Below are 71,384 nucleotides of genomic sequence, written 5' to 3'. Positions count from 1 at the left end.
TTAGAAAAGATTACATAGAATGTTTTAAGTTTAAACATTAATGTCATATAAATTCTGCAGACTGGACACACACTAATGAATAGACTGGGCAGATATTAGGCTCCCAATGTGTCCATCCTGATCTCATTTCCCTCCTATCCCCGTGTGACCACTATCAAAAATTTTACAGTTGTTCTTTCTGTCGTTACCATCTATCATGTATCATTAAGAAGTGTTGTGTTTAACTTTGCCTCTTTTATTTTTTTATTTATTTATTTATTTTTTTTTAAAGATGACCGGTAAGGGGATCTTTACCCTTGACTTGGTGTTGTCAGCACCACGCTCAGCCAGTGAGCGAACCGGCCATCCGTATATGGGATCCGAACCCGGGGCCTTGGTGTTCTCAGCACCGCACTCTCCCGAGTGAGCCACGGGCCAGCCCCAACTTTGCCTCTTTTAACCTTTCCATGAAAGGATATTAATAGAATTACCCTGAGCGTGGGCATCATTGGTTTCTCTGCCTCAGTCTATTTCTCACATGCTGGTGTTTGAGACCCCGTAGGTCATCCAACTTACCCATTTATTCCAATGCTTATAACATTTGGGCTGTTTCAAGTTTATTTTTTGTGCTTGTGAAATTGCTGCTCCTATAATTCATATTTGTTTCCAAATACCCACATATAACAAATTCTCAACCTGTTGGAGAGAAATTACTGGGTTGTAGATTATCTGTAATTTCAAACTTAGAGTAAATGCCAATGAGTGTGTGAACAGACCCACCATCTCTGCACGTGGTAATTTATTCCACAAGACTGACAGCATTGGAATTGCCTCATTAATTTTTATCTATCAGTGTACATGCAGTAGGATTTCTTTATGATTTTTATATTGCTTTTCATTAATTACCATTGTAGTTAGGTGGGTGCTGGGCCCTCGGTTGCAGATGGTGGGGGGTGGGGGCCATGGGTACAGTGGGTGGGGGCTGGGCCCGTGGGTACAGTTGGGTGGGGCCAGGTCTGGATGTGGGTACACTTTGGTGGGAGCTGGGCCCATGGGTGTAATTTGAGGAGGCTGGGCCCGTGGGCACAATTGGAGGGGTCTGGGCCCATGGGCACATTTGGGTGGGGGCTGGGCTCATGGGTGCAGTTGTTGGAGGCTGGCCCCATGGGCGCAGTTAGGTGGGTGCTGAGTCGGTGGGGGTACTTTGGGGAAGGCTTGGCCTGTGGGGTTTCTTTGGTGGGGGCTAGGCCCGAGGGGGCTGTGCCCGTGGGTTCAGAGGGTTGGGGACTGGGCCGTGGGTGCAGTTGGGTGTGGGCTGGGCCTGTGGATGCACTTTGGTAGGGGCTGGGCATGTGGGTGCAGTTGGGGAAGGGCTTGGCCTGAAGAGGCTGTGCCTGTGGGTTTAGTTGGGGGGAGGCTGGACCATGGATGCAGTTGTTGAGGGCCTAGCCTCATGGGAAAAATTAGGTGGGTGCTGGGTCCATGGGTGTACTTTGTAAGGGGCTTATCCAGTGGGGGTAATTTGAGGGGGGATGGGCCTGTGGGGTTACTTTGGTGGGGCTAGACCTGTTGGTGTGGGGCCTATGCCCTTGGGGACAGTATCCATGGGTGCAGCTGGGTGTGGGCTGGGCCTGTGGATGCACTTTGTTGGGGGCTGGGCTCGTAGGTGCAGTTGGGGAAGGGCTGTGCCCAGGGGTGCAGTTGGTGGGGGCTGGGACAGGCCTGTGGGTGTAATTTGGGGCAGCTAGGCCTGTGGGTACACTTGGGAGGGCTGGGCCCAAAGGAGCTAGGCCTGTTGGTGCATTTGGAGGAAGGGTGGGCCCATAGATGCACTTGGAGTGGGTGGGCCTGTGGGTGCAATTGAGGGGGTCTGGGCCTGAGGGGGCTGTGCTTGAGGGTACATTTGGGGTGCCAGAGCCTGTGTGTGCACTTCAGTTTAGGACATGGGATGTAGGTGCAGTTTGGTAGGGGAAGGGCTCCACAAGTGCAGTTGGTAGGGGGTGGGGACCTTGGGTGCAGTAGTTGGGGTAGGGTCCATGGGTGCAGGTCTGTGGGGACTGGGACTCTGCATGTACTTTCGGGGGGACTGGGCCCATGGGTGTAATTTGGGGGGGGCTGGGCCTGTGGGTGCAGTTGGGGGGCTTGGCTTAAGCCAGTCAGCATGATGCATTTCTGCAGGCCCATTGTTTGGAGGTGTGCACGTGTTGTGAGAGACGCGCAGTTTACCATTTACAAGTGCAGATGTGTGAGAGTTGGTAAATGGTTGCCATTTTAAGCTGCTCAGTTTTGGGGTGGTTTGTTACATAACTTAGAGTAGCTTTTACCTTCCTGGCCGTTGTAGGTACAGGAAGCCACGCAGACTTGGGCTGGAACGGGTTTTAAGTGCTCATCCATCATATTCACCACAGTCCGCTTGATACTGGAGGAGAAGGTTTGGGAGGCCTGATAGCCCGGCTTTGACCCCCTCATCCTCTACCAGTGTCATGTGCAGACCCTTTTGGTAGGCAAGGACCACTCAAGACAAAATTATTGATGCTCAAATCACCTGGTTTATTGGTCACACATATCACACACAACACACTTTCACTTTTAATTACTTTATGTCCTAGGCTACTTCTAATTTAAATGATCCCTTAAGGGCACACTGCACCCAACTCCTATTTTTTATCCTGTTAGAAACAGGTCAGGTGTCTTATGTCTCTGGCGTGAGGTCCTTTTCTTACTCACATCCACCAGGAACTGGATACATCTGATGGGGTGTAATTGATCCTTGAGAACATGGCTTGAGAGCTGTGTACACCTGGGTCCCTTCTCAGTGCAGCAGAAGCAGCACTCAAGTCCTTACCCTCATGGACTAAAGGTCCTGTGGCTTTCAACAAGCCTGGCTTCCACCTCTGTGTGAGAGTAGCCCACACCAAGAAGTGTCAAGTCCAAACAGTTTCTGTCCACTGGACCAAAGGTCTGAGTGGCTGCCCACAGCTGACAGAAGCAGCAACTTGGGGCTTTTGTCTCTGTTTCTTTATATTTTGTTTGAAGTCTGGCTTGGCCTGATTATCTCCTTGTCATGGCCTTGTAGATGCTACTTCCAGGACCAGATGGTGACATCTCAAAAGGGTGGGAACCGCAGGGTGTGTAATTATCTCATCATGTGAGTGATGTCCCACTTTGCCTGCCAGGTCTGTTATGTTACCAGTGATGTAAGTCCCTTGACCAAAGTTCCTCCATGTTCTCTAGCTAACTAAATCTATGTCTGCTATAAAACAAACACAATCTAGTAAAAATATTACACAATTTGTACTCCCAACAACCATGTTTTTGACTCTGCCACAGGAAAGAATTCAAGGGCAGAATAACAGTAGAAAGTGAGAACAGGTTGAATACAGGGAATAAGAAATACGGACTTCACAGGGAAAACATGGCCTAGCACCATAGACCAAGCAGCAGCCCAGCAGGTTTAATACAAAAGTAAGAAATATACATTTACAAAGTCCAGGCCAGCTGGAGAGTGAACACAGCCTGCTAAAGGCAAGTTTGACAGAAAAAGTAAGAGAAATACGTGCCTCAGGTGAAATGTGGGCTGGCTCTGGGAGAGTGAGCGACAGCCCCGCCTTCTTCCTGGATTCAACTCTTACAGCGTTGCAATCTGATACATATTCATGTTACCTAATGAATATTCAACAAAGGGGGTGGTTCCTACTTAAGTAACCTAGTCTTGCACAAGCTCTGGTCTCTTTTAGAGCATATTCATTAGTCAAATTCCATCATGTCCACCGAATATATTCAAATATTTGAATTTTGGGGGGGAACTGCAGAATTGTCTTCTATAACAGCTGCACCATTTTACATTCTTACCAGCGATACTAGCCTTCCGAATTCTCCACCTCCTCGTTTGGTCTATTTTTATCATAGCCATCCTCATAGGTATAAAGTAATGTTTCATTGTGGCTTTGATTTGCATTTTCCTGGTGGCTAATAACTCTGAGCATCTTTTCATGTGCTTATTGGCCATTTGTAGACCTCCTTTGGAGAAATACTTATTCAAATCCTTTGATCATTTTTTAATTGGGTTGTCTTTATAGGAAGTCTTACAGCTCAGTAATAATGTCTTACAACTATGTTTTAAAATCTTTTATATTTTATTGGTGAGGATGCAAGGTAAGTGGAGAGATTGTGTGGACAGAGACTCCCAGCTGTAATTCCAAATGTGTGTGGGGTCTCTGAGAGTCTCTGGTCCCAGCCATGCTTGGCCTGGATCTGAAGACCCATCCAGACAACCAGAAGAATTATAAGAAATAAACCAGTGTTTTGAGGTGCTTACTCAGGGCTTATTCCTTCCATCTTTCTGCTGGTGGAAAAAATATGACAGCAACAGCCGCATCAGCAACCTTGGACAGAGGTGGTGGAAGCGAAATGGTGATGATGGCAGAGCCCACTCCAGCTGGACCTTGGGTGACTACAGGACTCAGAGCTGTTGGCCTGTCCGAGTCCCTCTGCTTACTGTGATACTATGTAAAACAAATATTCAAACTACAGTATTACTGGATCTCTTTGTTACAGCAGCTTAGCCCATATTCTAATTCAAAATTTGGCACTGGAAGTGTGGTGCTCTGTAAATATTGTAAAACAGTTGATAGATCCTAGAGAAACCCAATGGGAAAGGTCATGTTACATATGTCAATCTTCCACTGAAGCTTCTTGTTTTTAGAAGGCCCAAGATTGTGGAATATACTAAAAATCATATGTACTTCACAGGGCCTGGTTTTCCAAAGCCTTGCAGTTTCAAATATTGACCTTGCAAGGACAGGAAATTTTCCCTAGGCTGGTGAATCTTTGTTGCAAGATAAGGATTGTGGTATTGCACGTTGCTGGCTCAAAGACAGACTAGTTACTGATTGTTATGTAAAGATAGTGGGAAATTGCTGATAAGAAGGAATGTTTGCTAAGATCAAACTGTTGTTGATATGACCACTTAATTGCCTTACTGGAATGTCATCTGGCTTGTTTCACTGAAAGTTACCAGCCTATATTGTTAAACTATAACCCACCTTTGTTCTCTTCCTGTAACTTCCTGGTCTGGAAAATAAATGTAGGGAGAGAACCCCAGTTTGGCGTTAATTTTCCAAATGGAAAGGTTGGCTCTCGCTTGAGTGTTCCCAGGAAGATTAACCACTTCGGGGCCTCTCACTGCTCAGAAGAGACGGGCTTTGAGTAATCCTTTGCATCTCCGTCACCCAGGGGAAGTGGGGTGACAAGTCCGTGGGGGGCGAAGCAACACAAAGCAACACAAGATAATGCCATTTAAAGGGAAGGGGAGGCTGGCTGGGTAGCTTACTTGGTTAGAGTGCAGTGTTATAACCCCAAGGTCGAGTGTTTGGATCCCTCTACTGGCCAGCCACCCAAATAAAAGCAGAAGGGGAGGGGGTGCTGAATATAGAAACTGATATATTGAAAGAGATTCTGTGGTTTAGGAACTATGACCAGCAGATACCTTTGGAAGTAGTCACTGCCACATAGAATTAACCAGGAACAAATGTAAGGTATATCTTATAGAATACTGTGCCAGTTCACTTTTTTTTTTTTTTTCAGAAGTCCTCTGGGTGTGTGAGTGCGGTTCTTTTGTGTGTGTTTTTGGTGGCTGGCTGGTATGGGGATCCAAACCCTTGACTTCAGTGTTATAATTCCATGCTCTAACCAACTGAGCTAACTGTCCAGCCCTCCTCTTGGGTTTTAAAACCCAAACCACACAAAATGTATGACCTGAGCCAGCAGTTAGCTCAGAGTGCAGTGCTGATGACACCAGGGTCCAGGGTTTGATCACTGTAGCAACCACATCCTGTACACTGTGTCCTTAGTCTCCAGTCACAGTTCAAATGCAGTTGGCAGAATGCTAGAGTCACATGTGGGTGTTCTGAAGCTTGGGTGAGGACCGCTGGAGGGCCTGTGTGTCTCGGATGTAGCTGGTGCTGGAGGGAGCATGGCAGCGTTGTCCTCAGTGAATCACTGTGCAATTGTGCGCTTGTCCACAAAGTGTCTTCACAGTGCCTCCCAAGTTTTGGCCAGCCCTTGTTTTTGCCTAATGTTGTACAGTGAGTCCCCAAAAGGCTGAAGATGTGCTAAAATCATGGATAAGAAAGCAAAGTAGGTGAGAAAAGCCATTCCAATGGGAAAACATATATTGAAGAGCCACGTGCGATGAGGAGCTGAATTAAGCATTTTCCCATGTGACAAGATCGATTGCTACTTATAGACAGGCTTTGTGTCATGTTTTAGTTGTTTTGGGAAGTTGATTGGGGTCAGATGTGTAATGTGTTCTCTTCCCAGCAAAAACATGAGAAGTGGGCCTCTGGTGTCTGGCACTGCCTGTGGTTTTCAGGAACACATGTAGACTTTAGGTGGGGGATGCCTGTGTTCTGGAAGCCAGTAAAGTTTTGAAGGACCTGAGGACAACCTGGAGCCTGGCTTGAAGAAGGCTTTGTTACTGTATTCCTAAAGCTCTCCCAGTGCGCACTTCAGTTGCAGTTGTGGAGGATAATGGGCAGGGAAGAGCTTCATGGTGCAGACATGGAGGTGATCAGGAAACTTAACTCACTGTTGGGGTAGGGATTCCTCACAATTTCTGCCCCCCACCCCCAAACTAACGTTGAAGCTTAATCCCCAATGTGGCAGTATTGAGAGGTGGGGCCTTTAAAGTTGGGTCACAGAAGCTCTGCTCTCATGAGTAGATTAGTCCATTCATAGATTAATGGATTAATGAAATAAGAGGTTATCACGGGAGTGGCACTAGTGGCTTTATAAGAGGAGAAAGAGACCTGGGTCATGCTCAGCTCCCTCACTATGAGCTATAGGTCAAATGTGTCCCCCCAAAGTTCATGTGCTAGGAACTTGACCCCACTGTGACAGTGTTGAGATTAAGAAATCCTATCATGGTAATTAAAAGGTGGTACCTTTAAGAGGTGATAAGATTGTGAGGGCTGTATTCATGTGAATGGATTAACACATTGATGGTTTAATGGTGTGGTTAAGAGGGCTTTAAAAGAACAGCCAGTGAGGTTAGTCGCTCTCTGCTGCACCATTCTCACCATGTGGTACCCCAAATTGCTGTAGAGTCACTGCCTGTAAAGTAAGACAAATCATAACTAAAGCCAAAATGTTTCATTATTTTAGTTATACTAAGTTTCCATTTATATTGTCAGAGCTAGGGCTCAGACCCTTCAAACCCATTGTACAGACTGGGTCACCAGACCCCTCACATGCAGGTCCATGCTAGGTAATTGGGAAAGATTCCGGGAGCTGTTGGCATATGACATGAGCTCAGTCTTCAGCTTCCTCAGCGGCAGCAGCTTACAGGTTCGGTAGCTTACAGGCCGGGTGGTGGCAGTGACCCTGCAGAGGGTCCCAGGGCCACTGGCAGTAGCAGCCTCCAGCAGCAGTAGTGGCCTTCCCATGGTCCCCCCCGCCCCCAGGGGCATCCCAGGGGTGGGAGGCGCCGTGGATCAGAGCCACTCATCCTTTACACTTAAGTCCATAACCCAGGAAACCGGGGTGCACATGCACAATTACATTAGACAATAACCAAGGAACACCTTAGGGCATGTGCCTATTTACATCAAATGCTTGGCAAGATTCTGAACATCTGAGGGGCCCTGGCCATTTTCCTATATTTTCCCAGCACCACACACAAGAAGGCCTTCAACAGATGTGTTCCCTGGACTTTGGACTTCCGAGCCTACCAAACTTTAAGAAATAAATTTCAGTTCTTTATAAATTACCCAGGTTCAGGTATTCTATTATAAGCAACAGAAACCGTGTGATGCTCTGCACCACCTTGTAACTCTGTAGTTTCCACCAATAAGAAGACCCTCACCAGATACTGATCCATACCCTAGGACTTCCTAGCCTCCAGAATTGCAAGAAATTTTGTTTTCTTTATAAATTACTCAGTTTCAGGTATTCGGCTATAAGTAACAGAAAGTGGGCTAAGACAGGTGAGCACATGACTGACTGCCCAGCTGTAGACTACATCTCCCAGCCCTCTTTGAAGTTGGTTGTGGCCATGTGGATTAGGTTTGGGCAATGACAGGTGAGTGGAAGTGATGTGTGGTACTTCTAGATTGTCTCCTTAAAGAGAAAGCTAATTACTGGGGGAGGGGAGCGTGTCCCTCTTTCCCCCTTACTAGTGTCTGGGAAGAGAGGACGCATGCTGTGCTGGCATTGCACTCATAGAAGTTCTATTTTGTGGGACTGCAGAGCTCACCTGCAAGCCTGGGTCCCTGGGTGAACAGGACAGAACAACCCACCTGCCCAGACCAGCACTTCTTAATCTTTAATGCTTATACTAATCTTGCTAAAATGGAGATTGACTCAGGCCCTGGAGTAGGGCTGAGATTCTGTAGTCCTAATGAGCTCCCAGGTGTTATCCATGGGCCTGCTAAATTAACAAGAGCCTAATTACCCACCCAGCCCTTAAACATTATATAAGAATAATATTTCTAATTTAGTCCATTGTATTTTAGTCTGTTGGGAAAAATAGGAAAAATGGTCTGGGCCCCTTAGATGTTCAGAATCTTGCCAAGCATTTGCTGTAAATATCCTCAGGTGTTCCTTGTTACTACTTAATGTAATTGTGTATGGGCACCCAGGTGTCCAGGGTTGTGGACTTAAGTATAAAGGACTAACAGCTCTGATCCACAGTGCTTCTCAGAACTCTGAGAGGCCGCTGGGTTAGTTGATCCTAGATCTGGTTAAAACCCATTCATTCTTCTATACCCATGGCTCCCAGAACCTTTTTTTCCTATTACCTAGCTCACAGATCTGCATGTGGAGGGTTTGTAACCCAATCTGTGCAACAGATTCTAGGGGTCTGTAAGCCCTAGCTTTACAGTTGGTGTAGTCAGCAGGATATTTGAGCAGGTACAGGAGCCAAAAACCCCCTGGAAAGGGAGGAAATATGGCTACTCCTAAACAGGTTATGCCTTCTGGCCACTTTCCTGTTGACCAGGATTTGGTTGCTGCTTACTATACTACAAGTTAGCATAGACCAGGCACTCCATGAAGCAGTGCGGCCTCAGAGAACCCCTTGGGAGGGGGAGGAAATGTGGCTATCCTTGAGTATAGGGTGCCTGGTGGCCACTTTTCTGTTGTCCAGAGCCTGGCTACTGCTCACTATGATACAAACTGATCAAGATTTAAAGAAGAAAGCAGAACTGTTGGAAGCACGGATAATCTGTCTGGAGGATGACATGCTGCGACTGGGCACCCCGGCCTCTCACATCTGGAACAATGACAAACCCAGTGGTGAGTTGGAGGAGACTTTGCATCTGCAGGCACAACCTGTTGTGCACCAGAAACTGAAACATGAGCAGCCTATAGGACCAGGTGGATAACCGGAGGATGATCCACAGATGACTGATTTCACTACCTATGTCCCATATACCCACAGTGAATTAGATGATTTAGGGAGACAGTTCCAGCAGAAACGGGAAGCCCCTAGCTGCTTGGCTGCTGCAGTTATGGGACCTAGGGGTGGATAGTGTGATGTGGTCTGGTGAGGAGATGGAAACATTGGCCTCTATTACTATGGCCGCAGATACATGCAAGGGCCAGGTAATCACTCCTTAATGGAATGGGTGAATGCAGCTGCCTGAACCATATGGGCAAATGCTGGAGAACTGCCCAAGATTGTGAATAAATGGCAAACATGTACTTACTTGGTTCAAATAATTTGAGAGCTGGGGATGCGGCAGTCCATGTTTAATGTGAACACCTGTGGCCCGGACGATGAAAGTTTTACAGGCAGCATGAGAGACATAGTGCTGCAAAATGCCCCATCAACATCCTTTGGGTCACTGATGGCCATACTGGCTGCATACATTGGTCGTCCTGTACCTGAGGTAATGACCATGATAGCCAGCTTGGGTGAAGTAGAGGATAGGAGACAAGCAAAAGGGGTCCAGAAGGTGGCTAAGACCAAACCCCCAAGAAATGATCAGGATCTCATCCCAAGGGGACTGAGCAAGACTAGCCATAAGCAGATGTGGCTTGACTTGCTTGCAGCAGGGATTGATAGCAAGAAAATTGACCGGCAGCCAAATGCAGTCCTGTTTTCCTTGTGGCAGCAATTGCGCCTTGAACAGCGTTTCACTAAACATCCAGAAACAGGTAGCAAAGTGTGCTCAGTGGACTTAAAGGATTTTTTGATTGCTTCTGAGGAGGCAGATGAAATGTTCCAGTTCGATTAGGGAGCAGGCCAAGGTACTCGTCTTTTCAAGGCAGGCGAGGACTGGAGCCCTCACGTTGAATTGGCAATACATTGGTCAAGGACAAATGTGCAGTATGTTTTGGCGTTGGTGGATACAGGCACAGAATGTAGCCTGATATATGGCAATCCAGATAAGTTTCCAGGGGCCACAGTTCATATAGATGGATATGGAGGACATACTATTGAAGTCAAAGCTGTGTCACTGCCATTTAAGCATAGGATGATTGCCCCCTTGTGTGTATACTGTATATATATCCCCAGTGGCTGAATACATCTTGGACATACTTTATGGCTTGCCTGCAAGCAACAGTTGGAGAATTTTGGCTACAAATATGGACAATAAAGCTTGTGTTACAGGGATTTGCTAAATATGACCCACAGGAGTTACCCCAGCCAGAGACATGCAGAGATGGGTGCCACTATATTGGAGTTAGAAAAAGTTGGCATTATTCGTCCAGTTCATAGCCCATTTAATGCTCCGGTATGGCCAGTGAAAAAAACTGATGGTACCTGGAGAATGACTGTAGACTATCGAGAACTAAACAAAGTAGTGCCTCCTTTGCATGCAGTCATGCCTTTGGTTCATGACTTGATGGATCAGCTGATGACTCGGCTGGGAACTTATCATTATGTATTGAACCTTGCAAATGCTTTCTTCTCTATTCCAATCTTGGCTGATAGCCAAGATCAGTTTGCCTTACCTGGGAAGGGAGGCAGTGGACCTTTCAAGTATTGCCCCAAGGTTATCTGCACAGCCCAACCATCGGTCATGGTTTAGTGGCTGGGGACCAGGCCAAGTGGACAAAGCCCAGCACGGTTATGATGTTTCATTACATTGATGATATGTTGTTAACCTCTGAGTCTCTTACAGATTTAACCCAGGCAGCTCCAACACTGCTAAGCCATTTGAAACAATCGGGGTGGGCTGTGAACACAGCCAAAGTAGAAGGACCTGGGCTGTCAGTCAAATTCCTGAGAGTGGTTTGGTCAGGTAAGATGAGGGTCATCCCAGAAGCTATTGTAGACAAGATACAGGCATACCCTCAACCCACAACTGTAGCTCAGCTGCAGATATATTTGGGACTTCTGGAGTATTGGAGAGCTTTTGTACCCCATATGGTTAAATTGGCATGCCCACTGTATGCATTAACAAAGAAAGGAGACCCCTGGGATTGGACTGAGGAAGTAGAACAGGCTTACTGGGCTACAAAAAGGGCAATACAGCCAGTACAGGCTTTACAAGTGGCTGATCCCACTAAACCTTTTGAATTAGACGTAAATATCACCCAAGAGGGGTTAGGATGGGGTTTGTGGCAGAGACAAGACCGATTCCGAACACCGGTAGGATTCTGGTCTCAACTCTGGAAGGGTGCTGAAGTACACTATTCTCTAATAGAAAAGCAGTTAGCAGCTGTGTATTCTGCCTTGATGGCCACTGAAGCTATCACAGGAACTGCCAAAGTCCTAGTAAGGATGACACAATCCATAACAGGTTGGCTGCGCCCATGGGCAACCAACCCGAAAACAGGCATTGCTCAGACTCCCACTTTGTCTAAATGGGGAGCATATATAGAACAAAGGAGCACTGTGTCAACGAGTCCTCTGTCCAAAGAGTTGCAAACTGTGCTAGGCCCAGTAGAGGTTGTGGAGGAAACTTTGATACAAATGTTACCCATGGAGGTGGAGGCTACACCTTTCCATGAGGGACAGGGACCTATCACAGAGCAAGCTTGGTGTACAGATGGCTCTAGCATGGGAACTTCAGCATCGTGGACAGCTGTTGCTGTCCAGCCTTTAACAGATACTATGTGGTATGAAAATGGCACAGGGCAAAGTAGTCAATGGGCAGAATTGAGAGCTGTTTGTATGGTAATAAAAAATGAGACTGGGCCATTAACCATCTGTACTGACAGCTGGGTTGTATACAAAGGTTTAACCCTTTGGATTTCTACTTGGAAATATCAGTGGTGGATGGTAGGCCACTGACCCTCGTGGGGACAAGCCATGTGGCAAGAGTTATGGGAATTGAGGTATGAGAAAGAAGTAACCCTTTTCCATGTCACAGGACATTTCCCCCTAGCCAGTCCAGGAAATGATGAAGCTGATGCCTTGGCTAAGGTAAGATGGCTGGAGAGAGCCCCAGCTACTGATGTAGCCCAATGGTTACATCAATGAATGCAGCATGCTGGCCGCAAAACCATGTGGATGGTGGCTCAAAGATGGGCCTTGCCTGTAAAATGGAAAGATGTAGTGAATGCCTGTCATGCTTGTCTGGTATGTGCTCAAGAGAGTCCACACCCCCAGTGGGTACCCCATGTAGACGGGTGAATAACTTGAGGAAGGGTGCCTGTGACTCGATGGCAAGTGGACTTTATCAGACCACTGCCAAGGTCAGAGAATTTCAGATACATCTTTACTGCTGTTGATACAGCTACTAGTCTTCTGTTTGTATGGCCTTGTAAGGCCCCAGACCAGGTAAACACTGTGAAGGCATTAAATAGCGTTATGGCCATGTATGGCCAGCCTATAGTCATAGAGAGTGACAATGGAACCCACTTCACGGGACATAAGGTTCAGAAGTGGGCTTCCCAGTTGTCTATTCAGTGGAAGTTACATATGCCATATCATCCCCAGGCAGCAGGGATTATTGAGAGATCCAATGGTCTTTTAAAAAAGGGACTAAGGCTATCTACCCAACCCCCATCCCTGAAGGGGTGGACATGGAAGTTATGGCCAACAGTCAGGATTCTAAATGAGAGAGTCAAGGGTGGGCCCTCTCCAGTGGAAGCTCTGTTGCATAGGGCTGCAGCACCTATATAGCTGCAAGTCAACTAGAGATGAGCTTTGGAAGCCAGGATATGGCAAGAATGGAAATATTCTCTTACTGGCCCCAACCTGTTTACAACAGGGACAGACAGTACAATGGGAATGGCCTTGGAGAATAGAAGCCCCCCACATATGCTGGGTAGACCTAATAGGGCCTTGGGGGAAAGGATTAGAAGAAGACTTGCAAATTTCACCTTGGGTGACAAGTACTTGGCCTCCTTGAGGAAAGGTAATATGGCCTGGAACAGATAAGCCCTCTGTTCCAAAGGGCACATTTGTATTATTATTATGGCCAATTATGAGTTCCCCTGTACTGTTACATATAGAACCTACAGATCCAACAGTACTAGCAGATAATGTATGGTATCATTAACCAGGTAAGATACCTATTCCTGCAACCATCCTTTCCCAGGATGGCAAACTGTCATACATCTTACCAGAGGGGTGAGAACTTCCCCTATTGGTACCAATAACCCTTCCTTCTTTTCGCCCATAGTGTTCTGGCTGTGGGTACCACAGTCAACTGGGTACATACATACGTTTGTGTGACCAATGTGTTGGCTTAGTGAATATACTTATTGCATAAACACTGAACTTCATACCAATGATGACTACTAACCAGACATGTGTGGCTAATAACTGAAAGAACAAAACTACAGGACAAGCCTTAAGGCATATTGGACAGATGATAGGTTGTATGAAACTAAGGGACATTTATTTTTGCTAAGGGAACATCATGGAAGATTCTGAATGTGTAGATTGTATGGTGAGAGACCCTGAAGGGGTGGATTGTTGGGAAAAATAGGAAAATGGTCAGGGCCCCTCAGATGTTTAGAATTTTGCCGAGCACTTGCTGTAAACATCCTCAGGTGTTCCTTGTTACTACCTAATGTAAGTTGCGTACGGGTACCCAGGTGTCCAGGGTTGTGGACTTAAGTATAAAAGACTAACAGCTCTGATCCACAGTGCTTCTCAGAATTCTCAGAGAAGCCACTAGGACAGTTGCTCCTAGATCTGAATAAAACCCATTCATTTTTCTATACTCACGTTTCCCAGAACCTTTTTTTCCTATTACCTAGTGCTCAGACCTGCGTGTGGAGGGTTTGTGACCCAATCTGTGCCACAGATTTGAGGGGTCTATAAGCCTGACCTTTACATCTGTGTTTTAGAATACTTGCATCCTAATGAAGTTTTGAAACTTTTAAACATTTTAAAACATCATAAGAAACTCTTATAGCTTAATAATAATAATAAAAACCCTAACTTGCAAATGGGCAAAAGAAGGGTAATTACCTCCATTGGTTAGAGCGCAGTGTTGACAACACCAAGGTCCAGGGTTTGATCCCTGTACCATCCAGTTGCCAAAGAAGAAGGAAAAAAATGGGCAAAGAATAGACATTTCTCCAAAAAAGTCATACAAATGGCCAATAAAAACAAATCAAAATGCAAATCAAAACCACAATGAGATGTCACTGCACACCCACAAGGATGGCTATAACAAAGACAGGCAATAACAAGTGTTGGTGAAGATATGAAGAAACTGGAACTCTCACACATTGCTGGTAGGAACTTAAAATGTTCTGGCCACTTTAGGCAAGTCTGGCAGTCCCTCAAAGTTAAACATGATAAATATTTCCACTCCTAGGTATATATCTAAGAAAAATGAAAATATGTTCACACAAAAATTTGTACATGAATGCCTATAGCAGCATTATTCATAATAGCCAAAAAAGTAGAAACAACTCAAATTTCTATCAAGTGATAAATAAAATGTTATACATTTATACAGTGAAATATTTGGCAATAAAAAGTGCTAATTCATGCTACAACATGATATATTAATCATGCTTTAAGTTTTCTACATCTTATGATGCTTTGACATCATGGAAGTCTTGCTGGCTGGGGAGAGACTGCCCCTCCCAGAGTTAGCTTGTTCTGAGATAACAACTGGCCATGAGCTCATCTTTGATACGTAAACCAATCCAGAGCCCATACCCCTTTTTCAAACTCCCCCCCACACACACCAAGCCAATATTCCCCCTGCTCTAAAGCACACCAAGGCTAAGTACTGAACAACTTGGGATCACCCCTCTAGCCTAGAGCTTACTGAAATTATTCAAGTTACCCATTCCTAAACCTGCTCAAACTTACGTACACCGCCTCTTCCTCTCCTTCCTGCAGGAGCATCAATAGAGGTTCTGGTCCCTGCTTTCTCCTTCACTCTTCTGCCTCCTGACTGACCCCAGTACTTTACCCATGTGACCCTGCAAGGTGTGGCATGTCACTACTCCTGGGAACTGTAAGAAATAAACTCTTGAAAGTTATTAACAGCCTCCATGTCTGTTACCTTAACATACGTAGTTGGAACAAATCCCAGGTACATCTTAATACATATGGATAAACTTGGATAAACTATGCTAAGTGAAAGAAGCCAGTCACAAATATCACATATTGTTTGATTCCACTTACATGAAATATCCAGAATAGGCAAATCCACATAGAAAATAGATGAGTAGTTGCCTGGGTTGAAAGAATTGGGAAATGGGGAGTGACTGTTAATGGGTACAGGGTTTCTTTTGAGGGGATGAAAATGTTCTAAAACTAGATTATGGTGATAGTTATACAACTCTGAATAAACTAAAAAAAAAAAAAAACTGAATTGTATGCTTTATTTTTTCCTTTTGAATTGTATACTTTAACTGGGTAGATTGTATAGTGTATGGACTATATCTCAAATATTTAAAAAAAAAATCATCATGGTTATATTAGTTTCCTAGGGATGCTGTAACAAATTACCACAATGTGAGTGGCTTAAAACAATAGAAATTCTCACAGTTCTGGAGGCGAGAAATCTGAAGTCGGGGTGTCAGCAGGGCTGCGTTCCCTCCAGAGGCTCTGGGGAGAACTCGTTTCTTTCCTTCACCAGCCCCTGGTGGCTGTAGGTGGCCTTCAGGTTGTGACTACATCACTCCAGGCTCTGCCTCTACCTTCATGCCACCTTCTCTGTCAGTCTGTGAAAGCTCCTCTGCTGCCTTCTTAGTTAGGACCCACCCAGATTATCCAGCATCAAGTGTTTCCCCTCAATCCTGTTAACCACATGTTGCCACATGAGGCAACATTTACTCGGTCATCATATACGTAATGTTCACAGGTTCTAGGGATTAGGAATAAGATTTTTTGGGGGGTGGGGGAGGCTTTTTTTTTTTTGCCTACCACAGAGGTTCATTAAATGAACCAACAGAAAGCTCATATTTATATCCTCTGTCCCTCACACTAAAAGTAAATCTAGTAGTTCAGCTCCAGAGGATTAGGGTAGGTTTCTTATTTTATTTTATCTTCAAGAATCCAACTGGACCTTCTAAAAAACCAGCATTCTTCTACAGTCAACGGTGGTGGGGGTGGGACCAGGTGTTCCTGAGGGCAGCAGGCAGAGGCTACTGGCCCTCTGAGGAATGTCCAGTACCTGCTAGCTCAGCATCCAGAAACAGAGGGAGCCAGGCTCTGAAGCCTTCAGAAACTGTGAATAAGGGGTTGGAAGAGAGGGAAACTTCCAAACTCTTCTTCCTGAACTTCCCCCTCTTGCCCTGCTTGATAAATCCCTATGCTTGTGGGGAAGAAAGCAAGTTCAGGGGTATAAAAAAACCCCATTTACTGCTTCATATTACCCATGAGCTGTCAAAGACTCCGGATGAGGCCACCAGACAAATCTGGTTCTTTAAAAGAATAAAAAGCTAAGTTTATTAGGAACTTGCCAGCAGGAGAGCCAGCAGTTGAATAAATCCCATCTAATAGACTCCCACAGGGTCCTGAGCTATTGAGTTTTGTTTGGATGATTAATCATAGGGAGGTTTTAGGGCAGAAATAAGTAATTGAGATCTAAACTGGGGTTGGTCAGAATTGGTAAATTTGAAGTGTTGCTGAAATGTAGTCTGTCTATGAGCTTATCTTTCTAAAACATGTGTCCACCAAGCAAGCTGTTGCTGAGGCTGTTTGAGCTTGAACAGTCTATGTTGTCTGTAGTTTCCATATAGCTTATCTGGTTGACAAGTTATAATTTCTTCTTTCTATTTTTCAGTCACAATTTTTGGTTCATACTTCAACCATGTCTATGGGACAGACCTCATCTTTGACCTGCACCACTGGGTTAAGTATCCATGGCCATGATGGAGGTCACTTGAGTTTCAGTAAATGTTAGATCTTCTTTTAACAAGATCATTTGATAAAGCAGTGGCTGTGTGGTGATATTTAAGGTTCTGTAGATCCACCTATTTGATTATTGTAATACTGACAAACTTTGTCATCTACTTCTAAGCCAGGAACCAAGTGTGTACAATTTAAGACAAGGAAATGGTATTAGTCCATTTCTGTTGCTTATAACAAAATATTTGAAAGTGGGTGGTTTATAAGGAAGACAAAATTTATTGCTTACAGTTTCTGAGGCTGGGAAGTCCAAAGTCCATCTGGTGGTGGTGACAGTGACCCAGGGGTCTCACATTGCAAGATGGTAGAAGCAGAGAGAGCAGAGAGAGAGCAAGAGAAAGACTCTCCTCTCTCTCAAAGCCCTCAGAACAATGCCCCTGACCACCATTATTAACTATTATTAATCCATGTGGCATGGTCCTACAATCCAATCACCTCTTCAAGGCTCCATCTTTCAATTACCATAATAGGATTTTCCATCCTCAACAGTTATAGTGGGGATTAAGCTTCTAATATATGAAACTTGGGGAACACAATTCAAGCTTCAGTGAATTTTTGGGGGACATTATCTGGCTACTGCTAAGCTATGGCTAAGACCTGGAATCCTCACAGTGCCAATTGTCTAGCTCTTAATCCTGTTCCTGACACTAATTGTAAAGCTAGGCGACCATGCCAGTTGTTGGGCTCTTTTACCTGCAGGTAATCCTGCACCGACTGGGCCAATGGTGGAGCTAGGGCTGGGTCTGGAGCTCCCAGACCCCTCAAGCCCATTCACAGACTGGGTAACAAACCCTTCACATGCCAGGCTGGGTCACCAGACCCCTCCGCACAGGTCTATATGCTAGGTAACTGGCCACATGGTCCTTGGAAGCGGCAGGTCTGGAAAAACGTGGCAGCGTAGGGTGGGCGCCCGAGGCAGTGGAACACCAGCCAAAGCGGCGCCTTGTGGGCACACTCACTCCACCCACACAATGTTTAGGGAACCGCCCCTATCCGGCCCTGAGGCAAAGGGAGCCTGATCAAATTATCCTATTTTCCCAACAGAAATAATTCAGTCCACTACACAGACCCCATCCCTAATGTGAAGAACCGTAGAACCAGTTATTCAGATTACTGAATTTTTTCATGTCTTTGTTTTCCATGCCTCTTTAAACAACATTGAAGATAATGGAATAGTCTGTAGGGATGGAAGCGCAACATTTTCTCTCTGGATGGCACATGTTCTGACTTGAGAAGGCAAAAATATGTCTAAGATGACCCCGTTTTAACCCACTGTCCAACCCTGTGAATTTCCTTGGTCTTCACTGTTTTCTTGGGGTCTCCTCTCAGTCTCTGAACCAAAGCACGTAGGGCTTTTTGAGCCACTTCTTGGACCTTCTTCAAAGTGTGAAATAGATGTGCCCGAGGACAGAAAAGGCAGCACAAAATTGTTCCCAAAGGTTAAAATTGTAGGTTTTAAATTGAGGTTCACATTTTCCACTTCTTGAAATAAGAGGTGTAAGAATTTCCCCCCATTTTTTAAAAAGAGGAAATCAATGGGCCAAATGGACCTAGAGTAGTATAAGGGGCTTGTCTGGGAGTAGACATCACTTTGAGATGGCAGGTCCCTGTCCGATTTGTGGGCAGTTGATGATAGGCTTTTGTAGCTCAAATCCACTATCAGTCATTGGAGGCCATTAGTTCTATTAGTAATTTTGGTTGAAATGCTAATTTCTATGAAAGATACCCAGGTTTCATTTTAACAGAGACAGAAAATTCTCATTCTCTGTGTGATGTGATAGGGGAACTTGGGTGTTTGCCTGTCTGGCTTGTTATAGTATTTGCCATCTAAAAGATCACATCTGAGTTAAGTTCTATTACCCAGGAACCAACTGATTCATTACTAGGGATGGGTACTAAAAAGCTGGGTGATGTTCAAAGGAATGTAGGTAGAATTCCAATGGATGTTTGAGTTATGTCTGAGTCATGGAGAGACTAGGGGTGCAAAGACGGTATTAAGAACAGGGGCTCAAATAGGAGACAAGTATCTATTTGCTATTCAGAACCTTAAACCAGCAGGGAAAGGAAAAAAATAACTGGCAAATAAGGAACAAAAAAGTGTGAAGATGAGTGTGGTGGTAGTTGTAGGCATTTGAGACCTAGTTCTAATGTCCTAGGCAGAAGCTGTCTATTTCACATTGACTTGAGGGTGGGAGGTTAGTGGTTTCCTTTCTAAGATTGTCTGCTTTTGGAAGATTCACAAACAACCTTAGTTTGAAATCCCCAGTTCAGGTGGCTTTCTGTCAGTGTAAGAAAGCTTTGTGTTCTCATCTGGGTGGGGGAAATCCAACGCTCACCACTCTATTGTTTGACCACGGTGTGGTGATCAGTAGAACCTGACAACCGTCCTTTTCATCTGGTGTGGAAGCTGCCTTCCTCTGTCTCTTCCAGAGGACAGGGTTTCCAGGTTTTAGGTCAAGGAGGCAGTGACTGGGAGGATGCTGGTGAGAGGCTGCCTGCATCATAAGACTGAGTGTACTGCACTACTTTTTGCAGTGTTAAGGCTGTGCCTGTCTATAACAGGGTGTAGTCTTGGATTGTGGATGACAGTCCGGCTAGTTACTACCTCATAGTAGTGATTTAATTGACTTCCTCCCCACTACTGCAATTTAGCTCGACATTCCTTCATTACATACAAGCCTGTGACCTTTCAACTTTTCCTTTGAATTTGTTGTAATGTAGCCTGGTTCTCTCGTGAGTAAAATACATTTTCGGTAAGAGTTTATCTTTATATCTTATTTTTTACCTTTTTCTGAAGTTACATTTAGCACCATGTATTTCCTCAACTGGGACACCTCACCCTGGCCTGGAGGCTCTCGGGGAGGCCACCTCCCCTCTGCAAACTCCAAACCCTTATTGTTGAGGACGATAACTGCATACTCCTTGTACAGGAAGTTGGGCAGGGCACGCATGCTCTGCAGGTCCTAGATGTTGTTTAGGTGGAAGTGCAGGCTCAGGCCCTCTGCCTTTAGCTGTTTGCTGTGTGGCCACCTGGTCCTGAATAGTGTCCACCGAGAACTGCTGGCGTGATGGCAAAACTGCTGCTCTTGTTGGTCCAGCTCCAGCCGGCTACAGCATGACGTGGCTGGGTTGGCAGCACATGGAGCAGAACTAAATTCTGGGATCCAGTGCTATGACTACTGGAGAAGTAGGGCCTCTGTCCCTCCCACCTAGGAGGGGCCAAGTGTTCCACAAAGGTTTCTAATATTCCCACTCCTGGGTCCAGCCTCTCCGTGAGCCACGTATTGGGCCAGGCCAACACACATCCCTCTTTTGATCCTACCTGAGCCACTGATGGTTTGCAGGGTGGAGAGGCCTCTTCCCTCAAAGTAAAACCAGATGGTGATGGGTCAGTAGGGGGCTTGAGATTCTTGGCAGTTGAACTAAAGAAACTATTTTGAGAGAACCCCAAAAGGAGCACTAACTGTCCACTGCAAAATGGGAATATTTGTTTTTTCCTAAGAGGCAATGAAATTATTCAGACACAGTAACTGCTTCTCAGGACAGATCTTTCTTGTTTAAGAGAAGGTAAAGAGAAAGCATACGGAAAAAAGATGTCTTGTGATTAGAACTACAGGAGTGGGCAAAGTATATCTGATTCCCAGTGTAACCATGGCTTTTCAATTAGAGTCTATTCCCTGTTTAAATTGTGTTTAGTAAATTTCCATAACTAACCTTTTATTCTGTTTCTTCCTATCTGCCTTTTAAGATGAAGCCTCTGGTGCAGAAGTCACAGATAATTGGCATTAGCGTGGCCCAACACAAACCAGGCTAGGCTGGCCGAGGTTGCCGACATCTCTACTGAGGCTGTGTGAATGTCTGACCTTCTGACATCAGTGGGCTGAGGGCTCCACTTCCAGGTCCTGCTATTGCTGCCATCTTCTGAATGTGCTTGAACCTGCACAGATCACTGAAGGACTCCTTCAAGCCCTTTAGTCAATCACAATCCCCTAAAGCTCCCATGGCCCCTAGGCATTTCTCCATAAATGTACTATCTTCTATGTTGTGGGGAAGACAGATCTGAGATACCAATATCCCACCTTCTCACATGGCTGCTTTGCGAATACACTTTTCTCTACTGCAAGGACACAAGCTACAGTGATTGGTTTTCCTTGGTGAGCAGGTAAAGGGATCCCATTTGGTTTGGTAACACCCACACAGGAGGGAATGTTTATAAAACTCTTACTGTGTGCTAAGCCATTTACAGGAATGTTTTAGTTGTTACATACCCCCTATGTTTGCTAAAATTGTGTACATTTTTGTTTTGTCCAAGGTCATAGTTAATAAGCGATATTTATAGCAAATCCCCATGAGTTGTGTTTCTATAAAACAAAGCTCAACTGAAAAAAGAGTTCCTAAGGGTGTGTCAAGGTGTGGATGGACAATTAGACAGCTCCAACAACCTTCAGTGTAATCCAAGTGTGTTTGATCTGCGTAGTTTGATTACTGTTTAGAGATGATTGCAGAGCTGCCATCTCATCATGACTCAGCTTTCCCCAGCAGTGCTGGCCATACTGCCTGTGCCTGGGTCATCCTGATTCCATTTTCTTGGTCAAGTCAAGAGGCAAGGTCAAGAAGGGCACCTGCCGTATATGGTTCCTTTTATGCACCAACTAATATTTCTTTTTCTAGATTATTTGAAACTTCATTTTAAAGATATAGAGCTAATAAGGTTTTCTGTTTATTCTTGAGTTTATTGCTTTTCAAAATTTGTACATTTCACCTGTTAATTCCATTGACATGAAGTTGTTCATAACATGCCCTTATTATCCTTTATTATTTGTAGTGATGCCACTTCTCTCATTCCTGATATTGGTAATTTGTATCTTTTACATTTTTTCCCTCTGATCTGTCAGGCTAGATTTTGATTTTTCTCAAGGAACCAGCTTTTTAGTTTCATTGATTTTTCTCTATTTTTTTCTTTCTGATTATATTGATTTCTGTTCTGATCTTTATTTCCTTCTGTTTACTTTGGGTTTCATTTGCTCTTCTAATGTGTAACCATGGAAACTGAGGTCACTGATTTGAGATATATCTTCTCTAATATAGGCATTAAGTGGTATAAATTTCACACTAAGAATAACTTTAGTGGAATCCCACAAACATTGATATGTCATTTTCAATTCAATTTAGTTCAATACTTTCTAATTTCTCTTTTGATGTCTTCTTTGACCAAGGGTATTTAGAAGTATACTTTTTATTATTTATTTATTTATTTATTTTTTGTCTTTTTCGTGACCGGCACTCAGCCAGTGAGTGCACCAGCCATTCCTATATAGGATCCAAACCCGCGGCGGGAGCGTCGCTGCGCTCCCAGTGCCGCACTCTCCCGAGTGCGCCATGAGGTCGGCCCTAGAAGTATACTTTTTAGATTCCAACTACTTGGTGATTTTCCAATGATCTTGCTCTTATTGATTTCTTTTTTTTTTTTTTTTTAAAGATGACCGGTAAGGGGATCTTAACCCTTGACTTGGTGTTGTCAGCACCAGGCTCAGCCAGTGAGCGAACCGGCCATCCCTATATGGGATCAGAACCCGGGGCCTTGGTGTTATCAGCACTGCACTCTCCCGAGTGAGCCAGGGGCCGGCCCACTCTTATCGATTTCTAACAACTCCACTGTGGTCACAGGACTTACTTTGTATGACTTGACTCCTTTTGGAAGGGTTTGAAAGGTTAAGAGATATTAAGGCATGTTTTACGTAATGGTAATCTCAGAGGTAAAATTTGATGGAGTGTGGGGGAATTAGGATAATTTAGTCAGGCTCCCTGACATTTCTTGTAAACAAGTTGTGTGTCGTTGGAATTAGTGCCCATGTGCACCCATGTATCTTTCTAGTTATTGCTATTGTGTTCTTCAGTTTGTGAAGCAGGCTGGCAGGCAGAGAGCTTGAGTCTAAAAGTAGAGCATGTTTACTCTGCTGGCAGCTGCTCAGTTTTCAGTTTTTCTTTGGACTTTGCTGGTAGCAGTTGAGTTTCTGAGTTTCTTCTTGTACTGCCTAGCTTATAGTGTTGTGTGTGCTGAATAAAGACTATTCCTACTTCAACCAAGGCTCCAAGGACCTTTTTGCCAGTTACCTAGCTCATAGATCTGTGTGTGAAGGGTTTGTGAATGGGCTCGAGGGGTCTGTGAGCTCCAGACCCTAGCCCTAGCTCTGCAGAGAGAAAGGGAATATGGTCATTCCTTGGTATACACAGGGGGATTGGTTCCAGAACCCCTATGGTTACCAAAATCTGCATATGCTGAAGTCCCTTATATAACATGGCATAGCATTTACATATAACCTATACAGATTCTCTCATACACATTAAATCATCTCTAGATTACATGTAATACTTAATACAATGTAAATGCTGTGTAAATAGTTGTTATACTATATTTTTAAAATTTGCATGATTTTTAAAATATATTTTTTTGAATGTTTCCCATTTGTGGTTGGTTGAATCCCTGATGCTGAACCTGCTGATAGAGAGGGCTGACTGTAATTACAAGAACAAAATGAGTGAAAAGACTGATCACACATGGATCCAGAACTCCAGTGGTGGATGGGACCTTCAAATCAGGGCACCTCCTCTCTTGTAACAGAAGAAAGGCAGAGTGTGTGGGTCTAGTTGCAGGTGTGTTGGGTGGCTCTCCTTAAGGGCATTTCCTTTCTTTTTGAAGGGTGAGAGATTTGAGGTCATCAGCAAGAGGGATTAGTTTGGGAGATCTGAGGAAAGAACACATCACATCAGACTTGTAGTAAATAAATTTGTATTCTTTCCTTCTATTAGTGGGGCCCCAGCCAGGAACTCTATAGGGTAGAAGGAAAAGATACTTTTCCTTCTCAACAGCACCATGTACCTATCCCCCAGCTTAAGACAAATCCCTGGCGGCAATACAGGTGGAACCTGTGTGTGCCCTCCTCCCCAGAGGTAACCAGGAGCTTGTATTTGGAATGATGCTTTCTTTAAAGCTCTTAAAGGAGTGCAGTTACCTTTAAGGTTTTAAGTGAAATTAATCTTTGCAATTCCAGTATCCATTTCCACACTATAACTTGAGATACTATGGTTTTGACCTAGACGTTATTGTTCTTCTGGTGTCTGTTTACATAAATAACTAGGAGAAAAATTAGCAGCCCCGTTGAAAGGCAAAACTTGTAAACTTCCCTTTAAAAATAAGGGCCCCATTCTTGTTTCTAGGGGTTATCACTTTTCATTTCTCTAAGCCTGAAAAATCAGAAACCTCTACCTCTCACAACGGTAGAGGCTTTGCACACATTGTGATTGTGTGAAGGGATGGAACGAGAGGGAAAAGAGTGGGCATTTACTGATGCCCAGGGCAGCCTGGTTGGGTATTGGGCAGCGAACTTGAGCTTCTCAGCACCACCAGGAATGGTGTCAGCTCCACTTTCAGGTACTAATGACAGCACTTCACGCACACATTGTGCCAGGCATTGTTTATAACACCTTATGTCACTACATCCAATCCTATGACTATTACATTCTCCCTTTTTGCAGTTGAGGAAACTGACAAAGCAAGACACAGAATTTTGCTTGACGTCATGCTGGAAGGTGGCAGACACAGGACTTTCCCCCTTCAACTTTTCAAAGCTTTCAACAGACAGGAAAATCAAAAGAATCGTATAATAGACACCCATACGTCCATGAAGTTTCAACAATTGTGAAAACTTTACTGTATCTGTTCATCTTCTATATATGTTTTGCTGAACCACGTCAAAGCTGCAAATTCCTAGCACTTCATTCCTACAACATAAATAACATGCATCGTAGAGACTTAAAATAATTCTCTCAAATCAACTAATACCCAATCCAGATTCAATTTTTCCGACCTGTCTTTAAGGCTGATTGTTTTGTACAAGCACCCACTCACATTGCACACATTGCAACGGGTTGCTTTCCCCCAGTGACTCTTTTTTTAGAGACCAGGTCTGCTGTCTTTCCCTTTGTGGTATTGTCCATGTTTTCCAATAGGTTGGTAAACTAAAGCCCCAGTGCCAAATCCAGTTATGCTTATCGGTATACACGTGAGTGCTGTGCCTGCTTTTGTGTTTTCACACTGCACATTTCAGTAGTTGTCTCAAAATGTGCTAAGCCCATGATACTATCTGATTCTCTCCATGTTTGCTGACCCTTGACCTATACTGTCCCTTCCCTTGACCTACCTTTTAGGTTGATTATACTGATATGGAGCTGGTTCAGCATGTAAACAATCTGCACAAATGGACATTTATAAAGAACCATTTATTCATCTATTGACTTTTCATGTTATTTTGGCAATTATACACTTTTTCCTCTCCCTAAATCACACAGGAAATCACATAAAACTGCATAGAATTAGTAGCCAACTCAGTGATTAGCCTACCCAATTAGTACATTAGTAGTGAGTACTTGATAGGGTTTGTTTGTTTGGGGGTTGGGTGATAGGGATATTTGACATTGTACAATGTCTTTTGGGTCAAATCAGGGCAGGGAACAAAGTGGGGCCCAGGGCTAGAGCTGTGAGTCCTGCTCACCATTGTTCAACTTTCATCTCACTAACAAACTGTCCATGAGGCCCCTCAGCACCCGGGGGCAAGAGGGCCAAGTACACAGGGGTCTCTGCCCCTTCTTCTGGGCTTTTGGTGGCCTTGGGTCCTGCCATGTCAGTTCTCACCCATCCTGGGCAGCAGGCATTCAGGAGGATCTTGTCCTCTTTCCTCTGCTCACTCAGTTTTCTGGCATGGATTCTGGACAGGACTGTGACACCAATCTTTGACACGCTGTATGCGGAACTGGGCCAGCCCTCCTTCTGGTGCACTCCATTTTTTGTGTCTTCCACAAACTTGTTCATGAGCCCCACCAGCTCCTCCTCCGTGATGGTCTCACTTCGAAACTTCTGCTGCAGCTCTGGGCTGCAGGCTTTAAGGGCTCTGACACTCAACACACTAGACACGTTCACCACTCTACCTAAAATACACCACAAATCATGATGTAGAAGGGTGTGCACAAGAATGGTGAACACCAAATTTGCTGGGATTGTGGATCAGAAAATTTCTATTTGAGAGACAATTACCAGTATGAGTTCTAAGGGGAATACATATAGACAGGACAGTGGTTACATAAGGAACTCCATTCCTGCCTTCAAGTTTTGGCTGAGTAGAGGAGTCAGGTGACATTTGAAAAGGCTGTCCTTTGAGGTCCTAGTGAAACAGAGTCTTAGAAAAAGTAGTAGAATTTGCCAGGGAGACAGGATGGGGTAAGGAGAAAAGAAGTTGAGAGTAAACTGTATGTGCTAAGCCATACATTTTAATCTTTCTAAAATTGGATGCTTGTCTCAACTGGTGTTTACTTAATGGGTAAGTTCACCTCCTGCCCTGTTATCTGGTATAAATATTATAGTAATTTACGCCAAAGAAATATGATAGTTTGTTGTGTCCAGAACACTGAGCATGTTGAAGGGGAGTTAAAATGGGCCTGGAGTTTGGCAGGTCGGATCGTGGTGATCTGTACACACCCTGCTACGGGCTTGGACTTTTCTCCTGAAGGACGTTTGCTAGGGGAGTGATCACACAGACAGTATGCAGACCTTTAGGAAAGGAAAAGACTCAAGAAGTGAGGGCCCTTATGAGGGTTTGCAATTGTTGGCCTGTTGTAGGGCTAGGATGAGATCAGCACCGCACTCTACCGAGTGAGCCACGGGCCGGCCCCTAGGATGAGATGAATTGGGGAGAAACTCCAAGGACACAACTCATAGGACCTGGTAAGTGACCACCAGGAAGCAGGGCATGGTGACCTCCAGGGTCCTTGGTGGGTGGTCAAGATGACTCTGGGAGAAGGATGTGCATCCTCTAGAAATGTCTGTTTTAGATTGGGGGGTGTGGAGGAAGGCATCAGGAGGAGATGGAAAAGCAGGAAGATAAATACGTGTTGGCAGCTCCAGGAGTGTTCTAGGAGGGTAACAGATTTCAAGGAGGCCCAATGAACTGATGGTAGTGAAGCCTCCACCAGCCTGAATAAGATTACTCTGACAGCAGAGAGAGAACACAGGACGGAATCCTAAGCGATTCCAGTGTGTGAGGAGCACGGGGTAAATAGAGCCTCTCTGAGGAGACATCTGAGCAAAGACCTGAAGGTTAAAAAGGAGGCAGGTGTGCAAAGATCAGTGAGACACCAATGGCTGTTGGAGAGTTAGGACCAAGTCCTGAAGCATATCTTGCCTGGAAGGGAGGAGACACAGTAAGGAGGCAGGGGCAGTTAGGACAGTAAAGCACGGGCCTGAAGAAGGGACCACAGGCAGGCAGGGGCCAGATCAAGCCTGAAAGGCGAGGTGTGGCATTCCCCATCAAACTCACCTTGGGGTTTTATTAGAGGGAGTAACTCTGTGCAGGCATCGCGGGTACCAAAAAAGTTTGTTTTCATCGTGACTTCTGCTTGAATATGAAATGGTGTGGGATCAACAACTTTTAGGGGAGAAAGAGACCAGAGTTAATAAACAGCAGCCATGGAATGTAATTTCATGGAATGATAATAAAAAGTGCATGTGAAATCTGGCGAATTACGCCTAAAGTCTGCGTCTAGTTACAGTACTGTGACAATGTCAATCTCCTGGACTGATAAAGTTCTGTACAGTATTTTTGTAATATGATGCCACTGGGGGAGGGTGCGTGAAGCGTGCACACACGGGCTCTCAATGTAGCCATTTTTTGCAATTTCTTGTTTATTTCAAAATAAGTTAAAAGTTCACCCAACTGCCCTAAAGCCTAATCACAGAGAAACAGTGTAAGGAAAGCTTAGGAAATTTGGCTGGGAAACCCTCCCACACCCGACCTCTCTGCTCTCCCAGCTCCGCCACCTGCTCCCTAAGGAGCCTATTCTAGACCCTTTAGCCACCCCGACCCTGGCTGCCGGCTCTCGGGGAGGGCACCTCCCCTCTGTGCACCCCGCACCTACCCTTGAAAGCGATGCCGGCGTTGTTGATGAGCACGTCTAGGCCCCCGTACTCCTTGCGCAGGAAGTCGCGCAGCGCACGGATGCTCTGAAGGTCGTCTATGTCCAGCTGGTGGAAGCGCGGGCTCAGGCCCTCGGCCTGCAGCTGCTGCACGGCCGTCCGGCCCCGCGCCTCGTCCCGCGCTGTGAGCACCACGTCCCCAGAAAACTTCCGGCACAGCTCGCGCGCGATGGCGAAGCCGATGCCCTTGTTGGCCCCAGTCACCAGCGCCACGCGGGTGCAGGACGACATGGCCCGGTTGGGTAATCAGGACACCTGCGTGAAGAACTGACCGAGCTAGGGATCTCCAACTGCGCAGCGAACCGTAGCGATCAGGGAACTCCGGAGGGGGCCGGGTGCGCAGGCGCCAAAGATGCGCCGGGGGTCGCCCGGCGGAGCGCGCAGGCGCAGTCCGGCCCCCGGCAGGGTGTGGCTCCCTGGGAACCTCCCAAGGGTGCAGAGGCTGCCAAGTTGAGCCACCGGCACAACCGGCCTCCTGAAGACTTAGGCTTGTGGCTGCTGGCGGCTGGCCACCTGGCAGCGAAAAGCCACTCGGGTTTTTCATTTGACTAGATCTGAACTGATCCCTTATCTCTGGTTCTCTAAGGGTTTTTCTCCATATTCCCCCAACTATTTAACTATTCACAGTTGCTCTTGAAGAAATGGGGCATTTGTACGGACTTTTCTTCTGGTGTTTTAAAAAATGTCACTGGAACTAAAGTTTTTGGAAGTAGAGTTGTGCAATAAGCTGGAAGAAAATGACAGGTAAATCAAGTTTCTGTTGATTTCCCACCAAAGTATGTGAAAGCAAAGCAACTGGCTTATCCTCGGCTAGGTTTTCCGATAATTGCGCGAAACATTTACTAAATCATCACAGGGTTGATGGGCACTTGCTGTCATCTTACCTAGATCCCGGTCTTGCAGTGTACAGGTGCGAGGGGGCTTCACAGCCCTATCTTACATTCAAAAACGCGTCAGGATGCAAGTTTTTATCCTCCTTTGAAAATGAATAAATGGATTCCATTCTCAGAAAGTTTATTAATTAGTGCACTGGTGGGAAATGAATTTTCTTTCTTGCTACCCACAACAAGGTAATGAGGGACTGTAAGGCCAATTTTATTTGTTTTGTCCCCTAGGTTGTCTGTAGCACAGTGGCCATTTAAATGTAAATTTAAGTTATTCAAAAGTAATGCAATTGAAAATTCAGTTCTTTAGTTGCACTAGCCACATTTCAAGTGCTCATTATGCACTTGTGTTAGTGGCCACTGTATCTGACAGTGCAGATATAGGATATTTCCATTATTGCAGAAAGTTCTGTTTGTTGGATTGCACTGCTTTAGATAGATTCTTCCAATTATTTGCAGTTTCAAGGTAGAGTTCCAATCAGTTGCTTAAAGCAAAGCACTTACCCAGTTTCTCTCAATGGTAGCATTTTAGTATAACATTGAGTATAATATAACAATTAGGATACTGACAACAAAACAATCCACCAATCACACTCAGATTTCCCGTTTTATGAATATTTATGTGTATGTATGTAGTTCTATATAATTTCATCACGTTTAGGTTTGTGTATCCACCACTACAGTCAAGGTACCGAACATTTCCATAAGCACAAGGATCCCTCCTATTGCTCTTTTATAACCAAATGTAACTCTTGCTTCCCCACCCAATTCCATCTCCTGGCAAACACTAATCTATTCACCATTTCTACAAGTTTGTTTTCTCAAAAATGTTACATAGATGGACTCAAACAGTACCTTATCTCTTGAGATTTTTTTCCCACTGAAGATAACTAAGAGCATTGTTTTGGATTATCTCCCTTATCTCAGTGTATGTTTGGTCTGTCATTGGCTGGTCTCTTTCCACACCACTAGCTGCTTATTTCTACAGCTGGGGTGAGCCAGTGTTAGAAGGAAATGGAATAGGTTAACTTCAGTAAGAGAGCCACTCAGCAATGCACATGGTGTTCAGGAAACTTTGGATGTTGTGAGGGCCCTGTTGTTGCAAAATGCAAATTCTAAGAGGGCCATGAATCATGATTTACAGTCTGATTTTTTTATCCTTTTGTACTAGTACCAACACAAGAACTGACAGGTCAATTGGGCAGGATGCTCCAGAAAATATACAAAGTAACCCATATAAATAAGAACTTAGTATATGATAAAGGTGGCATTAATAATTAATGGGGGAAAGAAAGAATTATTCCAAAATCAGTGCTGGGGAAATGACTGATGACTGGAAAGAAAAGAAAAGACAATCATCTTATAACATACACTAAATAATTTCTAAAGAAAGAGAAAAAAGTGACCTATAAATGAAATCATGAAACAACTATAAGAAAATATAATTAAGATTTATAATTTCAGTATGGGAAAAGGTCTTTATAAGCATAAGAACAGGAAGAATCATAAAAGAAAGGACTGACAGATTTGACTATAAGAAAGTTCTTGAAAATTTGTTTTTGAAAAGCATGATGACTTAAAGCCTGTGAGTTGAGATCTACTTGGATGATTTTGCATGTTTTTCCTCTGTCACATGTGGGTCTTGATTCTAGTGGTGTGTTTGTGAGGGGCCTCCAATACAGAGCACCTTGTCTGGGTTCTGAATAATTAGAGAAATGAAACAAAAGAGTAAAGATGGAGGCCCCAGATCTCCATTATTACTGCTAACGGCTAAGTTGGAAGATATACTTTAATTGTGACAGTTAAAGGTCTGAGACTATCTTGGCTGCTATGTGGATAAAGAATTTTATTACATCTATTAATTTATGGATTAAACTCACATCTTTATTACCCACTGGTTTGAAGCAGTTATTTGTCCTAAGTTACATACTTCCGTGATGTCTATTAAAATAAAATATGTTGGAAAGGAATAGTGTTAAATTATGAATTGTTGGGAAAATAAAATGATTTAATCAAGCTCCCCTTGCCTCAGGGCCGGTTCAGGGTCGTTCGGTAATATTGTGTGTGTGGGTGGAGTAAGTGAGCACCGCTTTGACTGGTTTTTTACTGCCTCAGGCACTCGCCCTATGCGGTCATGTTTTTCCAGATCTGCAGCTTCCAAGGACTGTGTGGCCAGTTACCTAGCTTATAGACCTGAGTGAAGGGGTCTGGTGACCCAGCCTGGCGTGTGAATGGGCTTGAGGGGTCTGGGAGCTCCAGACCCAGCCTGAGCTCAACCATCAGCCCAGTTGGTGCAGGATTACCGGCAGGTTAAAGAGCCACGACAACTAGCGTGGTCGCCTAGCTTTACAATTGGCGCTGTGAGCAGGATTTGAGACCAGCCTCGTAGTAGCCCTTGCCATATCCAGACATGAATTATTAAGTCTCACGGTCTTCCTCTGCCCGTGATTATTTGCCCTCACAGAATTCTCCTTGACACTTTTCTTCTTCTATTTATGTTTAGGATGTTCAATAAGCCTTCCTAAGTATTTAGGTCATGGACCTTGAGTCTTTGAATCAAACTGTGGCTCAGCTGCTTAGTAGTTATGTTTCAAAAAGTAATTTACTTCTGTCAAAATAAAAGAAGTCAGACACTAAAGTGGTAAGAACAGACTTCAATTAATAATGTACTACTGTAATAGGAAAGAGTGTCCAGCATGAACTGAAGTCAACTTTCCTTTGTGCAGCAATGACTGTGCATTTTAAAGGGAGGATGAGGGATCAGGAAGGGAGAATACAGGGGGATTGAGCAGTCAGGGAAAAAAAATTACAAAGGATGGGTCAGTGTAAATGTCAATGTCTGTTAGCAGGCAATTAGCAAAGTTAAGATTCTATCCTCCCACTAAAAAGACTGAAAGACCAAGGCCCTGTCATTTCTAATGATTACATTTCAGAGGAATGGCTTTCAGGTCTTTTAGACACTAAGTTGTGGGAGATACATATATATATCTCAAAGGAACAGAGGAAGAATTTACAGCTGTAAACCCTTTTCAGTAAACGCTCTAAGAAAGGGTGGTCAGGGACCCATTGTCAGATGTTGGCAAGAACACACAATACATTTTTTTTTGGCAGCTTTGAACATTCTCAGAAGGGCACTTTAAGTGCAGGCTAGGTTCATCCTAGGGATGTGGCCTTGAGCTGTTTGAAACTGTTAGTGTTTAAGTCTTTTAATATTGGGAGACAGCAGTAATGAAATCATTTGTGCTGAGAATCTATAGATTTTTTTTTTTTTTTAAAGATGACTGGTAAGGGGATCTTAACCCTTGACTTGGTGTTGTCAGCACCACGCTCAACCAGTGAGCTAACTGCCATCCCTATATAGGATCCGAACCCGTGGCCTTGGTGTTCTCAGCACCACACTCTCCCGAGTGAGCCACAGGCCGGCCCTGAGTCTGTAGTTTTTATAGGACACTGCTCAGAGGATTCCAGCTAGAGTTTGATCAAGGAGAGAAACTTTGTTAATTCCCATGTAGGAAATGGGAGTATACATTATTTTCTTCCTGCATATAAGGAAACTCCACATTTCAACTGTCCCTTTTCTTCCTGTTTTGAATGCAGTTGTATGAGAATGTGATGCTTGGAGCTGCACCAACTATCTTAAGAACATGAAGAAAGAAACAAAAAGGTGAACTGAATAGTCAACTTCCTAAGAATAGTAATTTGGAAAGTTAGAGACTTGACTGTGAGGAAAGTGGAGTTGGTTTGGTCAGGCCCTCTCACCTCATATCCCACTGGGTATGATTCAGCACATCCTTTGCAAGCAAGTTACGTAAGAGTAGAGTTAGTGCCCATGTGCACCTGTGTACCCCCTGGGCTTGTTGCCGCTTTTGTGTACTTTCAGTATGGAAGGCAATGGCTCTGAACCGCTGGTCAGAGGAGCTCGTGTCTGAAGAATAAAGCATGTCCACTCTGCCAGTGGCTACTCGGTTTTTCTTTTGCTTACCTGACTCAGGACCTGCACAGGATGGGCCAGAGGGATCTGTGATCCAGCCTGACACTTGACCTTTGATGACATCACTGAATCATGGATCTGTTAAAATAATTACATAAGAGGCCATTAGACTGAAGTAGCTCTCATGCTCTCAGTTCCTTAATAAGTAAACCAAATTCGAACTCAGAATTTAAAAGAAAATAAAACTTAAGCTCAGCCAATCAGTCTGTCAACTGGGCATCATTTATATTGTGAGCTTCCCAATGGGAATAGTTCACATAAGGCAAATGCTCAAAATTTAACCAAATATTTTCTTTGCTCTGTGTCTGCATTCACCTTGTGAAAGCCTTCTCCTGGTGCCCCTTCAGGGAAAACTGGAACCACTTCGAGGTTGGAGCTGCTCTAGCCATGAATCTCTGTCAGCTTAAATAAACTCTTAAAAATTTTAACGTCCTTGGGCTGGCCCGTGGCTCACTCGGTAGAGTGTGGTGCTAATAGCACCAAGGCCACGGGTTCGGATCCCATATAGGGATGGCCGGTTAGCTCACTGGGTGAGCGTGGTGCTGACAACACCAAGTCAAGGGTTAAGATCCCCTTACTGGTCATCTTTATTAAAAAAAAAAAAAAAATTTTAACGTCCCAAAATTTGTCTTTTAACAGTTTCAGATCTGAAACCATCTATTTCCAGGCACCCCTTAAAAAAAATAAAGTTAGCTTAAAAATAGCTTGATCTACTGAAAAATTGCAAATGTAGTACTACTGTACAGAGAATTCCCGGATACTTCTCACCCTATTTCTCCTATTCTTATTATACTAATGTGGTGCATTTGTCACAAATAACATTGGAATAGTCGTATTAACTAAGCTCATGCTTTGTTTGGATTTCACTAGTTTTTTCCCTAACATCCTTTCTCTATTGCAGGATCCCTTCCAGCATACCACATTACATTTAGGTGTCATGTCTCTCTAGTTTCTTGTGGTTTATGACAGCTTGTCAGAGCTTACTTATTTTTGGTGACAGAAAACATGTTTTAGGAATACTGGTCAGGTGTTTTCGTGGTTTGTCTGTTTTCTTCGTGGAAGAACTGGGGCTATGAGTGTTGGGGAGGAATACTGCAGGAACATGCTGTTACTGAATTAGGCTCTTTCATCTCAATGTCATCGATACAACAAAGTACCTAGTGGAATTTAAGGCAAGCAATGCTTTATGAAAAAGGGATAGACTTATGCATAAGGGGGTCAGCAATAGAAAGGCCATCTCCCCAAGAGAACTTGAGGAAAGGTTTATAAGGCAAGCAGTTCCTCAACTGACCTCAGCATCTTGCCTTGATGATTTCTGATCTCTTTATGGGGGTCGTGAGGGGTGTCAGTTCCAGGAACATCCTGTGTAGAACTCCCAAAGATGTCTTAAGTTTAACGTTAACTTAATTTTTACGAGTATAGGAAAAGAGAATGAGTAGATAGTTACAAGGTTTAAATAAATTTATATTTTAATAAGCCTTGGGGAAGGGTTTTTGTGACTCAGCGAATAGCTGTTCCCCTCTTAACTCAGTTTACTTTATCAGGACGGGCCATAAGGTAATCATGTGCCTTGAGGGTCTCATGTCTGAGGAGTGGCAAAGGGAAATGTAGTCAGTTTGCTTCATATGCCTAGACCTATTCTGTCTCAACATGATTCATCCCTGATGATGTTAACCTTGGCCACCTGGCCAAGGTGGTGTTTGCCAGGTTTCTCTACTGCAAAGTTACTTTCCGCCTCCTGTCAAACTCTTTGAAATCAAGTCGCTAAGCACAGCCCATAATCAAGGCTGGAGGGTAGGGGTGGGTGAGGCAGAAATTGAGCTCCTTTCTCTAGGAAGGGGTATTTACATCAATTATTTATTACATCAATAATTTAGAATTCTCCTGTAAGGCGGGTACTGGGACAGACCAGAAATGGCGAAATGGGTGTCGAGCAAACTCGCGAGGCCGCGACCTGGCGGGCAGAAGGAAGGTGGGGTGGGGCAGGTCCGGGCAAAGCCACCCCGGTCGAGGGGCCCGAGGACAGGGCGGGCCAGGGACAGACCCGCATGCCGTAGATAGCTTGTCTTCAACTGCGTAAGGGAAGACTCCGCAGGCCGGCTCTTCAGAGTCTTGGTGGCCTGCCCGAGGGTCACTGGGTTTCCTCAGCCCTAGCTCGAGAGGGGACATGAAGGTGTGGGGTTGGGTACTTCGCCCCCAGCTATGCTGGGCGTCTGCGGCGAGTCGGGGAAGCTGCGCATGCGCGCGTCAGGAGGCTGCGGCCCGCAGAGGGAAGCGAGGGCGCTCGGCCGGGCAGCTGAGGACGTGGGTTGCAGAGGACTCGCGGCGGGCGTGGCGGCGTGCAGCCTCTCCCTCTGTTGCTTCCGCCCGCATCTTTAACTTGCGTTGGTCTGGGGCGCCTTCTCGGGTTTCTACGTGCCTGGGGCCCGCGCACTGCCGCAGCGGGGAGGGCGGGGGCTGAGCCTGAAGCACTTCCGGGTCAGGGCCTCCGTTGCCCGAGTAACGGGAGCGGGGTCGTGCAGGAACTTTTCTTAGTTTTTAATTCATTGGCGTAGAAAGAGGAACTGAATTCGGATCGCAGACCCTCACCAGGTCTGGTATTATCCTGTGCTCTGCAGTTACCTCCTGTCACTTGGAAATCGTTCATTTAGCGAGTATTGCGCAGTCCCCTGGTGGATGCGGAGGAGCCTGAGGCACCGGTGTCTGAGACCCACCTGGCTGGAAAGTGGCGGGGGAAGCGGAGTGGGGCGGGGACAATAGGGTGCCCTCGCACGTAGAGTTTGAGGATCGTGGGATCGAGGACGCTGCCTTTAGCCGTGGCTGTCACCCGGGCTGAACGTGCTACGTTTAGCCGTGGCTGTCACCCGGACTCCACGTGAGAATCATTGGGGCGCAGGTGGAGAGCTCGAGCCCAGAATCCTGGGACCGCACTCTCCGGCTTTGGGGTGGGTAGATCGGACAATGAGTCTTCCACAGCTGAAGTGGGGTATTAATGTTGCCTGGAGTTCTTGTCTCATCATTTACTTTTGTCTTGGTATTTTTTAGAAGTATGTTTTAAAACCAAGTATATCGCTTAAATACACATACTGTATATGTATGTAAGTAATACTCATGTCACTTATGTACTCATGTTGCAGAATAGGATACAGAATAGTAATAGCCCCCTTCCCAGCACGTTTTTGGATATCCTTCCTTAAACCCTCTTGTTTTATAAACATATATAATGTGCTCAACCCAAAAGGGATCGTTTAATTTATAATGTTCTGAAACTTAATTTTTTCACTTAATATGTCTTGGATATCTTTCCATCTTAGCATAAACTTCTTCCTACTAATGGCTCCACTCCATTGCCCGTATCGTGCTGGTGTGTTTAATGGATTTCATTTGTTATGCTTCCAAGGAAGTAGCATGTAGAAATTCTAGTAGCTGTTTTAAATCTTGTGATCATCACTTTGCTTTCCTGGCCCTCATTCCCTAATCTATTGCAGACACCCGTGTTCAGGATAATGGTATCTAACTAAGAACAAACCACGGTTTACTGCATACTGAAAGGGGATTTTTTTTTCCTCTATGACTTCCCAGCTGTTGGGGGCTCCTTGGCTACTGTTTATTCTAAGTGTAGTTAATTTAACTTGTAAATGTTGACTAGGATTGAGATGTGTAAGTCTTCAAAGCACACATTATGAAGTCAGTTATGCAGATTTCCAGGATTAATACGTATTCAGTAGGTCCTCAAGGTAAACTATTTTACGGGGACCAATATGATGGGCATTTCATTACCTCAGGGATTTGGTATGGTAGGGATTTTATTATGGCTCATGGTATAAACCTTTGGTGTACAAAAACACTTTACAGAAACAGTTTACCAAGATATACATATGTATATTTAAACATACAGAAGAACAACTAGCAAGTAAGGCAAACAAATGCTTTTTATTTTAGATTGGGTACCCACAGAAACTACAGTTTTAGTATGCAGAAAGGAAGAGGGAGAACAAGCCGGATCAGAAGACGAAAACTCTTCAGAAGTTCTGAATCAAGAGGAGGTACAGTTTTGTTTCTTCTGGTGCCAGAGATGAAACAAGAAATCCTTTGTTGATTGGTGTCTATTCATACACATAGCTTTTCTCAAAGGCACAGGGATAATGTTCAAAGAGAATATTTCTTAAAGAACACTCTCTTAAATGGTGCCATTATATTCTTTAAATCCTGGAGGGAATATGAATATAATTTAACTCATTGCTTCAACTGTCTTCTCTGGGGATGACTCCCAGGTTTCTGTTTTTGGTCCTGACTGTTAGCTACCCGTAGGATATCAGTGTTTGGATGTAAATTCATCATTTCAAATTCAGTGTAACCCAGTCTGAATGAGATATCAAACGGTAGTTCCCCTTTATCTGTGGGGGGGTATGTTCCAAGACCCCTAGTGGGTGCCAGAAACCACAGATAGTACTGAGCTCTCTATATACTGTTTTTCTTATGCATGCATGTCTATGGTAAAGTTTAATTTATAAATTAGTCACAGTAAGAGATTAATAAAAATAATAAAATAGAATGATTATAAGAATATGCTGTTTACAATTTCATGGGTAGAAGATTCATTCTGAGCATAGAATTTAACCTTAGCGTATGATTTTTTTTCTTAATGGTCAAGAACTTTCACCTTTTCACTTAAAGGGAGCACTTTACGGGTTGTCTTTGGCATATCTGAGTTGCCAGCATCACTACTCTTGCGCTTTGGGGCCCTTATTAAGTAGAATAAGGGTTACTTGAAGACAAGCACTGTGATCCCGTGACAGTTGATCTGATGACTGGCTACTAAGTAACTTAATGGGCAGATAGAGTAGACAGCATGGAGACACTGGACTAAGGGATGTTTTGGTCCCTAGCAGGACAGAGCAGGAAGGTGCAAAATATTTAATCAAACTACTCAGAATGGCCTGCAATGGAAAATTTATGAATTATTTCTGGTATTTTCCATTATTTTCGGACCGTGGTTGACCTCAGGTAACTAAAACTGTGGAGAGCGAAAGTGCAAATAAGGAAGGCATGCTGTCTGTGAAAGTGGTTGGCCAGCTGGAAAGTCCTACGTAAATGCAATTGCTATTTGTATAAAAATTGATAATGCTCCTCCTTGTTGACCCCAAGCCTGTCAGCATCATCTTAAGGTAATTTTTGCCCTCCATAGTCAAAGTCCTCCTAAATCTTGCCTGGCTTTTCTTAGTTAGCTTCTCCCTCTCCATTCTGCTACTTGTACATCAGCATGATTTCGGCTAGCACTTTGCTGGCTTGCCTGCACCCTTGTTTGCTGCCCCATTTGTGTCTGTCCGTGTAACTTTCCTAAGGGACTGCTTCCGTGATACCTTTTTGGTTAGGAGCCTCTAGGGATCCTCATTCCCTTTTGTATGGTATTCTGAACTCCTGCCTGACATTCAAGTTCCTTTATAAAGGGCTCTGTCCTGGTGACTACATGTCTTAGAAGTGTGTCATCTCTGCTCACTGCTCTTTGAACACATCCTGCACACTTCTGTCTCTGCCATTGTTCATAATCCTTCATCCTAGAACATCTGTTTTCCTTCTCCCGGCTTGTCCACTTTCTCCAACCTTCGAGACTGAGCTAAGATCATATGTTTTTGGTAATGCCATTCCAATTCTCATGAATGTTGTCCTTTGCTATTATGCTTATTGTGTGTTACTCTTAAGGACCTAATGCTTTTCCATTGGTTTCTCATGGAAGCCTGTTTCCCAACTAAATCGTCCTTTTTTGGGGGTGAAAAACATGTTGCATGTTCCCCATAGTGGTTAGCATAGTGCTGTGTGTGTAGTAGTTACTCATTAAATGCTTACTAATTTATTGCCGTTACTGTAAAATCTGTTCTCTAGTTTTTTTTTTTTTTTTTCTTTTTTTTCGTGACTGGCACTCAGCCAGTGAGTGCACGGGCCATTCCTATATAGGATCCGAACCCGCGGCGGGAGCATTGCCGCGCTCCCAGCGCCGCACTCTCCCGAGTGCGCCACGGGCTCGGCCCAGTTCTCTAGTTTTTGATAACATTTTGGGAGCCTATATCTTAAACTGATTTTTTAAAAAATATGATCTTTTGAGTATAATTGTCATAACAAATGTCTCATATTTAAAGTGTGTAATTTTATATATTTTGACATATTTTGTAATTTGATATATTTCATATACACATGAAACCATCACCACAATCAAAATAGTCAACATATCCATCACCCCACAAAGTGTCCCTGTTTCCCTTGGGAATTCCTCTCTGAACCCTCACTCCACCCATCCCTAGGCAACTTGCTGATCTGCTTTCTGTCACTATAGATTAGTTTACATTTTATAGAGTTTTGTATAAATAAAATCACATAGTATACTTTTAAAAAAATCTGGCTTCTTTTACTTAGCATACTTATTTTGAAATAATTCCTTAATAATAATTGTTACATGTATCAATATTTCATTCTTTTTTAGTGCTGGATATATTTCATGGTTTGTTTATCCTGTTGATGGTGGAAGGATTCATGTATTGTTTATATTCTGTAAAGCTTTTTTTCCCCTGAACTTTCCTCATTGCCTAAAAGGAGAGCCCCCCCAAAACTGTGGAGTTTTACAACCACAGAAGATTGACTCCTATCTCTAGAGATGAGAAGTTGGTACTGGGATAAGAAATCACCTAAACAAACATTGTCACAAAACTATTATATCTCCCATTTATTCTTCTAAGAGCCCATTTATCTTTCCTAAAAGTCATTTGTTTTCTCATTAGCGCCATCTCCCCGTCCCCTTACCCTATTAGATGGTATATAAACCCCATATTCTAACTGCCTCCCTGAGTCACATTTTTCTTTGAACACCTGTGTACATAGGTGAATAAAAATCTGTCTTTTTTCTTGCTAATTTGTCTTTTGTCAGCTTAATTCACAAGCTCCCAGGCACTAACCTATGAGGGTAGAAGTTTTTCCTCCCCGACAATGGATATTTAGATTATTTTCAATCTTTGGCTATTACAAGTAAAGCTGCTATGGACATTTGTGTACACGTCTTTGCATGGACATATGCTTGCTTTTCTCTTGGATAACTACCTAGGAGTGGAGTGGCTGGACATTTGGTAGATGTATACTTAACTTCTAAAGAAACTTTAAAACTTTTCGATGTGGTTGTACTGTTTTATATTCTCACCAGCAGTTTATGAGAGTTCCAGTTGCTCCATGTACTGGCCAACATGTGTTATTTCTATCTTTTTGATTATGGTCATCCTAATAGGTGTAAAGTAGTGTCATTGTACTTTTGATTTGTATATTCTTGATGACTCTTGTACAGGCATTCTTTGGTTAACTGTCTGTTTAAATCTTTTGCTCGTGTCTTTTTTGGGCCATCTGTTTTCTTTTTCTTGGTTAATGAAAGTTCTTTAGGTATTCTGGATACAAGTCCTTTGTCAGATATGTGATTTGCAAATATTTTCTGTCAGTTTGTGGTTTTTCTTGTCATTCTCTTTAGCAATGTGTTCTGAAGAGCATTTTAATTTCGACGAAGTCTGATTTACCAGTTTGTTCCTATGGATCTTGCTTTTGGTACTGTATCCAAGAAATCTTTGCCTAACTCAAGGTCATAAAGATGTTCTCCTGTGTTTTCTTCCAGAAATTATGGTTTTAGGCTTGCTGATTAATGATTCATTTTGAATTAATTTTTATATGTAGTTCAAGGTATGGAGAAATTTATTTATTTTGGCTTATGGAGAGAGATCCAGTTGTTCAAGCATCATTTATTGAAAGAACTATCTTTTCTCCAATGAATTGCCTTTGCACTTTGTCAAAAATCAGTTATTCATATATGTGTGGGTCGATTTTTTATCCTGTTCCATTGATCTATTTGTCTATCTTAGACAATGTATGCTAGTTAGTATAATATTAGACAATATTATACTAAATTTATTCCTGTGGTTTTATAGTAAGTATTAAAATCAGTATTTCAGAGTCATTTTGGCTATTTTAGGTCTTTTTCATTTTCATGTGAATTTTGGAATCAGCTCATGAGTTTCCTACTCAAAAGTCTGCTTGAATTTTCATTAGGATTGCATTGAATCAGTTGATCAATTTGGGGAGAATTGGCATCTTAAAAATATTTAATCATTCAGTCCATAAACAAGGTATATCTCTCCATTTATTTAGGTTATTGATTTGAGATCTTCTTGTTTAATGTAGGGGTTCATAGCTATAAATTTCCCTCTAACTACTGCTGTAACTGTATTCTTTTTTTTTTTTTTTTTTTTTTGTCGTTTTTTCGTGACCGGCACTCAGCCAGTGAGTGCACTGGTCAGTCCTATATAGGATCCGAACCCGCGGCAGGAGCGTCGCCACGCTGCCAGCGCAGCACTCTACCAAGTGCGCCACGGGCTCGGCCCTTGTAACTGTATTCTTATAAGATTCCATTTGATAAGTCTTTATTTTCATTCATCTCAAAGTACAGTTGACCTTTAAACAATGTGGGGATTAGAGGCACTGACCTTGACTCTCTTCCCTAGTTGAAAATTCCTGTGTACTTTTTTTGCTCTGTGTTAGAATGAGGCTTGCCAGTGCTGAGTACCCTGTGGGAAGTCAGCTCGGCCCCTGAAGGTGGCAAAAAGCCCAGCAGCAGCTGGAGCGGGCAACCCAGGGATGCCAGCATGGCTAGAGAACATGCAGGTGGCATGTAGCAGCTACAGCTGGACCAGGGCCCCAGTACACATGAGGCTACGTAGTGGGTTTCTGACGTGCCCTACCAGTCCCTGACCAAGTTGTGGTGCCACTGGTGTCTTGCCCCTCTTCTGTATATATATTTGAAGAAAATACACATATAAGTAGACCTGTGCAGTTCAAACACGTGTTGTTGAAGGGTCAACTGTGTTTTCTAATTTCTCTTATGATTTCTTCTTTAACCTATTGGTGATTTAGGAATGCATTGTTTAATTTCCACATATTTGTGAATTTACCAATTTCCTGCTGTTATTAAATTCAAATTTCATTCCACTGTTACTGGAATACATAATTTGTACAAAATCAGTATTTTCAAATTGATTGAGGCTTGTTTTATGGCCTGCTATATAGCCTATTCTAGTGAATGTTTCATGTGCAATTGAGAAAAATATATGTTCTGCTCCTGTTGGGTGGTGTGTCTGGCTGGCTTATTGTGTTGTTCAGGTCTTCTATTTCCTTGTTGACCTTCTGTCCATTTGTTCTACCTGTTATTGAAAGTAGGGTCTTAAAGTCTCCAAGTATTGTAGAACTGTGCATTTCTTCCTTTAATCTTGTCAGTTTTTGCTTTATGTATTTTGGGGCTCTGTTGTTAGGTTCACATATGTCTGTAATTGTTATATCTTCCTGATGGATTGACTCTTTTTTTTTTTTTTTAAAGATGACTGGTAAGGGGATATTATCCTTTGACTTGGTGTTGTCAGCACCATGCTCTCCAAAGTGAGCTAACTGGCCATCCCTATATAGGAATCCGAACCCGTGGCCTTGGTGTTATCAGTACCACACTCTCCCAAGTGAGCCATGGGCCTGCCCTGGATTGACTCTTTTATTATTACAAAATGTCCCTCTTTATGTCTAGTGAAATTTTTGTTTTAAAGTCTTTAAAGTATTTATTAGTATAGCTAGTCTAGCTTTCTCATGGTGGTTTGTGTGATATATCTTTTTCCATCCTTTCACTTTCAATCTCTGTATCTTTGAATCTAAAGTATCTCCTATAGACAGGATATGTAGTTGGGTCTTGTTTTTTATCTAGGCTTGCAAACTCTGCTATTTTACTGGATTTCTTAATCTATTTGCTTTTTTTTTTGAAGATGACTGGTAAGGGGATCTTTGGCTTGGTGTTGTCAGCACCATGCTCAGCCAGTGAGCGAACTGGCCATCCCTATATAGGATCTGAAACCATGGCCTTGGTGTTATCAGCACTGCACTCTCCTGAGAGAGCCACGGGCCGGCTCTTAATCCATTTGCTTTTAATGTTACTATTGATAATAGTTGGATTTACATCTGCCATTTTACATTTTGTTTTCTATATGTCTCATATCTTTTTTGTGCCTCTATTTCTCCTTTACTGTTTTCTTTTGCATTAAGTCAATATTTTCTTATGTAATGTTTTAATTTCTTTAATGTCTTTTCACTATATTTTTTTGAGTTATTTTCTTAGTGATAGCTCTAGGGTTTACCATATACATCTTAACTTGGTCAGAATCTACTTCAGTCTAGGTCTTAGTCAGCTTGGGCTGCCATAACAAAATATCATTGACTGGGTGGCTTAAACAATAGACATTTATTTCTCACATTTCTGGAGGCTGGGAAGTTTGAGATCAAGGAGCTGGCTTGTTTGGTTCCTGATGAGAGCTCTCTTCCTGGCTTGTAGACGGCTGCCTTCTTATATGAGGAGGAGAGAGCGAGATCTCTCTCTCTTCCTCTTACTACTAATTCCATCATAATAAAGGCCCCACCCTCATTACCTCATGTAACCTTAATTATCTCCCAAAGGCCCTGTTTCCAAATGTTATCACATTGGGGGTTCGGGCCTTAACTTGTGAATTTGGGGGGGGGGGCACAAACATTCAGTCCATAACAGTCTATTTCTTTATGCATCCTTTAATTCCTCTCAGTAGTGCTTTGTAGTTTGGGTATATAGGTTTTGTTAGATTTATCTCTTAAGAATTTTATATTTTTTGATGCTATTGCAAATGGCATTATTTTTTAAATTTTGAATTTTGATTGTTTATTGAATTAATTTTTTTTTTTTGTATATTGATTTTATATCCTGCAACCTTGCTAACCTAATGTATTAGTTTGGTAGCTTTTTTGTAGACTCCATCAAATTTTTCTCCATAGATGTTCATGTCTTCAGAAAATAGACACTTTTACTTCTTTTTTTCCAATTGGTTTCCTTTTATTTATTTTTCTTGCCTATCACATTGGCTAAGCTGCCAGTATAATATTGAATAAAGCGAGGAGGTCAGACATTCTTGTCTTATTTCTCATCTTAGGAGGAAAACACTCAGTTTTTCATCATTAAATATGTCAGCTTTATTTTTTTTGTTCGATTTTTTTTTTTTATCAGATTGAAGACATTTCCTTCTATCTCAGTTTGCTGACAATTTTTATCATAATGGATGTTGGATTTTATTAAATGCTTTTTTTACATCTATTGAGATGATCATATGGTTTATGGTTCTGTTGTTTTAGTCTGCATTACTTTTTTATAAAAATCTATTCCCTTTTATGATCTGTCTACCTGATACATTTCATCAGAGATATTTTTTTAAAGTGGTGATCTGATTATAATAGTGATTTTAATCCCCATTTGTTTTCTTCTTTCCTGATTAGTGAGTGAGAGCTACAAGTCTGAATTCATAGAGCTAAAGAAGTGGCTGAAAGATAGGAAGTTTGAAGATAGAAACTTAACACCTGCCCGTTTTCCCGGTAAGATCTGTTCTCCTGACCTTTCTTATGTGAGAGCCATGCGGAAAGTGGGGGCGATTTTTGCGGGTGGCTGTATTCTCTCTGGGAACACATCTACTGCTGTGTGTTGCGCTTTCTGCCTCCTTGCTGTATTATTGTACTTCACCTTGTTCTAAAAATAAATTCGAGTGGCTTGTGGAGAGAAATTTAAAAATGATAAAATAAAATTAAAAATTGGAGAATGAGAAACTTCAGCCCTGAGAGCTGAGGAGCTGTGCAGTGGCGCCTTGGTGAAGGCCCTTCTCTGGTGGCAAGTCTTAGGAAACTCCTGCGCAAGATTGAGAAGTGGAAGCTCAGATGGCCGCAGCAAAACCTAAAGCTGCAGGGGCCTCCATGTGAGCCTGTTGGAAACTCAAAATGGAGATTTGTCTGAAGAAACTGTGGGAGTTGGAAGAGTTAAAAAATCCCTGAAATGTTCTGTAATGGGCTCCTCAGAATCCCCAAATGGAGACATGTCTGAAGAAACAGTGGAAAAGGTAAAAGTTAAAAAATCCCTTCAGAAATCCACCGTATTAACGAGTGGAGAAACAGCAACACAGTCTCCCAATGCAGAATCAAAAAAGAAGAAAAAGAGAAAAAATGGTGAAGGATGCTGGGCCTGATACAAAAAAAGCAAAAACTGAAAACAAAGGGGAATGAGAAGGTGGCGGCGGTGGGGCTCTTAGAGAAACAAAACAGTGTGGAGAAGCCAGATAGCGAGGAAGGGGACAGTGAAGAGCCCAGCCTGCCCCTGGGACTGACAGGAGCTGTTGAAGATACTTCATTGCTTCTCTAGCTAATCTTATCAATGAAAACACTCTGAAGACAGTAGAAGTAATAGGCCTTAGGAGCAGGACTGAAATTCTGCATAAAAGTATCAGACCACTTCTGGAAGGCAGAGATCTTCTTGCAGCTGCAAAAACAAGCAGTGGCAAAACCCTGGCATTTCTCATCCCCCTGTGGTTAAACTTATTGTTAAGTTAAAGTTCATGCCCAGGAATGGAACAGGAGTTCTCTCACTTACTAGAGACCTGGCCATGCAGACTTTTGGTGTCCTTAGGAGCTAATGACTCATCATGTTCACATGTATGGTTTGATAATGGGTGGCAGTAACAGATCTGCTAAAGCACAGAAACTTGCTAACGGGATCATCACTGTGGCTGTCTCCTGGATCATATGCAGAATACCCCAGGGTTTATGTATAAAAACCTACAATGTCTGGTTATTGATGAGTCTGATTGTATCTTGGATGTTGAATTTGAAGAGTAATTAAAGGAAATTATTAAACTTCTGCCAATACATAGATAGACCATGCTCTTTCTTGCCATACAAACTCGAAAAGTTGAAGACTTGGAGAGGATTTCTCTGAGAAAGGAACCATTGTATGATGGTGTTGATGATGATAAAGCTAAATCAGTGTGGATGGTCTTGAGCAGGGATATGTTTATCCCTCTGAAAAGAGATTTCTTCTGCTCTTTACATTCCTTAAGAAGAACTGAAAATCTGTGAAATACGAGTTCAGCTGCGAGTTGCTGACTACACTGATCTGTCTGAATTGACCATTCATGGAAGGCGGAAGCAAAATAAGCATACAACTAATTCTTCCAGTTCTGCAATGCAGATTCAGGGATGTTGTTGTGTATAGATGTGACTGTGAGAGGGCTGGATATTCCTGAAGTTGACTGGAATGTTCAGTATGATCCTCCAGATGACCCTAAGGAATATAATATATTTACCGTGTGGGTAGAACAGCCAGAGGCCTGAACGAAAGAGGGCATGCCTTGCTCATTTTGTGCCCAGAAGAATTGGGTTTCCTTCAGTACTTGAAGCAATCCAAGGTTCCATTAAGTGAATTTTACTTTTCCTGGTCCAAAATTTCTGATAATCAGTCTCAGCTTGAAAAATTGATTGAAAAGAACTGCATCCTTCGTAAGTCAGCCCAGGAAGCACATAAGCCATATGTACGAGTGTATGATTCCCATTCTCTGAAGCTGATCTTTAATGTTAATACTTAAATTTGCCTCAAGTTTCTCTGTCATTTGGTTTCAAGGTGACTCCTTTTGTTGATCTCAATGTGAACAGCAATGAAAGCAAGCATAGAAAGAGAGGAGGAGGGGCCTGCCCGTGGCTCACTTGGGAGAGCGTGGTGCTAACACCATGTCAAGTGTTAACATCCCGTTACCAGTCATCTTTAAAAAAAAAAGAGAGAGAGGAGGAGGCAGTAGATTCAGCTACCAGAAAACCGAGAAAGTTGAGAAATCCAAAATCTTTAAAATCATTAGAAATCATCTGACGACAGGTAGTTCTCTCACTGAAATCACACATTTTCATTTTGGATAACTTTGTCCTGAAGTGGATTTCTTTTCCCTTGCTCTAACAAATGAATTTTTGTAGTCTTTATACTTTGGATTGATCTAACAATATAAATTGACTTGGGTTGTAAGCACTGAACAATCTTATTTCCAGCAAGTCTTATTTTGGGGATATAAAACAGACTTTAATATTTCTTAGTTAGCCAAAGGCAAAGCAAGGAATTGTTTGGGTCTTTATTGTGATGATACAGTATTTTAATTTTAAATATTCCCCCCCCAAAAAAAAATTTTTTTTGTGTCATTGTTTTAATATAATTTTTTGTATTTTTGCTTCCTGATATGTGAATGTTCTTGTTGCCTGGATCGCTGTACTAATGTGCTGTAAAAGGTGATGTAGTGTACTGGACAGGTGGTGGTAATGCAGAAAATAGTTTCACCTTATTTTTTGGTTTTATTTATTTCTTGGATCTTAGTGGTATCTTTTGACTCCTCCTGAAAATGCCGCAGTAGAAAAGGGCAAAGAACTTTGGGAAATACCTAACAAGCAACTTAGGATAAAGGTGGCATCACTTTTATATATTCCTGATTTTAAAACAATGAGCCTTTCTCAGTTTTGTTTTGTTTTTTAAGAGCAAGAAATGTGGGTTATTTGTCATTATTTGAATGATGTATCCTTAGTACTGTTAACATGGTGGGGGTGGGGTAGGGAAAGGGAGCACAATTGAGATTTTTGAGCCTTATTTACACCAGTATAGGTATAGTACTCTGCTATTCTCCCTTTGATAACTTAGCAAACATCTTTTTTTAAAAAACACAAAAATGGTAATACTTGTCATTCAGATTTGTTTATTTCATGGTGGTTCAGATTTTGGTTTTGTTTGTTTGTTTTGTTTCTATTGGTTATGATATTCATGGGGTACAAAGCAAATTGTCACCACTTGTGCCTAAGATGTGATGGCCAGATCCATACTGGCAGCATGTCCATTACCACAAATTGTGATTATACCCCTTGTCACACACCCAATTATCCTCTCAATTATCCCTGACTTCCCTCCCTATCCACCTTCCCCCACTCCACTTTGTATCCCTAGGTATGTTCTCTCCCTGTGCAAGCCCAATGCACCACTGTGGTCTTTCTTTCCTTTCTTTATCTCTTTGCTCCCACTTATGAGAGAGGACATGTGGTATTTATCCCTCTGTGCTTTGCTTATTTCACTCAACATAAGTTTCTCCAGGCTCATCCATGTTGTTGCAAATGGGAGAATTTTATTGTTTTTTATGGCAGAGTGGTATTCCATGGTGTATATATACCATAGTTTCCTTATCCAGTCATTCATCGATGGACATTTAGGTCGATTCCATATCTTGGTTATTGTGAACAGAGCTGTGATGAACATGGGAGTGCAGGTATCCCTTTGACATGATGTTTTCCATTCCTCTGGGTATATACCCAGAAGTGGGATTGCTGGATCTTATGGAAGATCTATCTGTAGTTGTTTTGAGAAACCTTCATACTGTTTTCTATAGTGGTTGTACTAATTTACAGTCCCAGCAACAGTGTAGGAGTGTTCCCTTCTCTCCACACCCTTGCCAGCATTTGTTATTCTCATTCGTTTTGATTATAGCCAGTCTAACTGGGTGAGATGATATCTCAATGTGGTTTTAATTTGTGTTTCCCTGATGACTAGTGATGTTGAACATTTTTCATGTACCTATTGGCCATTTGTGTATCTTCCTTCGAAAAATATCTATTCAGTTCCTTTGCCCATTTTTTAATTGGGTTGTTTGTTTTTTTACTGTGTAACTGCTTGAGTTCCTCGTGGTTCAGATTTTGGTAAGCCCTTCCTACTCTGCAGAGTACTTAGGAGAAAGTGCCAACTGTTGGTAGACTTAAAGCCAAGCCATCAGACAGTGCTCAGCATACCTTAATGTTAGTTTCTTAGAAAAATTACCTCTTGCAGATTGAAGAAAATGAACAGAGGTCAGAAAAATAATAGCAAAATCAGTTATTCAGTCAGGTGGGCTTTTTGTTATAGGTGCACTTGATTTATAGTGTGTTTTGCATAGTATAAACAACAAAATAGCTCCAATTTGTAGCAATTCAAAACCAGGGTTGCTAGCATCATTTTGCTGTTGTGCCAGTTAATATTCACAGAGTCCCGTTAAATGTTAAGTACACTGAGGAAATGGTCTGATAAATAGCATTCCAGTAGGAAAAGAAAAAAATGTTCTGGCCCTGGGCTTGACCACTGTCACCCTTGCTGGACCTGTCCTGGGCTTGGATCAGAAGTCTGTCACCCTTGCTGGACCAGACCTTGACTGCTGGGCTCCTGGCTTGGCTTCTTGGGTTTCTGACTCCTGGCATTTAGCAACTATTCTTCTTTCCAGTACCTTGGGTTTTTTTGGATTTTTTTTCCCCAGAAATAATCATGTTTTAAAAATACACAAAAGCAAAGGAAAGAATATTTAATCACTGAACGGAAGTGAATTCTGTTAATATTTTGGTATATAACCTTCCAGTTTTTTGTATGCATGTTAATACTTTTTAGTTTTTTTTAATTAAAAGTGAAGTCATCTTCTATGTACTACTTGTAACCAGCTTGTTTCATAACATATTATTTTTCTGTGTCATTAATTATATCAATCTTGTAAAAAAAACAATGGAGAATGAGAACAGAAAAATAAGATGAAGCCAAGAATAAGGATAACACATAAAAGACATGATTATAAAATCTCGTACACTTGTCAGAGGTGAGCCACAAATTTGACTCATTTTCCAGCTGCTCATACAATTGATATGATCAATGACCTGAATCTTAGTGTTCTGTGAAAAAAAAACAACTAAGTTGTCTACTCAGCAGAAGTGCAGGTGTTCCGGGAACTTAGACCTGAGGGAAAGGCTTTCACTGGGTCCTTACAGGAAAGACCCAGTAAAGTCATGTGTAATATGGTGACTGATGTGCTCAACAACATCCCTATGGTGGTTTCATGGGATTTTTCAAACCAAGCAGGCCGATGAGATTATCCCATGGCTCCAATGAGTAAAGATAGTTTTCTAAGGGGAAGGGAGGTTCCAGCCACCCAGCTGAGGTGCTTCTTTTCTGGTAGTGTGGCTCGAGGACAAGAACCCTTAGGGAGGACTCAGCTAATATTGTCCCTCAGCTGGCTTTAGCTGTGCTCCTTAAGTGTTGGAGGAGGAGCCCTCCATGTGGCCGGTTAATTGCAGAGCTATATCCCTCAATAGCACCTGAGCTGAGATAGATTAACATTTTTTTTTTTTTTTTTGGAAATTGAAGAGCTTATTATGGAGGATAGATTAACATTTCCTTCTGGAACATTCTCATGAAAGTTGGGCAGCTTGTGATGGATTTGTGCCTACATGCAGGGCTACTATGCTCTGTCCACAGAGCACTGCCTTTGGGCCAGAGATAACCACAGGGGGGACCAAGATACTCTTCAAAAGCATTTGGTGTCTTCTGTAGCACAGAGACAGCTGGGCAGTTAGGGCCCTGAAGTTCTGCATCATAGGACGGGCTGTAGACATTTTACCTTATGGAAGATTTAAAGCATGTGTCACCAAGTGCTCTCCCTGGCCATTAAAATTATTATTCAATTACACATTAGGTAATTTAACTTTGAGCAAATTAACTTCCTCATATATCCCCCAAGATAAATGATTTCCCATTTGTGCCCCTGGCTGAGTGAGTTGATGGGTGTAAAGTTTCTCTCATGAGTCAGTTAGACGTGTTGACTTTGGGCAGTGGTCCTGTAGTGACTGATTTTTTGCTGCCTTATATTCCCTCTCAGCTGAGAGAAAAAAGGTCAACAACTATGAATATGGAGAGATTAATACTCTAGGCCTTTTATGGTCATTTAATACCTGTGCTTCACAGAAAAGCTGTCATCTGAGCATCCTTTTAGTGTCCATCTGACAGTGTTCCAGGAGGGGAACCTTGGGCAAGAAGGGCTGAACTTCTGTAAGTTGGAGGAGTGTTAACAGCGCAGCTGTTGAAGTTACTGTTGTGACTGCTCCAGCCAGAGCTCTGGCTCACAGGAGCAGCTGGCCCTGGCTCATCCACACTCACCCAGGTTATGGAGAGCCCAGCTAATGGGTTACCTGGTCAGGGAGGGGAGGAGGTAGGCTGCAGGCTTTGTGGGACCAGGGTGGGGTTTACTGGCCAGTCAATCAGTATCATTACTGGGGAAGGCTGAGTCTGGGAGTGGGTAAAGGTGGCCTGAAGGGCTGGCCTCAGAGGTTGGGTGGGCATTAGGAGTAGGGCCCTTCTCCCTGCCAGCTGGTAGGTCCCAGGGGAGAGAGTCCAACTTGAAGGTTCCTGCAGGAGACCCAGGAGCAGATCTGTATAAAATCTGTGGTGGTCTCTAAGTTCCAATTCTGAAGCTTACTTAGCCCTTCAAGGATTATGAACCCACAAAGAGGTCAGGATATTTTCCATCATAGCTTCCAGACTCCATTTCCCTGGGAGTCAAAGGCTGTGAGACTCCTAGCATCAGCTTTGTATCATTTTGAAATTCATTCATGTTTTTTATTCTAAGTGGTGTCTAGGACTGTATTAGTCCATTTTGTGTTGCTGTAACAAAGTACATGGAACTGGGTAATTTGTAAAGAAAATGAAGTTTATTTGCTCACAGTTTCTGAGGCTGGGAAGTCCAAAGTCCATCTGGTGGTGGCGACAGTGACCTAGGGGACTCACATTGCAAGATGTGGAAACAGAGCAGAGAGAGAAAGATAGACTCTCTTCTTCTTTTAAAGCCCTCTGAACCACACCCCTGACCACCATTTTTAATCCATTCACTTACTATACTGTCCTACAATCCAGTAACCTCTTCAAGGCTCCACCTTTCAATCACCATAATAGGATTTCCCATGCTCTTAACAGTCACAGTGGGGGCTAAGTTTCTAATACATAAAACTTGGGGAACACAATTCAAGCTTCAATGAGTTTTGGGGGGACATAATTCAATCCACTACAAGGACCTTGAAGGCATAGTAGAATTTACCCTTTTTCCGTCTTTGCTTTGCTAGGTACAGGAAGAGGGCTGCTGAGCAGAACATCCTTGCAGGTGAGAATTTCTATTTTATCCTTGAAGCCCAGTGTTGATTTTGCTGCTTTGTTTTTGTGGTTCAAATCAAGTGAACTAAAACTATTTCAGACATTCAGGCATTTCTTACTTATCCAATGGATGTGTTAGAATACAATTCTGTCAACTCGGATTAAGTTTTCTGCATATAAAAGACAAGCCCAAAGTCACAGTGCTGAAACAGCATGAAGTTTGTTTTGCTCTCATAGAAACAAGGCTGGAGTAGGCAGTCCCACGGCCATCAGAGTTCCATACTCCTTCCAGCTCTTTGTTAGATCCCTAAGAGAACCCCACACCCTCAGATCCAGGGTAAGGCTCTTAGAGCAGGAGCAGCAGGAGGGAGCAAGGGGTGAGGAAGGGCAGGCTTCATCACTTTAAGGAAATTCTAGCCCTGCTCTCGGTGGCCAGCGGTCAGGTACACAGCCTGGCTAACTGCTGGTTGGGGAGGGCCTCCCCAAATGGGATTCTGTTAATGAGGAGGAGAGATGGTGTGTGGGGCAGGCAATAGCAGTCTTATACAAATCTTATAAACCAGATCATATTTTACATCTGAGAGGCTGTGCATAGCATGGTTAGTAGAACCCAGGCAAGTGGTGGGAGGAGGCCTTGGACCCTGTCCCAGGATGACCTTCTACTGTCTGTGGGACCCAGAACAAGACTCCTAATCCTCTTGGCATCTGTTTTTCCACCTGCAAAATGAGGTAAATGGTGTAGATGATCTCTAAGGTCCCTTTTAGTTCTTTCTGTGCTATTTTAAAGGATACTTAATGCACAATTTACTGTAAAGCTAGAAATGAAATCCTTCCTTTATTTTAAAGGTTTTTTAAAATTTATTTAAAAATTATCTTTATTTTTAATTCCTTAATTTAATTTATTTTAAACTCAACTATATATATATGTTTAACCTAAAGTATGGTACCTTTTAATGTTGTAATTTTATTATGCTGTTTTTATGTTTTTATTATTTAAAATTTTTTAATTGTGGTGAAATCTATGTAACATAAAATTTACCATCTTAGCCTTTTTTAAGTGTACAGTTCAGTAGTGTTAGGTACATTCACATTTTTGTGCAATATTTTTATTTTTTGAGGAAGGTATAAATTGACTTTATTCTGTAGTAGAATTTGGGGAGGAGAAATATATCTTTCATATATATACAGCAGTAACAATTAGTTTTTGTTTAGATCATGAAATGATAATTAGCATTTGCTTCATGTGTACTTTCAAATATGACTTCCTAATTAAACTTTTTGAAAATTGAGACATATTTTACCTGTAGGGAAATGCACAGATCTTAAGTGTAGAGTATGATGCATTTTGATGGTAAAGAGATATGCCCCAATCAAGAGATAGACCATTTATTAAGTGTTTTTTTTTAAATCAGAAAGTAATGGGATGTCAGAGCTGGAAGGAACTGTAGTGATCATCCAGCTTAATGTTGCTTTACAGATGAGGACACCAGAAATTGAACCCAGAAGATTTTTGGCTGAGATTTTTAACCAACTTAGATGCCAGTTAAAATGAGAGCAGGATCTTACATCTGGCTTCTTATTGCTGTATTTGTTTCTGGTGTCTGTTACTTTACATCTTAAATTTTCTATCTATTGTTCTGTCTCAGTGGGAGAAACTGAAAACTATGTTTTTGCAAGCAGTAGAATTAGATCCTCATTGTGTTAGGTAGGCTGCCCTTTCTCTAGCTAGTTAGCATAGGTTATGTAGAGAGTAGACCATTGCCTGGTCACTTGGGTTTCACTGGACAGAATTTTCTCCGTGGTTTCTGCCTGTTTCCCCTAGGTAGCACTGTTTTCTAGCATAAGAAAGTAAAGGAACAATGTGATTTGAGTTGTCAAAGTGTTTCCACATTCTGTTCTGGTGAAAGATTGGTGGTGGGTATTGATCATGTAACTAACCTTTATTTCCTTCTGGGGTTGTAGTATCTAGTGTTGGAGTAGCTCTGTATCTGCTGACTCAGGGAGTTGGGAGCGAGTCCATTGGTGGTTTGTGGTTGGGTTATACTGGGTTCTTGGTAGATGATTATGGTGCAGAGCTTTACAAAGCTCATCCTCAAGGTCCTTCCCAAAACATGGACATCCTAAACTTTACTTTCTTTTTGGCAAGGAAGGAGAGATTATTATTTCGTTGCCCGAGAGTTGCCTGCTCACCACGGACACAGTGATTCGAAGCTACTTAGGGGTGTACATTACTAAGTAAGTGACCACACGCATACTCATCTGGTGCAAGTGCTTCTCCCTGAGAGTCTCTCATTGGCAACTATGTCATCTAAGGCACAGGTCATTAGGACCTAGCCCCTTGGATAGCTAATAAATATCTGAAAGGTTTACTCTTTTCTAGGAAGTTTGTTCTTAATTCATCATAGACTGCATTTTTAAGGTTTTTAATGAGATGCCTAGGATGTGGGAATGAATCCTGATCCCTTCTTAACTAGAAAATGAAGATTAAATGGGATAATATATGTAAATCATAGCCTGTTCTCCTCCATTGTAGTGGGTCTTGACAAATGTTAATCTCATTTTTATTTTTACCCTTATTGTACTTGCTTGAATTCTTCAACTATGAAGAGTTGTTGACATTATGAAATCATTAGTTTTATTTAGACATGGAAGAGAGGAGGCTGATATGGGAGTTGAGCTCTATTTTCTGGCTCAAGTTATGGTAGGCCTTTGTTTTGGGGCATCTCTGAGGAAAGAGTGGGTGAGAGCCTCAGCAGAAGGGATTTCTAAATTATGAGGGTTGCAAGATTGTACTGTTTCATAACCCAAGGTGAATTTTGGACTCTTTTTTCCCCTAGCATATTCTTGGGAAGAGGGCTAATGCACCTTTGTAGGCTTGAGTAGAGGCAAGTATGCTCTTAGTATTAATATTTTCTGATCATTCTGAAATTTTGAGTAGAATGTTTGGTAATATAAGTCTAAACTTTGAAGGATTAATGAAAACTTCTTTACATTCATGCAACATGAGATCTTTTTATTGATAATTGTGCACAAGAAAAATACAAATGGTCCCTAACTTATGATGGTTCAACTTAAGGTTTTTCGACTTTATGATGGTGAGAAACCATTGCAAATTACATGAGATATTCAATTCCTCTCTTCTCTTCTATGCCTAAATAGAACTTTATTGTGAAATAGGCTTTGTGTTAGATGATTTTGCCCAACTGTAGGCTAATGTAAGTATTCTGAGCACATTTAAGGTAGGCTAGGCTAAGCTGTGATGTTTGGTAGGTTAGGTGTATTAAATGCATTTTAACTATTTTCAACTTATAATGGGTTTATTGGGATATAACCCCATTATAACTTGAAGAGCATCTCTGTTATTATATGTCATTTGTAATAAAGCAGGTAAGTTTAGGAATAAAAGTTTTAGAACTGCAACAAATATATAATGAGCATATTCAATTTTTGGTCTCAGTTAGTGACATGCAATAGAACTTTTGGCAATGACAAAAGGTTTTTACTTTGTGTTTTCCAATATGGTAGCCACTAGCCACAGATAGCTGTTGAGCTCTTGAAATGTTAGCTGAGGAATTTAATTTTAAATATTATTTAATTTTAGATAATTAAAATTTTAATTTAATAGCTACATGTACTCCAGTGGTTACTATAATGGATGGTGTAAGTCGAAGTTCTTTCCACCAGTTTTTTCCCCTATCATGTTTTATATCTCTGTCCAGTTGAAATAAATGAATTATGTCAAAAGCTTTAAAACTGGAGAACCACGTTGAAAGCAAAGAAGTTTTTCACAAAAAGAAATTTCTTGCAGACAACCTGGAACTTGGGTTTGTGAGTCAATTTTTCTGACATAAATATGGCTTGTTCAGAGCTCTTGTTTTGGGGGTGTGCTCTGGAGAGAAAAAGCCTTAGGGAAGGAAGGAACTCTCTTGGGTCCACTGAGTAAACTCAGAGTGTGTTGGCAGTTTGAGCAATCTTTCTGGGCAGCAAAACAAACTGCTTTGCTTATTTCATCTTTTGAACAAAAATAATTTCTCTAAACTGACTTTTAATTTTAAAAGGTGGAAGCCTCCTCTGTCTCCTCTGCTGGCTCTGTGCACCTTTTTAGTTTCAGAAAAGCACGCGGGGGACAGGTCTCTCTGGAAGCCTTACCTGGAGATCTTACCTAAGGCTTACACCTGCCCTGTTTGTTTGGAGCCAGAAGTGGTGAATCTTCTACCCAAACCTTTAAAAGAAAAGGCCGAACAGCAGAGGGCCTGCGTGCAGGAGTTCTTTGCGTCTTCCAGAGACTTTTTCTCTTCCCTGCAACCTCTGTTTGCAGAGGCTGTTGACAGCATCTTCAGCTACAGTGCCCTCCTGTGGGCTTGGTGCACTGTCAACACCAGAGCTGTGTATCTGAGGTGCAGGCGGCAGGAATGCCTTTCTTCAGAGCCAGATACCTGTGTGCTTGCTCCATACCTTGACCTGCTGAATCATAGCCCACACGTCCAGGTGAGAAGCTGACAAGGGGACACATGTTCTGGTTTGATAGCAAGGATTCCAACATGAAGAACCCATGACTTTGAATAGTGAGCAAAACCATAGGGAGAGATTTAGCTGGCTTCAGATAAACCTGTTAGACCAACCTGCTGTCAGGTGTGCTCCTGTCTTTCTTCCTGACCCCATTGTCCCTCCTTTCATGCTTTTTCTTTGTCCCATTTCACTACTCTGCTCACCAGGCCTGCAGATCTCTGTGCCATGTCCCCTGGACTGCCTTTATCAGTGACCTGTGGTGCGGAGTTCTCCTTCCTCCTTTCAGACGGGGACTGAGGTCTAGTTTGCTTCCCTGTCCCTTCCCTTTTACACTTGGTGGCATAACTGTTAGAGCATTTATCTTTGCTCTGATCACTCATTGACTTGCTCCTTCTCCCACTGAACTCTGAAGTTTCTGAGGGCAGGGACTTTGTCTTGTTGCTCTTTGTAACCCCAGTGCTCAGGGCAGGGCCTAGCACTTAGTAGGTGTTTAGTAAATGTTTACTGAATGGATGAATATTTGTGGGGAACAGGGTCTGGGAAATCATAAAAGAATCTCGTTTTGGGGTAGGATCACAGATCTCCTCTTCCCCAGTCATTTCCCCACGTGGCACATATAGGAGATGAATGTATTTGCAGGGCATGATGGGGTCAAGGCCTGGCTTGGAGGGAAAAGGGGAGTCCATCTTTCAGCTCAACTGTCACTCATTTGGGGTACACTGTGGAGGCACATGGCTAAGATCTGTGCCTGTGTTGTCCCCTTCACATGACATGCCACCGTGAGAAGACTGATGACACCTTGTTAGCCCACATGCCAGGGAGCAAAGAGCTTAGGGAGGTCCTGCTATGCTTTCTTAGCCCCAGGACAATCCCCCTATTTTTGTAGAAAGATGCATTTTTAACAATCTGAAGCAAAGGAGCCTGAGGTTAGATGAGTTTGTCTGTGGTTGATGTTGAAATAATGTCAGGGCTGTGTAGGATGCTAGACAGAGGGACTCAGTCAGTCCCCGTTGGTGTGACTTTATTTTTATTGGGGCTTTTGGTGCAATTATGCTTCAAACCAGAGATTTCATAGTCTACTACTGTAGGGGGACCACAGACTAAGGCCTGTGGGCATGTGGCCAGAGGGCCTTGAGCTAAGACTGGTTTTTACAGTTTAAAGGATTGTAATAAAACGACAACTTGCCACAGAGACCACATAGGGCTGGCAAAGCCTAAAATATGTACTCTCTGGCTTTTTACAGATAAAGCTCTTTGGCACTGCTGTGTCTTCCTCCCCCAGGCGCTCAGTTTATGTGACTGATAAACTGCTGTCGATCTCATCTGTCCAGTGCTGGGTGTCATGTGTTTGGTCATCCTCAGAACCCCAGAGCGGGACTCTCTCCCTCACCAAGAGGGTGAAGTTGAGGCAAAAGAAACAGGCTGAAGGGCAGGAGTGGCCTTTTCCCACATATGGTTAAGTTCATTGTTGAGTGTTTAAAAGCTGCACCTGGCTTAAATTAAAACAATAACTGAGTCAGCTGTTTAGTTTTATGCTTTGCTTTAAAAAACTCTAACAATTTTCCTTTCTAGGTAAAAGCAGCATTTAATGAGGAAACCCGCTGTTATGAAATTAGAACGGCATCAAGTTGTAGAAAACATGAAGAGGTATTCATCTGCTATGGCCCACATGATAACCACCGGCTGCTTCTGGACTATGGATTTGTTTCCACTCGTAATCCTCATGCTTGCGTTTATGTCTCAAGAGGTTGGAATCGATTTTCTTCTTAATCATTAATATGACATAATTTTATTTTCCCATTTAGAGATGTGGTTATTTTCAGTTCTAATAAAAATAGCAAAACCTTAAAACATACATATACATCGTTTATTTTCTCCTAGGTAGGGCTAGCCTTACTCCTACTGACTGTGTAATGTCAATGTTAAAGTGAAAACAACAAAGCTTTGATTGATATTGAGGATAAGAAGAGAAAAGTTGTATTGCATTTGGTCAGAAGATAGAATGGAAGAAAAGGAAATCTACTAAGGAAATAAGAATAGTATTAATAGATAGAAGGAAATGGAAAGTTTTGTACTGAGACATTGTCACTGTCACTAAAGATGGGATAAGATTAGAGAGCAATGAGTAAAAAATATTTATTAAACACCTACTATGTGTAAGACACTGTGCTAATCACAGAATTAATCTATTATATACATAGTCCTTGTTTTTGGAGTTTAATGCCATGATGAGATATTGATTTCACTTATGTTCTTTTGTTACCTGTTAACCAGCCATCATTAATACTACTATTTTAAAATAATAGTTTAGCCATTAAAGTTATGATGTAAAAATCCCAAATGTAGTATAAAAACAGTGTATAGAAGACTGATTTTTCCCCTGCTGAAGCAGCAGAGAGCAGTTTTCCAGGCCATGAAAAAATGGCCAGAGTTTTACCAAGTATGTGATTTGAATTATTTTTAATATAAGTTTGAATGGAAGTAGAAACTTGGTCAAAGTGATACTCCTGCATCCTGTAGGCAGAATAATAAGGTTATTTCTCAAAATAAAAATAGGAAAGCAAAAACTGGGTCTTTCTGTGTCTCTTAGAAAGCTAGCTTTGACATTGGCCTCATATGAGGGCACTTCCAAAAATTCATGGAAAGATTTGTATTTTTTAATGCTATTTTTCCATGAACTTTTTGAAGTACATTTGTATTTTCAGAATCTTGATAGCTTTAATATTAATGACCATGTAATATTAATTTGTCAAATTAATTTGAACAAAAATACATTTTAGTTATTTTTACATTTTAAAAATAATAGAAAAGTCCCTCATTACCCTACTCCCCCAAATAGCTTTGTTATTTTTACATGTTCACTTTAAGTTTTTTGTGGTTGCACTGATGTCCAGACTATTTTGAATGAGGCTTTTAAAAACTCAGTGTCACAAGATTTTCTCATGTTTTTATAGAGGCTGTACTTTTGTTGGTTGTATTTTCCATCAGTTAGGCTAATGTCTTAATTACCTGATTTTGTTGGTTGATTTGCTTAGTGGGAGCACGAGTTAAGGTTATGAATGTTTTGTCCTCTGGCCTTGGAATTCTTACAGCTTTTCAGGGGTTAAATAATGATCTCATTGAATTTGGACTTGGAGAATAGGCTTCTTTTGTATGGATTAGACAAAATCGTTTATATATGTTTTGATTGCTAAAGGCAAGGAAAGTGAGAGGGGAAGGCAAGACATACTTTTGTCTGAATTACTCTAATTCTGTCTGATTTTTTGTGTGTAGAAATACTTGTTAAATATCTTCCATCAACCGATAAACAAGTGAACAAAAAGATTTCCATTTTAAAGGATCATGGCTTTATAGAGTAAGTGTTTCACTTTGCCTGTCGAAATTATTCCTTTAGGAGATTTTCATGAAAAAGTTGATGGTTAGAGTTTCCATAGACGTAAGGTACCTCCTGACTCTGTATCAGATGACAGGTAGTATTTATTGAGCACTTATGTGCAGTAAAACTGTGCTTGATGTTGGGGGGGGCGGGACACAAGGAGTGTGGGGGAGATTCCACACCAAATGGGATGAATGGGGTTTGAGGCTCTCCCTTTCAAATGTTCTTTTCTAGCTAAATTAAGTTTTAAATAATCCATTAATTGTGTGAGTGCAAGCTGGCTGTGGCGGCTGCCATTTGTTTGATCACCAGTGTAATCCAGATTTTTCATAAATCATCTCACCATGAACTATGGTGTGTGCGGTCTTGCTGTGGCCACCTCATCCAAGTTCAGCTTTTTACAAAAATTGATCAGAAAATAGCTTTCACTGTTTTTTTCTTTTAAAACATGAAGAGAGAATTTCGTATAACTTAGGCTTTATTTTTAAGTATTTGCAGACTTATTTTTCTCTCGTCTTTTTCACCAAATTACAGGTTACATAATGTTTAGCGGCCCCTTTAAACAAATGCTTGGTTCTTCAGCAGTTTGCCTGGGGTCATGAAATACTGACTTGATGGATTTGTTGTTGTTTGTTTTCCTACTTTAGAAATTTGACATTTGGATGGGATGGACCATCTTGGAGGTTACTTACAGCTCTTAAATTGTTATGTCTGGAAGCCGGAAAATTGTAAGTTCCACATGTATTGGTCTTAACCTGTAGTTATAATCTGGATATAACTTTGGGGTTTTTTTTTTGGCTTGCCTTTGAATGCCCAACCTGAGGGGAAAAAGGAATGTCATTGTTTGCTGGAGTTGCTTATTTGTTATGTAATTTGTGCACTTAGTGAGTATTTATGTCTAAGTTTTAACCATTTCTGGAATTCTGCTTTTAGAATCATAATCAGAGTACACGGTTCTGAGAATTTTTTAGTTTCTACTCAGATATTTTCCCTCTGGTGACCTGATGCTTGTCGTGCAGGGTAAATAGTTTTAAAAGTGTGAGCATTGGCACTGTTCAGAGGAGAGTCTCTGAGGAGTTAGCTTTTCCTTGGAGCAGGCAGAGCTTCTAACCACAGCCCCTCCTGGTCATGCCCTGGGGCAGATTCAGAAGCCCTGCTGAAGGAGACCCTGGATTTTTCCATGGGGGAGGCAGGTAGAGGAGCCCCTGGTGTAGACAGGTATCCTGGTCAGGCTCTTTAATATTCCTGTGAGGCTGTCAGTCCCACTCCCAGTGGCTGCTTGTCAGCATGCACAACTGTGTTCTGCCCAGCGCAGGGTTTCCTTCGGCCTGGTCCTTGTCAGGGAGGACAGCCTCCGTGTTGGAGCTCCCAGTGTCTAGGGAGGACTTCCCAAAGATGGCGAAGCCCATCCTCACGCGGTTGGGACGATTAAATGAGATAATACCTAGAAATATCCCTTAGTACAGCGCCTGGGAGTAGTTGGTGCTTATTCAGTGATGCCTGTTATGGTTGTTTGTGATATTGCTTATTTCCTTTTCAGTAGGAACTAAGGGAGTAAAATTTCTTCATGGTCTCAACACCAGAAATAGTTTTTATTCTCAGCAGACGGTGTGTTTTTATCTTACAGACAGTGTGAATTCTGTGACTGATATGTTTCCTTCTTTCCGTTGTTCACTAGAAAACTCAGAGGCACCTTTGTGGTCCGTCCAAATGCACAGGAGTTTAAGGCATGCGACTTCTCACTGATTTATTCCAGGCTGTGTCTTATCTTTCCTCCTCTCATCGTTCCTTTGTTTTGTTTTCCCCATTCATTCGACTTCTGACTTCCGTTTTATTTTATCTTGTGTGTACTGTGCCAGTGCCTTTAAATCCTTCTTGGAACAAGGTGTGAGTTCTTTTCGGCACTTCAGCCTAAAATTAAATAAAATGACTGGATGTTTCCCAGAGGTCATCCTTAGGCCTCTTTTCTTCCTGGTGAGTTACTTCTAACCGGGTGGTGGGGCAGAGAGAGCATGAGGTCAGGAGTCTGTCTGACATGTGTTCGCGTGCTATTTCTGCCTCTCATTAGCTTTGTCACCTAGGGTGGTTTCCCCCACTTTCCTGATTCTCATTTTCTTTGAGTCTGATGTGGGGATGATAATGCTTTCTTTGGTAGGCAATTGTGAGGATTAAATGAGGTGATAGTTGTCCATGAAACACTGTGTCTCGCACCTAGTCATTTCCTTCTTCTTTCCTGAGAACTCATCTGTTCCTGAGGCTTCAGCATCATCTCTTAAGCTGAAGATGTCTAAGACTGTTGCCGTTGTGTCTTGTCATCTGTTCTGGATTTCTAACTGGCTTCTGTACACTTCCTTTGGGATGTCACGGCAGCCATCTTACCTTCCCCATCTAAGCCACTTCCACTTGCAAATTCTCTGTATCTTGGCTCTGTCCCCCCATCCTCTTTCTCCCTGCTTAGTGCTTCTTCCCAGTGAATGGATTTGACTCTGCCACCTTCTGGCTCAGCATTCTTCTCAGCAATCTCGTGCCCGCCCTGACTCTTCTGCCTGTAGAAAGTTGGCCCCACCTGCCCACTGCGCCCCATTTCCTATAGTCCTTCATGGTATGAAATTAAATTGACCTGCATGTAGACAAAGCCTTGGCTGTAGATTCTTCTTCCATGTTTAGGGCATCTTACTATGTGAAATGTGTTTCAGTTTGCCATTTTCTAGGAAAGACTGTCACTCGAAGAGAAGGAAAACTCTCCCGCCTTTGCCCCTTAGTCATATAGCCTTTGGGCTGTGGACTCGCCTTCCTGCTGTCTCTTGCTTTGTTCCCACGGCTTGTGGATGTGACTGCACTTACTTAAGTGACAGACACAGGGTTACCATGATAATAAAATTCAATCCCTGCCTGCAAAGAGCACCCAATTCCCTTTTTATCCTCGGTTACTCCTCCTTTCCTTGTATACCTTGTCTGCTTCCGTACATGAAATGCAAGTGGAGGTTTTAGGGAATTTGCTTATGGAGTGAGTTTTGTTATGCTTCTGAAAAAATAGAAGAAGAGTTTGTGTGTTGTATTGAAGTGTAAAAGTTGTCCTTATTTTTTGAGAACCTGCTGAAATGATTTTGTTGAACATTTTGGTTCTAGTACTTGCTGGAAAAAAGTACTTCTTGGGGAAATAATTTCAGATACAAATGAGAAGACAAGTTTGGACATAGCCCAGAAAATATGCTATTATTTCATAGAGGAGACTAATGCTATGCTTCAAAAGGTATGTAGAATATTGAATCATTTTCTTAAAGAAGTGTTTTGAGAAGTCCTTTTTTTGTGCATGTTATTAGTCTTAGTACATTTTATAAGAGCACTTTTAGTGCCTCATATAAGTGAATGTTGACATAATCTCTATTTTTGATTGTTAACATTGTACCTACACCTTTAAAACATTTTTTTTCTTTATTTCTAATTGACAAGTAAAAATTGTATGTATTTACGGTGTACAACATGTTTCGATATATGTATACATTGTAGAATGGCTAAATCAAGCTATTTAATATATGTATTACCTCACATCTTTTCTTATGGTGAGAACACTTAAAGTCTACTCTCTCAGCAATTTTCAAGTGTATGATACATTGTTATTCACTGCAGTCAACGCGATGTACACTAGGTCTCCTGAACTTATTCCTCCTGGCTGACTGAAATTTTGTGGCCTTTGACCAACATCTCCCCAACCCCCCAGGCCTCCAGCCTCTGTTAATCACCATTCTCCTCTCTGTTTCTATGAATTCGGGCTTTTTTTACACTCCACATGTAAGTGGGAACATGCAGTATTTGTCTTTCTGTGCCTGGCTTATTTCACACAACATAGTGTCCTCCAGGTTCATCTGTGTTGTCACAAATGACAGGATTCCTTCTTTTTGAAGACTGGATAGTATTCCACTTTGTCTGCATGCCACATTTTCTTTATTCATTTCGTTGTTGATGGACACTTAGGCTGATTTCATATCTTTGCTTATACCTTTTAATAGGTAAAAATTATTGCATGATTTCTTAGTAGATTTCCAAGTATTTTTTCCCTTTATGTTTTTATTTAGTAAATGTTTTAATTTAATGAGAAAACAGCTCATTTGTATGAAAACATGACTGGGATTAAAAAAGCAATTTTAATGAACCTTGAAGACATTATGCTAAATGAAATAAGCCAGACACAGATGGACAAATACTGCCTGATTCCACTTATATGAGGTGCCTAGAACAGGCAGATTCACAGAGACTGAGAGTAGAATAGAGGTTGCCATGGGTTCAGGGAGAGGGGAATGAATTATTAATAGTTACAGAGTTTCTGTTTGGGGTGATTAAAAAAAAAAGTTTTGGTGATGGATAGTGGTGATTGTTGTACAATAATGTGAATGTACTTAATGCTGCTGATCTGTACACTTAAAAATGGTTAAAATGGTAAGTTTTATGATATATAATTATATTTTACCACAACAAAAAATAATTTAAAAATGACTTTCAGGTTTCTCATATGAAGGATGAAAAAGTGGCTTTGATAAACCAACTAACTTTGGTGGAAACGCTGTGGACGGAAGAGCTAAAGATTCTCAAGGCATCTGCTGAGATCCTACACAGTTTGCAAACAGCTTTCACCTGACTTCACCTAAGTGCATTTGACTCCTCCTATGGTGGGTGTGACTTACACATTTTTACGCTAAGGTTTGGTGAATTAAGTTTATTTTATGTAGAATCATTTACAGTCAATGAATAGTTTCTATTAAATAATTATGTACTTAATCCTGTTCCTTTTGCTTTTTCTACAAATGCTGACCTTTAAGAGCGTCTTCATGGGTGGAGTGGTGGCCGCTCTGAGGACATTGAAGGACATCTTCAGGGGCAGAACACTTCTGGGAATTGTGGAGCTGTGAGTGAAGATGGATGTGCCATCCTAATGGCACTTCTGATACCCTAGAAAACAAACAGCGTACCGAAGGAAGTACCGCTAAGTGCTGAAGTGCGAGGAGGGGCCGGGAGCAGCCTGGACTCTGTGTGTGGTCTGTCCCCGCAGGGCTGCTTCTTATCTGACTCAGCAGCTGTAAAAGGGCAAGAAGTTGTGCTTTTAAGATGCTCTGATACCATCGGGTTAAGGAGCGAGTTGGCTGTGGGGGCCTTTGGGTGGCAGGTGTGGGGGAGGGCATGGCAGTCCTGGGTCCCAGCCAGGGTCACCCTCAGCTGCCCGTCCTTCCCTGGGTGGACAGCCTGGAGTAGGTTTGAGGGGCCTTCCCGGTGGAGGGAATTTCCCCTAAACGTGCTCCTGGCCTTTCTCACGCCCAGGCAGGGCTTGTGTGATTACTAATGTGGGAGGGGGGACTGGGTCCACACACGGTTCTACCGGCTTTCTGGTGGCGTCTTTCCCAGGCAGGCCTTTCCCTTGGGGAGCCATGCCCCGTCCTGCCAAGCTGTGCCTTGGTGGGCGTGTCTGCTGGGCTCGGGTTCAGTGTAGGTCAAGGTGACATTTTGGCTTCTGTCCTTACTCTGTATTATTTTTTATCCTTCTCAGACCCAGTGTGGGGAGAAGGGTGCACTCCCTCCACTACTGTCATCCGTCTGTGGCTTTAGGGGACCCCCTGGATAAGTGATGGAGGGGGTCAGGCCCTGGAGGGACACCAGGACTCACAGAGGTTGGGAGTGTCCTGTGCAAGAGACATCCCCAGTAGACATTGCTGTTGCCCAGAGCCCTGTTTTTTGTCTTGGGGATTCATTCTTCTCCAGCACTCACATTTCTTTCTCATTTGTGGAGCTCCACGAAATCAAGTGAATGGGAGCCACTTGCCTCAGAAGGCAGTCAGCATTTAGATATAACGTTTTCATTGTATCTTGAACAGCCTCTGTTCATATATGTAGTTTGTATTGATTTTATTTTTTAATGACTGGAATATTTCATGATATGCTATATGGGGAGTTGGCCAGCTCTTTCTGTAGAGGGCCAAGCAGTAAATATTTTAAGCTTTCTGGACCATATGGTCTTTGTCCCAACTATACGGCAAAGCAGCTGTAGGCAATATGTAAATAAATAGCATGTCCATGTTCAAATAATACTTTATTTGCAAAGACAGGTGGCCATAGTTTGCTGACCCCTGTGCTATATCAGAATTTCTTTTTCCTGCCCCCCATTTAGTGGACCTTCAAGACCTGAATATATTTAACTCCTTTACACCTTTCACAATGGAAGCCCCCCTGAACATTAAAAACTTCACAGATCCCACTTGGTAATTGTGCTTAGTTGTCAGTGATTAGAAAAAATTCACAGTGACAAAAAGCAGCTACTCAGAAACATTTACAAATGAAAAATATTTTGTCATCTACAACAGCTTTACATTTATTTGAGGAACAGTAGTATAAGACTTCGTAGACAGTGCTTGGTTTATATAGGAAATCACAGACCCCCTGCCAGAAGTCTGTGGCCCCTTGTGGGGCAGTCTGTGGCTTGAGGGGTAAACCACTGTTTCTAGCGGGCCACACCCTGTCTCCTTGGCATGCTCTTATGAAATCATTCTGAGGGGCGGCTTCCTTGTGGTACACTTTAACCAATGCCATTATTTTTTCCTTATGGTTTGATTACCACCCCCCACCCCTTGTCCCCCATGCCACTTTTAGTCTTTTCTTGGTTTTCTCTTTGCTGGTGCCTTGGGCATGCAGAGGTTCCTCAGGATTCCCACCCCTTGTTGGTATCTGGTTACTGAGTTTGTGGGTGGTAAACCTCCTACTGCTGACTTGGCCCAAGCGGACAGACACCAAGAAGTTAAGGATGAGTTGAAGCATTCCTCTGTAATCTTTCTGGCTAAAAATAGAAGAGGCACTCCTCAGACTGAAGGTTTTGAGTGCTTTTGCCTGAAAGTGGAGACTGGCAGTGACCTCTTATGGGGTCTGAGCTGTAATTCTGTGAAAATGGCTTTTTCACTAAGCACCTGGACACTGCCCTTAGAAGGGCCATCGAAGTACAGAAATAGGGAATTTATTTTAGCTCCTTAGTTGGGAAACAGCAACTATGTCCTTTATGATAGATTAATGTAGGACAGTAGGTTTTGTCCCATATTGATTTGTTAGCTGACATTTGAGTATGTCAGGAATGACACGTTGGCTCACTTAGAAAAGAGCTTTCTTTTTTTTTTTTCCCGTGACCGGCGCTCAGCCAGGGAGTGCACCGGTCATGCTTATATAGGATCCGAACCCGCGGTGGCGGGAGCGTCGCCGCGCTGCTAGCGCAGCACGCTACCGAGTGCGCCACGGGCTCAGCCCAGAAAAGAGCTTTCTTTTACCATCCAGAAAGTCTTGTGTGAACTAAAGGGAGTAAGAACATAAAGAGGGAAGCAGTGGCCTGATGCACTTTCCTACAGCCCTGCACAGTCCCCCCACAGCAATACCACAGCGCCAGTGTCCCCCCCTGCGTCCAGTGTCCCCCCCCACCTCTGTACCACATCCATCCATGCCAGTGTACCATATACCACAATGCCAGCGTCCCCCACACAGCAAGGCCAGCACACCACACACAACAGCACCAGTGTACCACACACAGCAGTGTGAGTGTCACACACACACAGCAGCCATCGGCCATCTCTAATGCTGGTCTCTCACCTGTCAGAGGACATTTCTCTGTCGCCATCATTTTATTACAACCTGTCCTTCAAGAGTTAATTTTCTTGTTTCATTTCCTTCTATTCCATGTAGTTTTAACATGAGGCTGTGAATAAATTTTTTAAAAACTTTTAATAAAAAGCAGTAGAATTTATTTGATAGAAATGGAAGGTGGTCACTTCACACCCGTGAGGACAGCTTGCAGTCACAGCCGTGGATGATGACGAGCATGTCCAGGACATGGGGAGCTCGGCGCCTCATGCACAGCCGGCACAGAGGGAGGCCCCGCAGCTGCTGGTGGTGGTTGGTGGTCCCTCCATGGTGAGCCTGGAGTGCCTGGTGGCCGGTGCTTCCCCGCCTAGGTGCGTGTCCATGGGAGTTGAGGACACAGGTCTACATAAAACGTGTTCATGAGCGTTCATAGTGGCATGGTTTGTAACAAGCCCAGACGTCCATCGGCAGATGACTGGATAAACAAAGTGTGGTGTATCTATGAGATGGAACGTTATTCAGCCATAGAAAGGAATGAAGTCATGACACATGCTAACTGAAAGCGTCCAGTCACAACGTCCATCGGTGGTTAGGGTGGCAGGGGAGGGGGTGCTGCAGGGATGGCAGGTGATACTCAAGGGGACGGGGTTCTTTTCAGGTCGATGATGAGGAGAACGCCCTAAAATCCACTGTGGTGCTGGCTGCACACCTCCGCGAATGTACTAGAACCCGTTGAATTGTGAACCTTACATGGGTGGATTAGATGGTGTGTAGATTACATTTCAATAAAACTTTAAAAAAGTAAGGTTGGGACCTAGTTGGTGAGAATTATATCCCTCTTTCAGTTCCCACTTTTCACGGGAAGATCCAGAGTTGTCAATCTTGTGGTGATTGGAAAGCCCTGCACTGTGAGGCCCTCTGCCTCACACATTCTATTTATTACCTCATTTAAAGCTTACAGTGATTTGTTGAGGTCATATTCCTCTGGTTTTGTAAGTGGTGAAACCAGAGTTTAGAGAGGTCACACAGCTGCCCAGTGGCAGAGCTAGGATTCGAACCTGGGCCAGTTGATATACCAAAGCCAGTGTTCACGACAGGTGCATGCAGGCCTGGCACCTGCCTTCACCTGAGTGGGACGTAAATCAAAGCGTAGTGGGACTGGTCAACTTTGGAAGAAAATATAGAGGGCTGAGCCAGTATGGTCCTGCTTTTTAAAGTGCTCTCCCTTCTAGCACAGTCTCGGCCTACTTTTGATACGCAAAGAGACTTGTTAACATAGGGGACAGCAGCCTCAGGGCCCAGGTAGCGTATCTTCAAAAATGACAGCCCATTGTGTTTTTCACTGGAGTGGAAGTTGGAAGTCAGAAGCTGGCCCAGTGGATACACAGGTAAGTGCAGAGCCGCATGGGGTCTGGGTGGAGCTGCCTGCCGAAACAGACAGTTGGAGGCTTTATTATGATCATGTTTTATCAAAACGTGGTCCCCTGACCCTCTCATCAGAAGGTCGCACGAACCACCCCAAGCCCACTGAGTCAATATCTCTGGGGCTGGGGTTGAGGAACACGGAGTTCATATGAGCAAATCACTGATCTAGGGTTCCAAAAAAGGGTCCCCAGGGTTTTAGCTGGTCATTTTGTGGGGTCTTGATATACAACATTAGGCAAACTTGACCTGAGATCATGTGAATCTGAGGCCGGTCTCCTCAATACAAGTAGCATCAGAGGATTTGGGCAAAAGGGGTCCTCGAAATTATCCACTCTGATCCCCTCATTTTGTGGTGGAAGCTCCTAGTGTTTGAAAAACGTGCTGTGGGCCATAGATTTAGGATCAGGACCCATGTTTTCCCACCCATTCTGGTGGGCTTTCCCTCCTGCGTTCTCCTCCCAGAGTGTAAGGTCCAGACTCCCTCCCAAAGGAACTCCCAAACTATATTCCTCTATGGAACGAGGAAGTTTGGACAGCGCTATCAGAGAAGAAAGGGAAATGCAGCCTTATCTGGGGGGGCAGAAGAGACTGACAGCTGCTGCGTCCTTCCTGGCGCTGGGTGTCTACGCTCATCCTTCTCATTTGATTCTCACGATAGTTCTATGCGGTAGGTATTATACCTTCTGTCAGCGATGAGGACACTGAGCCATGCAGGGGCCCAGTGACTTGTCCCACACCACATAGCTGGGATTAGAGCCTGGGGGTGTCTGCTGTCTGAGGTCCAGTCCGACTTGTCAGTAATACCTGTTTCTGCCTCCAAAGATGGGCAGTGTAGGTACAGGATGGGACCCACCACCTTAGAGCAGTTTGTCTGATTTTTGCATTATAATGGGCAACTTTAGTGACCTCATTGTGCAGACTGGTGGGAAGGAGGCATCTCAGCTCCCTAGCCCGGCTGCAGGGAGAAGGCTTGCTCAAGTTCCTGTGGGCCAGTCCCTCTCTCTGCAGCCTCACCTCAAGCAGTCCCATTTCAATTTTACAGCCATTCATAACCATGACAAACCAGATCTGAAAAAGGGCAGTAGGTGATTAGAGGGCTGAGAAGTGGTAAGTGATCCCAAAAGGCAGGCCTTTCCCATTTCTGAGGAATTTGCCCTGGGGAAGGGGCCTCTACTGTTGACCTGGTGGGTCCCTGTCCACTTAAGGCAGCTATGGCAATTTAGTATTTGAAAGCCTCTTGGTGCCAGGGAAACTGCTCAGAACCCTCAATATGCTTCCCAATGCCCAGAGTCAGAAGATAAGGCAAAGAGCAGGACTTAGCAATTTTGGGGTCAGTAAATAATTACAGTTCTAATCTTGGCCTTATCGCAAAGGGAGACTCTAAACTGCTTTCAGATGAAAAGGAACTCAGGATGTCACTGAGGAAGCAGGTTAAAACTAAGGGGAGTGTTTGAGGCACGCAGCATAGACCTTTGCTTCTCAGGTTTGTCTCTGAAACCAGTTTTATTGAGTATATTTACCTACCTAGCCTCAGACAGTAAAGGCTAAAACAGTGGTCTGCAATCTTAGCTGTTCATTGAAATCCACGTGGAGCTTTACAGAGTCCTAAGGCTGGAGTCCCACTGCAGAGCTCCCAGGTGACTCTGACGTTCTTCAAAGTTCTCTTTCTGAGAAAGCTGCTTTAACGTTCCCCAGCTGGAACATTCTGGTTTTCGAAGTCCTTCAATTATGTTTTGGGAGGTAGGATGGAGAGTGTCAGTTCCTATACTATGTAAGCTTGTACTGCATAAATGATCTCTTAAATTGTACCAATCCATGTTAAGTACAGATAAATCCAGAGGTTAAATGCTTTTATCGTTCGCTTCAGCAAATAAATGAGTCCCCAGCCCACAACAGGTGATCAATAAATTTTAGTTCTTTTCACGCTCCTCTTTTAAAAGGAGCCACACCTCTAAGTGTCCGGAGTGTTTGCGTTGATGCCTGAAAAATATCAGCTGATCTTCGAATCTTCGTGAGACTTTGCATTGTGTTTGAGACACTTCCATCTTCGTACACGAGGTGGCGCGAGAGGACCGCGGAGCTGGGGATGCTGACCCGGGGCACTGCGGCTCGATCAAGTCAGGCAACAGAGGGTGGTTTTCCCAAATATTTGTAGGATCCAAACGAGGCAAAAGCAACTTTCTGCGTGGCTTCCAGGGGAAAATGCCTACGTTCCTGTTCCCTTTTGGGTCGTTGGATCTGCCTGAGTGAGAAACGGGCAGAAAACGTTAGTTCAAGGTGACGGCTGCCCAGGAAGGCGCCGGGCGGGGCAGGGACGGGGGCAGTGGGCTTAGAGGTCAGGGCGAGAAAAGGGCGCGTGACAACAACACACAGGAACCACCTGTCTCTAACTACAGGCCAGCCCTGCGTCAAGGTATATATTTAGCCCTTTCTTTTGAGAGGGAGTTTCTGA

At 42.9% G+C, this 71,384-nt stretch overlaps 2 protein-coding genes and 1 pseudogene across 2 annotated transcripts; 2 read left to right on the top strand and 1 right to left on the bottom strand.

Moving 5' to 3' along the window:
- Positions 1–25,524: 25,524 nt before the first annotated feature.
- On the bottom strand, positions 25,525–28,629 carry LOC134384763 (carbonyl reductase [NADPH] 1). Its single transcript, XM_063106493.1, has 3 exons — positions 28,232–28,629; positions 27,634–27,741; positions 25,525–26,248 (listed from the first exon to the last, which is right to left on the bottom strand). The coding sequence occupies exons 1-3, from the start codon at positions 28,518–28,520 to the stop codon at positions 25,812–25,814; spliced, it is 834 nt and encodes a 277-aa protein (XP_062962563.1). The 5' UTR covers positions 28,521–28,629; the 3' UTR covers positions 25,525–25,811.
- A 7,343-nt stretch (positions 28,630–35,972) lies between these two features.
- Positions 35,973–64,792, top strand: SETD4 (SET domain containing 4). Its single transcript, XM_063114391.1, has 12 exons — positions 35,973–36,039; positions 37,107–37,210; positions 44,520–44,615; positions 51,990–52,027; positions 54,164–54,252; positions 56,076–56,505; positions 58,099–58,273; positions 59,800–59,881; positions 60,550–60,630; positions 63,032–63,155; positions 64,404–64,569; positions 64,720–64,792. Exons 2-11 carry the CDS (start codon positions 37,138–37,140, stop codon positions 64,536–64,538), a joined length of 1,323 nt encoding a protein of 440 aa, XP_062970461.1. The 5' UTR covers positions 35,973–36,039; positions 37,107–37,137; the 3' UTR covers positions 64,539–64,569; positions 64,720–64,792.
- LOC134387416 (ATP-dependent RNA helicase DDX18-like) lies at positions 44,654–46,948 on the top strand (annotated as a pseudogene).
- Positions 64,793–71,384: the final 6,592 nt, after the last annotated feature.

This window comes from Cynocephalus volans, chromosome 1 (genome assembly GCF_027409185.1).
Source record: "Cynocephalus volans isolate mCynVol1 chromosome 1, mCynVol1.pri, whole genome shotgun sequence".
Lineage (NCBI taxonomy): Eukaryota > Metazoa > Chordata > Mammalia > Dermoptera > Cynocephalidae > Cynocephalus > Cynocephalus volans.
This window is presented reverse-complemented; position numbering and strand designations above follow the sequence as displayed.

Excerpts from the sequence above, each read along its gene's own strand:
- LOC134384763 (XM_063106493.1), bottom strand. The coding sequence starts at position 28,520 with ATGTCGTCCTGCACCCGCGTGGCGCTGGTGACTGGGGCCAACAAGGGC. Across the intron at positions 27,742-28,231 it reads CGCCGGCATCGCTTTCAAGG|TTGTTGATCCCACACCATTT; the intron begins GTAGGTGCGGGG and ends CTCCCCTAAAAG. Across the intron at positions 26,249-27,633 it reads CCCTCTAATAAAACCCCAAG|GTAGAGTGGTGAACGTGTCT; the intron begins GTGAGTTTGATG and ends GGTGTATTTTAG.
- SETD4 (XM_063114391.1), top strand. The coding sequence starts at position 37,138 with ATGCAGAAAGGAAGAGGGAGAACAAGCCGGATCAGAAGACGAAAACTC. Across the intron at positions 52,028-54,163 it reads TGAGCAGAACATCCTTGCAG|GAAGGAGAGATTATTATTTC; the intron begins GTGAGAATTTCT and ends CTTTTTGGCAAG. Across the intron at positions 59,882-60,549 it reads AAGGATCATGGCTTTATAGA|AAATTTGACATTTGGATGGG; the intron begins GTAAGTGTTTCA and ends TTCCTACTTTAG.